The sequence below is a fragment of the Megalobrama amblycephala genome, linkage group LG4 (genome assembly GCF_018812025.1).
Source record: "Megalobrama amblycephala isolate DHTTF-2021 linkage group LG4, ASM1881202v1, whole genome shotgun sequence".
NCBI classification, from domain to species: domain Eukaryota; kingdom Metazoa; phylum Chordata; class Actinopteri; order Cypriniformes; family Xenocyprididae; genus Megalobrama; species Megalobrama amblycephala.
Genome location: NC_063047.1, coordinates 3,908,708 through 3,980,796, shown reverse-complemented (window position 1 = coordinate 3,980,796; position 72,089 = coordinate 3,908,708). Strand labels below are relative to the sequence as shown.

At 37.0% G+C, this 72,089-nt stretch overlaps 3 protein-coding genes across 5 annotated transcripts in view; 2 read left to right on the top strand and 1 right to left on the bottom strand.

Annotated features, from left to right (window-relative positions):
- Positions 1 to 8,612, top strand: part of LOC125266335 (cystatin-B-like) — a 39,547-nt gene extending 30,935 nt beyond the window's left edge. The window contains exon 4 of the mRNA XM_048186886.1: positions 8,362 to 8,612. Coding sequence (XP_048042843.1) covers positions 8,362 to 8,538 — 177 coding nt within the window. The 3' untranslated portion in view covers positions 8,539 to 8,612. The remainder of the gene's footprint in view (positions 1 to 8,361) is intronic.
- A 13,347-nt stretch (positions 8,613 to 21,959) lies between these two features.
- LOC125266033 (60 kDa lysophospholipase-like) lies at positions 21,960 to 47,493 on the bottom strand. The gene is made up of 16 exons (XM_048186520.1): positions 47,395 to 47,493; positions 43,524 to 43,609; positions 40,361 to 40,472; positions 39,952 to 40,077; positions 36,505 to 36,588; positions 32,370 to 32,496; positions 31,045 to 31,157; positions 30,683 to 30,865; positions 30,499 to 30,609; positions 28,185 to 28,301; positions 26,250 to 26,345; positions 25,828 to 25,991; positions 24,387 to 24,473; positions 23,926 to 23,986; positions 23,165 to 23,249; positions 21,960 to 22,908 (listed from the first exon to the last, which is right to left on the bottom strand). The coding sequence occupies exons 1-15, from the start codon at positions 47,491 to 47,493 to the stop codon at positions 23,226 to 23,228; spliced, it is 1,590 nt and encodes a 529-aa protein (XP_048042477.1). The 3' UTR covers positions 21,960 to 22,908; positions 23,165 to 23,225.
- Positions 47,494 to 70,003: 22,510 nt separating this feature from the next.
- On the top strand, positions 70,004 to 71,293 carry LOC125266055 (cystatin-B-like). 3 transcript variants are annotated; one of them, XR_007184411.1, is made up of 4 exons: positions 70,004 to 70,322; positions 70,587 to 70,688; positions 70,760 to 70,859; positions 71,038 to 71,293. XR_007184411.1 is itself a non-coding variant. In XM_048186536.1 (3 exons), exons 1-3 carry the CDS (start codon positions 70,254 to 70,256, stop codon positions 71,170 to 71,172), a joined length of 306 nt encoding a protein of 101 aa, XP_048042493.1. In that variant the 5' UTR covers positions 70,011 to 70,253; the 3' UTR covers positions 71,173 to 71,293. The 3 variants fall into 3 exon arrangements, 1 of the variants encoding a protein (XP_048042493.1); XR_007184410.1 differs by having other exon boundaries at positions 70,011 to 70,322; positions 70,791 to 70,859; XM_048186536.1 differs by lacking the exon at positions 70,760 to 70,859 and having other exon boundaries at positions 70,011 to 70,322.
- Positions 71,294 to 72,089: the final 796 nt, after the last annotated feature.

Below are 72,089 nucleotides of genomic sequence, written 5' to 3'. Positions count from 1 at the left end.
CTGCCGGCATCGAGGGAGGAAGGAGCGTAGGCGCAGGAGTTGGGACGCCGGATCGAGGAGGACTGGAGCGTGCAGAGGCAGAGGGCGGAGCCAAGGGCTTCTCACAGCCGTGTTGAGATGACTCCCAGAGGGCCCGAGTTGTAGCCTCACCACTGAGAGGAGGTGCAGAGGGACTGATGGGAGGCATCAATGAAGGGACGACAGGAATGGCTGGGGACTGGGGCAAAAACTGTGGAGCAGAGGAAGGTCCAAAACAAAAAACAGAGCCCAAGGTGTGCTGGAGAGGTAGTGGATGAGGGAGGTTGGGAGGGAATACAGGGCTGGATGGGACCAGCGGGGAGACGGACAGTTCAGGGCTGGATGGGACCAGCGGGGAGACGGACAGTTCAGGGCTGGATGGGACCAGCGGGGAGACAGGAACATAGACAGATTCAGGAGATAACAGAGGGGAAAACAAGACAACCTCTTCAACATCAAAAAAAATTCTCTCCAGTGCGGTGGCCGAACACTCACTCTCAGTGGTGGGGGGTTGGGCGGGGCTCGCTTCCATCCCGTCGAACTCCACTAAGACAATGGTCCTCAGCAATAGTTGAGGCAGCCGACTCACACACCTGGTCAGGCACGCGTTGCTCAGGCTCCATGGCGATGTTCAGCTCGGTCGCTCTTGTGTGCGCTGGCGTGTACGTCGCGGCGGAGTGGCTCTCGTTGCCTGCGGTGGGCTCGGGCTGTCGATCTTCGCAGTCGGGATGTTGTTGGCTGGGCACTGGGTAGCTGGTGGGGCTGGTGTCATCGATGATGTTAACTGTGAGCGGCGAATCACAGGACACCAGGACCCACTTGACGTATTCCATGAAGCTCCCTCGAGGCCCCTCCCCGGACAGCAGCGCTTTGGTGGGGTTGTTGAGGCCGGCATACAAGAAGTTGCAAAGGCTGCTGTCCGGGTAATGGGTAGATGGTGCTAGGAGCAAAATATCCTTCAAATGTGCCTCGAGGGAGCGGTCCTTCTGCTCAAGGCAGAGCAACAGAAATGCAGGTGAGTACATGGTGACGGGAATACAAAAGAAAATGAAACACGGAAAAACACTGACACAGAAAAAACAAAACACTGACGACAAAATAACGCCGCAACTGTATTGGTCGGGTCTTCTGTTACGGATACTGGTATATCAAACACACGACGAGGAAGAGTAACGTATAATAAGTCTTTACTAGATAATCCACAGGGAGAAACACAGAATCCAGAGTAGAGCATACACCAAACACATCCAAGACACAAACGAGACCCGACAAACAACTGACCACAGACAGGAACTTAAATACACTGACACAAACAAGCTAAACAGGATAACAAGGGGGTGTGGTCCAATGAGTGTCCATGGTGACTGAATGTGGCGGGAAACAGAATAAAGGAACACGTGACAATGCAAACAAACAAACTGAAAGTCCATGTGACTGTGACAACTTCCAGAGGGGAGGAAAGTTACTGACGGTCATGGGATTATTTCTTTTTATGAGGATCTTTATAGTACTGAACCTTGTGATGAGGAAATGGCTGAACTTCTCTTTCAGGATTTATCTCAGCTTTCGGAAGGGGAGAAATCTAATCTTGATAAACTATTGACTTTCGATGAACTATCTGTTGCTGTTAAAGAACTGTCTTCTGGCAAAGCTCCGGGATTGGATGGACTTAAAGCAGAATTTTATAAACAATTTTGGTCAGTTATTGGAATGGATTTGTTTTCTGTTTTCATGGAGAGTTTTAAAAGAGGGACACTTCCACTGAGTCTACGAAGAGCTGTGGTCACACTATTACCTAAAAAGGGTGATCTTGAAGACATTAGATGCTGGCGTCCGGTCTCTTTACTCTGAGTGGATTACAAGATACCTTCGAAGTCCTTAACTAATAGAGATAAACTCTACATTTCTTCAGTGATTCATCCGGATCAGTCATACTGCATTCCAGGAAGGACGATTTTTGATAATCTTTTTTTTTTTTGATTCGAGATTTCTTTTTCCAGAGTACAGCATTTTGATATTGGTTTTGTTTCATTAGACCAGGAGAAAGCCTTTGATCGGGTCGATCACAGTTTCCTTGTTAAGTACCTTGAGGCTTTTGGTTTTGGGCTATCTATTATTGCTTATATTAAACTGTTGTATTCTGATATATACACCATGTTGAAAATTAATGGTACTCTTACAAGACCTTTCAGAGTAAGCAGAGGCATAAGGCAGGGTTGTGATCTATCAGGAATCCTGTATGCTATTGCAATTGAGCCACTTTTGACTGCACTGAGAAACAAGCTGTGTGGCATTTCAACAGTGTGTCCATTCACCTCAGACCTGAAAACTATTAGGCTTAGTGCCTATGCTGATGATGTCACTGTTTTTATCAGATCTGTTCAGGATGTAATGAATTTGAGAGAATCTTTAGAGGTTTATCAAAAAGCCTCCTCATCTCGAATTAACTGGCAAAAGTGTGCATCCTTTTTACTGGGTGAATGGGAGAATGGAGGCCCTCCATCTCATCCTCAGAATTGTTCCTGGAGTTTAGAGGGGTTTCAAGTGCTTGGAATTTTCCTTGGGACTGATCAATATATACAAAAAAAATGGGATGGTATTTTTGAAAAAGTTTCTGGGCGTTTACAAAAATGGAGATGGTTTACTGCCTCGTTTGTCATATAGGGGAAGAGTGCTCATTATTAACAACTTGGCAGCTTCCATGATGTGGCATCGCTTAAATGTGTTAGACCCACCAAAAGAATTGTTGCAACGTCTGCAGAAGACTTTTGTTGAGTTTTTTTGGGATGGGTTTTATTGGCTTCCCTCTGCAATTTTGTATTTGCCAGTCAGTGAAGGGGGCCAAGGGTTGATTAATTTGGCAGCGAAGGTTAAGGCTATGAGGTTAAAGACTGTTCAAAACCTACTTTACCCTGTGGATTTTAGGCCATGGGTTTTTTTTTGGTCTGGCGTTGCTCAGAACTTTTGGTGGGTTAGGCAATTGTTTTTAATGTCTTCTTATGATGAGAAGTTTTTGGCTGATGTAAAATTTTATACTTCTGTGTTAAACTCCTGGACAGGTATTAAATTGTTTAGAAGTGAAAATAATCATTTTGGTCTTGAAGAACCATTGTTTTATAACTCCTTTTTAGGTGAGAATATCTGTACTTCTAATACAATTGTAAAACATTTTTTGAAAAAAGGATTGACAAAAGTGTCAGACTTGATTGATATCTGTCTCGTCTAAAAGATGGAGATCAATGAGAGATATTGGTAATCGGGCGGGTATTAGATCAGTCAGGACGATAGAGAGGCTCATTGGGGGGTTGAAGACATCTTTTCCCTCCACACTCCTCATGTTTGTTAACTGTTTTCTGTCTGGAGGTCCTTCTGGAGTTTTGTTTCCCAAGTTATGTGTGTCTCCCAAGGTTGGTTTGGAAGATGATCATGAAGGAAAGCTGCTGACATTTAATAGACTACAAGAGCTTGATTTTCAGGTGGTCGGAAAAAGAGATTTATATCAGTTATGTGTTAAAGTGGATCATTTGGAGCATATTAAGGGCAGAGGGGATACAAAATGGAGGGAATTTTTAACAGTTCCTAATGCTTGTTCACCTTCTTGGAGGCTTTTTTACAAGGGTCCTCTATCCAAACGATCTGGAGACTTACAGTGGAGGTTATTACATTGTGCACTGCCCACTAATTCTCATGTTGCTAAATTTAACTTGAATGTTTTACCATTGTGTATTTTCTGCTCTTTACCAGAATCTGTATTTCATGTTTTTTCTGAGTGTTCTAGATTGGTTCCATTATTTACGTTGCTAGAATTTTATAATTGGACAAGCCAAATTAGCCATATGAAAGTCTTGTAGACTGGCTGCTGAAGGGCGAAATATAAATGTTTCTCTGCTATTTTCCGCTTTGGTGGAATCTAGAATAAGAGTGGAGCACAGTTTTTTTCAAATGACAAATAATTTAATTGAGTTTGAGTTTAAATGGTGTGTAAATGGTGCTTTACTGTCGCTTTGTGAGGACGGAGAAATAATGTTTAATTGGTGATGTAAGGTGGTTATATTATCTTGCTATTTATTTATTTATTTATTTTATTTTATTTATTCTTTTTTCTCTTGAATGTTTTGCAATGTGTTGTGTGAGGTAGAATGACGTGGTTGTTTTTTTAGAATGTTTTAATAAAGTGCATTAAAAGTCAAAGTCTCTCTCTCTCTCTCTCTCTCTCTCTCTCTCTCTCTTTCGGGTTACCGGTTTCCGTTTACCGTTGGTGTGAGTGAGTGGATGTGGATGGAGAGCTAGAGTTTTGTATAATTTTCTGGTACACTGACTGCTGTGACTTGTGCAATTGAAACCACAGGTGAAAGTGTGTCTATTGAACAGAACGCAACTGATTGATGCGATTGCTATGTGAGTTGTAACTGGAATCAAGTTGAAAGTGATATTGAAGAGATGGAACAGGATGAGTCAGATGGTGAAGGATTTGATGGGCCAAATAGGTTGAAGGATTTGTATTCGTTGGAGGAAATTAATCATTTCCTACATGAAACATTTGGACAGTCTGTTAAGGTTGATGATTATTTTGCTGATACAGAGAAATTTATCAGGTCAGTGGCAGTATTGCAAAAAATGGTCAGTTTTGATTTGCTAGATGAACGGAAGCGGTATCGTTTGAGGAAACATGTCACTGCATTGAAAAAGATATCAAAGTCAAATAAAACTAGGAAATGCAAAAAAGCTATAGCGAAAAATAAGTGATGTCAGCCTTGATCTTGTTGCACTTCTTGTATCTACTTTTTCTCTGTCTGTTCTTCTTTTTCTTTTTTTTCTATGGGGAGTTTAAGGGTGGGCTCTTTAAACATAAATGGTGGGAGGGATAGACAGAAGAGAGAAATGGTTAAGGAGATAGTTAAAATTAATAGACTTGATGTAATCTTTTTACAAGAAGTTCATAGTACGATAAAAGATGTGGTTGACTGGGGTTTATCTTGGGGTGGTCAACTCTTTCTAAATCATGGAAGCAATGTTAGTGGTGGGGCAGCAATATTGTTCTCTAGTAACTTAAAAGTTAATGTTTTAAGTTCCTGTGATTTAGTTAAAGGTCGAAGTCAAATGATTAAAGTTAAAATAGAGGGTTCAATTTATTGTTTTATTAATATCTATGCCCCTAATATTGGGACTGAAAGAATATTTTTCTTCAATAACATAAAGGAAGCTCTTGAAGTGAACAATTTTGACTATCTTATTCTAGGTGGAGATTGAAATTGTACCGTTGATTTTAATATGGATAGGCTTAGTGAGGAGCCACACTTACAGTCTAGTAAAAATTTAAAAAGTTTATTGATTCAGTTTGATTTGATAGATGCATGGAGAATTAAATTTCCTAATGAAAAGCAATATACATGGGTCAAAATTTTAGATGGAAGAGTAAGTGCTGCTAGACTAGATAGGTTCTATTTGTCACAGGGACTTAGATCGAAGTTAACTGATAGTGCAATTAGACCAGTTGGTTTTTCTGATCATCACCTTATTATTGTGAATATTTTTTTGAAACAAGATGTTAGTAGATCTCAATGGCATTTTAACAATAAATTGCTCCAAGATGGAATTTTTTGTGGAAATTTTAAAATTCTTTGGGAAAAGTGGAAATAAAAAAATGTTCTTTTGAGTCTTTAAGTGGTGGGAGGTTGGAAAGGCTCAAATTTATTTCTCTTCTGCTATGTTAAAACAGGCCATAAAGGAGGTTGAGGAGGACATAAGAAAGATTGAATATAGACTTTTATAAACATTTCTGGAGCATTATAGGACATGATGTACATGAGGTCCTGGTGAGCTCTTTTAAAGAAAATCTACTTCCAACTTCCTGTAGAAGAGCTGTTTTAACATTAATTCCTAAAAAAAGGAGATTTAACTCAACTCAAGAATTGGAGACCTGTTGCGCTTTTATGTACTGAATATAAAGTGCTTTCTAGAGCTCTGTCTAATAGGCTGAAGCCTTATATTGGTTTACTTGTGCATATGGATCAGACCTATTGTATTCCAGATCGGACCATAATGGATAATCTGTTTTTAATAAGAGATATTCTAGATGTGTGTAAAGTCTATGATCAGAATGTTGGAATTTTATCCCTGGATCAAGAGAAAGCCTTTGACAGAGTCGATCATAGGTTTTTGTTTTCAGTCTTAAGAGCTTTTGGTTTTGAAGAGAAGTTTATAGCCTGGGTAGGTCTCCTTTATAACAGAGCTTCATGTTTGGTTAAAGTGGGGAAGGGGCTTAGTCGACCAATACCAGTAGAAAGAGGAATAAGGCAAGGTTGTCCTATTTCCGGACAGTTGTATTCACTGGTTATTGAACCCCTTTTATGTTTTTTTAAGAAACCACATGAATGGTTTTAACTGACCAGGCAGTAAATTTGACTCCCCTTTAGTTGTATCACCATATGCTGATGATATTAATGTATTTATTAAAAATGATGACGATGTATGTACAATTGTAAAGGCTTTGAAGTGTTATGAGAAGGCCTCCTCTTCAAAGGTTAATTGGGATAAGAGTGAGGCTTTACAAGTGGGAAAGTGGGAAGAGGAAAAGACGCCTTGTTTACCTGGAGGCTTGAAATGGGGAAATAATGGACTAAAAATTTTGGGTATTTTTTTTTGAAAAACTGGGAAGGAATAATGGAGAAGGTGTGTGCAAAAATGTCCAAATGGAAATGGTTGCTGCCCCAGATGTCATATAGAGGACGTGTTTTAGTAATCAATAATTTGGTTGCTTCCATGCTTTGGCACAAATTTATGGTTTTAAATCCACCAAAGGCTTTGATTCAAAGTCTACAGAAGAAAATGCTTTTTTTTGGTCAGGTTGTCATTGGGTGAGAGCTGCAGTCCTTTATCTTCCTCTTTTTGAGGGGGGCCAGGGACTTGTTGATTTATCTTCACGTTGCGACTTTTAGGTTGAAAACTGTACAAAGATTTTTATATGGCAATGGGTTGAGATAGCATGACACTGCAGAATTGCTTCTACAGAAGGCAGGAAGGCTTGGTTACAGTAAACAACTTTTTCTGTTAAAAACTGAAGAAGTGGATTTTGGAGGTTTGACATCTTTTTATGATTCAGTTGTGCAAGCATGGCAGATTTTGAAGGTATCAAGAGATGAAAATGCCTTACCTGGCATGTGGCTCTTTGAAGAGCCGCTTTTTTATAATGACTTTATTTGTGTGAAGTCATTAAAGTCTGCAAGTTTACATTCAGCACTGAGAGAGGCAGGATGCACAAAGATAGGCCATCTCTTTAAAGCCATGCACTCATCTCTGGTTGAATTGGGGAAATTAGCCAATGTAAGATCTGAAAGATTGATTGAAATGACTATTGAAAAATAGTGGTGGAGGTCTGCGAATCATTGCCAAAGTCACTGAAGGATTTTGCTAGTGATTGTGATGTGATTAGTCATTGGGAGGATGGGTGTGAATATGTTTTCCCATTTCTTGATGTTTCTCTATCAGTAGAAGCCACTCTTGGTGTAGAGAACAGTTTTCTATCTTTCTCAAATGTACAGTTGGGTTCCTTTGAAGAACTTGGTAAGAAACAGATTTATATTCTGTGTGTAAAGGTACTTCATATGACGTCTTTGGAAGAAGCTAAACCATTAAGGTGGTTTGATTTCTTTGGACAAGATCAGTCTGTGAAATATTATTGAGATCTTTGTATAAATTACCAATAGATAAAAGGACAGGAGATCTTCAATGGAGAATAATACATGGGGCTATAGCCACTAATAAACATGTAGCCCATTTAGATCCTAGTCAAGGGGTGGAATGTCCATTTTGTACCCAAAATGAAACTTTGGTGCATTTATTTTGTGGATGTTGTAGGTTAGGAGTGTTATTTAATGTATTATAACAGTGGTGCTTGAGTTGGGGAGAATGTTTTTCTTTTCCTTTGTTTGTTTTTGGACCAAAGTATTCTGTAAAGAAAAAACAAATACACGTTTTGATGAATTATGTTTTTGGAGTGGCTAAACTTTCTATATGGCTTTCAAGGAAAAATATGATTCAGAATAAAGGCTCAAAAGAGGTGTATGATGTATTTTTAGGACTATTAGCGGCGCGTCTTAAAATTGAATTTGCTTATTATAAGTTGATTAATAATCTGCAGGTCTTTATTGAAAAGTGGTCTGTTGCAAATGTTCTTTGTGTTGTTGATGATGATGGAGAGATGGTTTTATCTTTTAATAATTAAAAGACTTTGTAAGATTAATGTAATGATGATGATTTTGGAATGCTAATTGTGAATTAAAGGATATTTTTCAGTCTCTTTCTTTCTCTCTCTCTCTCTCTCTCTCTCTCTCTCTCTCTCAGGTGTACGTTGGAGTGGATAAGTGCGTTCATGCGATGATATATCAAGCTCTCCCCTGTGATGGAGGGGAATTGATTGTGTATGGAGTCCAGCACCCTAAAACCGCCAGTGAACCTCTGATCCCATTTGGTGACAACATCCAGAAAATAGAACGTCTTCCAATAGCAGACACACAATGATCTGCCATACTGTACAGAGGAACTATTGAAAACTGTTTCATTCCTCAATATTAAACTCAATCTTCAAACCCTCAGTGCCTGTGTCAGTGTGTTTGTGAACAACACCAAATTCACTTCACTTTACTAAAATATTTTTATGCTGAAATAATAAATATAAAGACATAAAATCATCATTACAAATCTTTAAAAACAAAAAGTAATATAAAATAATGTAAAATTACATTCTTTTTTCTAATTTTAAGATTTAATTGATTGTCTGCATGATTTTTTTACAAGGAAAAAAATACGTGAATGAAGACTAGTGGAGAACGTTTCCCAGACAGGTGTGGAAAGATTTTGATGTTGCTTTCTTAAAGCTTTAAAAAAAAATGTGCATTTACTTGTGTGACTTCAATGATAATTCTACATGATATATAAAATGAGAAAACAGGAAAATGTGAAGTTTGGTGTTGATCAAGGAAACTTGAGCCTTACTGATGGGGCTGCTTATTTATCTAAAATGCCTGTAATCAGTCAGGTAAAACAGCTAAGAAAATGTATTACAACTGCTAGTGGTGTACACGCTGTCACAGACACGCCAGGCTCCAGCACGGTCCAATCACAGCACGCACCATCTCCGGTGTTACAATATATTCGGTTCCTGAAATATTCTGTTCCACTGGGTGGCGCTTACGCGAATATTCATGATATCCTTCTATTGTGGGCGTGTCCTTGAGAGAACGCGCAAGCGAATGGAACTGAAAATATTAGTACACGCTCCTCAAATCGCATCGGTTTAATGGATTATTTCGAAAAGGTAATAAAATATTCCTTTGGAATATAAATCTTTGGAGCTTTGTTTTGATGACAGTCTTCATGCCAGCAGCTACTTAAAGAATGTTATTTTTGTTTAAAATATTATAATTATGATAAGAAAATTATAGTTTAGTTTAGTTTTATTTAAAGTTTGACAAGGCAGGATATTGCAGCACAAAACCCTGAAATGTGTCAAACATAACACATACTCAAACAACCTTATGTAGCCTAATTTAAAACAATTTCAAAAGCAGTCAAATAAAAAAAGTCTGATAATAATCATATAATTTATTCTGTGAGGTAATACAGCACAAATGCACAGAAAAAATAGACCGCTACTTTACAAGATGACGTTATACTTGTTATTATCACCAATGTCATATGGTTTTGTTTTGCTTTTGTGATGTTTCCACATTATACTCATCATCTTGTAAAGTCACTGTCTGTTTCAGACTGGATGTGAGAGCTGAAGTCTTGAAGAGCTCTGGCAGTGTGTGATCTGGACATACATGAAGGCTCTTCCCGAGTGTCAAGGCCCTGTTTTAATATTCACCCCAGAACCTCACATTTAGCATTGCTTCTTTTCACACATTGTTTTGAATTGTTAAATGTCTTTTCAATTTGAGTTACATTCATAGAGTAATTACTTCTGTACTTGTTATAACATTTAATGTATTTAATATTTATATAGGCTACAACTGGATTTGTTGTTTAAAAAAAAATAAAAAGAAAAGATGAAAAAAAATTCAGGATAATATTTTAAAAATGACTTTGTACAATCCAAATAAGCTTTACAGATATTTAGAAAAGGTTTTAACAATGTTTGTCATGTTTTTCAATTATTGCACATGCACCTATAGGTCAATCAAGGTCACAGTTACAATAACTTAGGACACTAAAGAGACCTTTTTACTGACTCTGAAAAACACCAGAAGAAAGATGCCCAGGGTCTCTGATCACCTGTGCGAACGTGCCTTAGTCCTGCTGCAGGAGGTATGAGGACTGCAGATGAGAACAGAGCAATAAACTGCAATGTTCCTAAAATGTGTAAAGGAGTCAAAACAGCGGCGGGAATCCCTCCATCACACACACACGCATGAAGATGCCTGAGACAGTGCTACAGGGAGAAAGAAGGACAGCTGATTGTCCTTCCAGTGCCAAACCACATGTAACCATAAGTCCCACCAGACATGTTTGAGAATGTGAAATGCCTTGATGGAAGAGTGGAGTAACATCTCACAGCAAGAGCTGCAAATCTGGTGCTGTCCATGAGGATGAGATGCTCCTCTGTAAATCAGCTGGTGCCACATCAGGCTTTCAGATGTTCATCAAACGTCTGTGAAATTTGTTCAGTTTATGTCTCAGTTGTTGAATCTTTTTGTTTGTACAAATATTTACATGTTAAAAAAAATTGCTGGAAAAACAGTTGAAAGTGAAAAAAAAAAAAAAAAAAAAAAGATGCTGCTTTGCAACAAAAATATGTGACAAATAACATCAAGTGTGCATTTACTTTTTGGACTATTATGATAATTTGTTGTGATATCCAGGAAAATATGAGAAAACAGGAAATATTTGTAGTTTGGTGTTGATAAAGGGTAGCCTATGTTAGTCTTACTGTGGTGATAAACACTGAAAATATCAAAATAATCAAGAAATTAAGGATGATAGAATATTCACACCAGGCTATAGCTTTTTATTAGGCCACAGATACATTTGTAGAGGTTTGTTTCAAGTTGTCAACACTATGCAGTAGCCTGTAGTCACAGAATTACAACAAAGGAAGCAAACTAATCAAACTATTCAAATACTTTTTAAAGCCTCACAAATAAAAAAGCTAAACAGAAAACACATCAGCGTAAAACAAGGTTATTGGCTCATGTTTGCTCTGATGTATCATTACGTTAACTGTTTATCTGAATGCCTGTCCTGTACTCAATCAGGCAAAATTTATCATATTACACAAACTGTGCATTGCTTTGAACATGTCAACTGTTGCTTAACACTGAATATTTTATTACCTTTTCGAAATAATCCATTAAACCGATGCGATTTGAGGAGCGTGTACTAATATTTTCAGTTCCATTCGCTTGCGCGTTCTCTCAAGGACACGCCCACAATAGCAGGATATCATGAATATTCGAGTAAGCGCCACCCAGTGGAACAGAATATTTCGGGAACCGAATATATTGTAACACCGGAATACTAATTACCGTCACCTGCACCTCATCAGCACTCTCATCACCAGCACTATTTAAGACACTCACACACACAGTCACATTGTCCGGTCTTGTTTGCATCTAAGGACTTACCTGAATGCTTACCTCAAGGACTCTCCTTGCTACTTACCTGTCTCCCTTGTCTCCGAGTTCTTCCCTTCGTCTCCAGTCTGTGTGTGAAGTGTTGTCTGCAGTCATTGAATCCATTCAGCAAGTATCATTCTCCATTGTCACTCTGCAACCACAAAGGACAGTATCATTCTCTATACCATTCATCAGTCACGAACTTGCATCTGCTTACTCACCTGTTGTCACCAAAATACTCTGCTTGTGTTCAATAAACTACCTGTTAACCTATCTTCTGTCTCCTGGCTGGTCCTATTGTAACACACGCAGGTATAATGACAGAAATGATGGGATATTGATGTGCGCACGCGCAGTAAACCCAGGTGGGACAATCTGAAGGTAGGATGAAATGTCAGGACACTGGTGCTCTGAGCGCTCACATGGAGCCTTTATAAGCTGTACGAACTGAACGAATCAATTGTCTGCGCAGTGTGAATGTCTTAGGCTTCAGTCAAATTGCATAAGGCCGCGCGAATCACCGTAAGCGCATTCATCAGTGCGCTCCTAATGTGTTCACTTTTGCATGGTGTTTGAACATATATGTGTGTTGGCAGTATGCGTACACAACCACCCTATAGTGATAAAAATCCACTCACTCCTTTTTTGTTTTAATCCCCATAAATCATAAGCAGTGTCTCCCAATGACCTGTTTTCAGCCATGGTGCTAATGTTACGTCACATGCGTCACAGGCCCTGCCCACAACCCCTGACTGACAGTACTGCATCACCACCAAGCGGCAACCTCCCCCAGTCTCTCATGAAGCCAATATGGAAGTGACTTGAACTGCGATTCTTAGACTGGCCGCTAGGGACAGGCTGCAGAAGAGAGCAGAATCTCATTGAGTCCCATGTTAAAATGGTCAAGTTTACAGCAGAAAAAAAACATGTTTACAGTCTGGTTCAAATTGTGGTTTTAGTCTATACAGCTAATTTTGCCCTTCATGACAGCTCTGAGGGGGGGGGGTGAATTTTTTTTTTTTATAACTCATCCATTTAAATTATATTAAGCCTTAAAGTTCTGCATAATTAAGGGCATGGTCACTTGAGTGACAGGTAGTTTGCCACTGCTATCCGTGAGCCGTCATGAATTTGGCATCTCAGCCATATTTGTGCTTTTTTCTCGATTATTTTATACAATTATAAAATATGGCTTGCTGCATAATATCAGAGACGGATAGGTGTGAGTCTGTGTAGATGTGCTCGCATGCGGAAGATATACAGAACACACGTTGTTGGATCGTCTTGGCATTAATTGGCTAAAAGTTTTGTTCCTGAGATTTATAACAATGACAATAGCAGGAGGATATAAAACTACGACAGCACTGCTTGGATATTATAACTAAAACTGCTGCACTATTTTGAATAATTATACTTTGGACACGTGATTATTTGTTTGAGAGAACATTTGAGAGATATACAGATATAGGTAACGTATACAGTTTTACATCATAAACGATGCTCAGATTGCATTATTTCTTGAAGAACGATGATGGAGAGCAGATCATTCCGAAGAAATGTGCAAACAATGGATAATATATCAATATTTCATGGATTTAATGCTTTTGTAGACAGAAAGTACTGTTTTTTTGTTTTTCAATGGACACTCATGGATATTTTACCCAGTGCCACGGATTGGATTCATCTCGCTATCGCTATTTCATTATAAAGGTATGAAGTCCCGTTTAATTTGTTATTTTCACACCCCACACAAATTAATTAGTGGTGTTGGAGCATCTGTATCATATATATATATATTTAAAAAAAAAAAAAACACCGTAGATTGACAGTAAACATTTAGAACTTTCTAATGATATAACTTATCTTTATTAATATTTTAGATAGTATCTAAGATAGATAGATAGCTCTTGCTAACATGGTCACGTCGAGCTAGGCGGCGTGGTTTCAGTAACCACGGCACCTCAGTTCAACCACGTCCCGCCTCTTTGCCCATTTTCAGTTATCCAGGAGTGACGTGCGGTGACGCGCTGCTAAGATGGCAGCGGCCTCATTTTTGCTTCAAAACTGCTCTTCAGAAATCTACGGGTGATGTCACGGACACTAAATCCATATTTTTTTACAGTCTATGATCACTACTGTCATTTGATATTTAACAGTGTTTTGATCTACCTGCATTGACACCATTGTATGCGAACTGAACTGAGCTGGATGATGACATCACTGTTTACTCCAGTGCTGATATAGATAAATTAAATTAATAACTATTGTTTCTTAAATCAGAATGAATCAATACTGAATTTACTTAAGATGGATACTGACACCATTTTCTTTAAGAGCTGCTGTGCAGCCAAAATTATATAGTTATCACTGTAAAGCTGCTTTGACACAATCTGCATTGTTAAAAGAGCTATATAAATAAAGGTGACTTGTCTTAGTTTCCGCCCCCAGCAAGTTGTTTGCTGTCCGCCATTTTCTCCGCGCTCGAGCAGATGTAGCATCAACAATGTCTGGTAAGTAATTGAGATGTTTTGTTGTTGGATGTAAGAGTGAACATAACAGTCTTCATTTACCTACATCTGAGCCGCTGAACGCAGTGGATTAGTTTTATTTTCCAAAGGGAATGCGCCATAGATACGTGTGTGTGTGTGTCTGTATTTATTATTAGTAGCAGTTCTTTATCTCAGATTCTCAAAACTGTTAAACATTGCTCGGTGTTTCACTAACAAAATACAATAAAGAAAAACATCATGCTTTTTGTGGGTCCATTTTAAAGGGATAGTTCATTCAAAAATAATTCTGTCGCCCTCGTGTTGTTTCAAAGTTGTATGAGTCATTCTTCTGTGGAACATATTTTGTGTTCAATTATGTTTTTGTACATACAAGGGAATTCAGGCACCAATATTCAGTTCCCAATGTCCTTCAATTTATCTTCTTTTGTTCTTCAGAATATCTTCTTTTGTTGCACCGATGGTGTGAGGACCCTATTGTAATTGCACAGTCAATTCTTCTTCTTCTCTGAAATAAATCACATTTTTGAGGGCCTGAACATGCTTGAAAACTCATGAAATTTTGCACACGCATCAGAAGTGGTGAAAATATATATCTGATATGGGTTTCAGAATTAGGTGTGTCAAAATGTCTCAATAGTGCCACCTACAAAAATTCAATTAAGCGCCTTTTGCGCTACATTTCACATACAGGTATGAAATTCGGTAGACAGATCTAACAGCCCAGTACCTACAAAAAAGTCCCAAGGTCCAAAATCTGTAAACCCTACAGGAAGTGAGATATTTTGAATTTTCTCTGCAAAACTTTTGCAGTTTTTGCCATTTCCACATGTTGTACTTTAATGAACTCCTCATAGAGCTTTAACCAGATCAAAATCATATTTGGTCCGTCTAATCTAAAGGCCTTTGTGATGTTAAATTGCAAATATATTTAGTTTTCACTGAAGGGCGTGTCCGTGGTGGCCTGAAAAAGTCTGATGTTTCGCCATGAAAGAGGAAGCTGTTGTAACTCAGGCGTACAATGTCTGATCTGCTCCAAACTTCACATGTTTGATAAGAGTCCTGGCCTGAAGACATCTATATGCCAATATTCAGTTCGTCATATCGCCACCTGCTGGCGACAGGAAATGGCATGCCTGTAATTCACTCCTATATACACATTTAAATATGCCATGAAGTACCAAACCTGAGGGCTGTTTCATAAAACAAGATTAGAAAACAAGCCAGGCTTATTTTACTTAGTCAGACTTTTTGTCAGCGAATTCTGTTTCATAAAACAAACTTAAATTAGTTCAAACTCAGTTACTCTGGCAACTTATGCTGGGAAACTAGCCTGGGGTGCGTTTCCCAAAGCGAACTATGGTCGCAAGTTCCGTCGTTACCAATAGAGTTCAATGGGACTTACGACCATGGTTCACCAACGATGCTTTCGGGAAACGCACTCCTGATCTGGAGCAGGCTAACTGTCAGGCTAAGCTGAGCTTCTCTAACACTGACCAATAGGAACGCAATGATATTACAACTGACTCTCTCACATACAATTATTTGACTTTATTAACATATATATATAATATAGTGTGTGTGTGTGTGTGTGTGTGTGTGTGTATTATTATGTGTGATTATATATAAATAAAAATATATATTGGTGTAAGTTTAAGACATTTTTATTATTTTAATATTTTATTAAATGGTAAGTATGATGAGAAACAAAACATTTAAAGAGAAATATTTTCTTAAAAATTAAGTGTTATATAGCCCACTGAATCATTCTCAGACTTAATGCTGACTACAATGGAAGCACTTGGGAGAGAACTGTCAGGAGACTTATTTCTTAGCACAGAAGAATACAAGAGGATTACCAAATCATTGTTTTAAGTGTGAAAATATAGCAAAAGTAACACAGAAATTCAAAATCAATAAACCTGTGACAAGGCCCCTGAAACAATCAGGCCTTCATTTGTAAGCTTTCATTAAGTGATGAGTGATTTTTTTTGCTAGACAAAGAGCAGGAGAAATACCAAGTGAGTGTTTCAGAGCCAGCAAAAGCTATGAAAAGAGTGACAGAGTAAGATGCAGCCTGCTGAAGTGACATGCATGGTTGTTGTCCACACTGAAACTACCCACTGTAGTCAAAGCACAATAAAGTCAGCTAGCCTTTTCCAAGGCCCATATTTAATCTATACTCTGGTCTCATATATATATATATATATATATATATATATATATATATATATATATATATATATATATATATATATATATATATATATATATATATATAGGTTTTCCTTTCTTACTGGCTAAATGTTTTGTGCCCAATATTTAATTAGATTGTTTTAAAATATATGAATACATTTCTCTCTGGTTTTGTTTGGCAGTAGTACTCTTTATGGTTATTAGAAGTGCAGAAATTAAAGTCACAAAATTAAAATTAATATGCACAGACTAAATTTTAATTGGTAAGATGAATCTAAACTCAGTAATTGTCCCAAAGTATATTGATTTACCCCATTACAATAGTCCATTTACAGTTACTATCATAAAAATACACTTACTTGTAGGTTTGAAAGTGTACATAAGGCACATTTAATGTCCAGCATCAAATATTTTAACGAAATGTATATTTTAGAATTATTGCGCTTCTATTGCATTCCGTCTGCATTCCAGCAGCGCTCGTTCACTGTGAAGTTTAGCCGCAAAATGGAAATATTTGCATGATTTTTTAACATTTACAGATGGAGAATAAACTTGTGAAAAGTAAGTTATGCACTAAGGAAAACACCATGTCTCAAACGCATACAATAGCACAAAATGTATGCCGTTTCCTATGGTGGATCGATTTGATCCATGATCGACCTCTAGGGCTGCTTAAGAAAAGCGTGCACGCTAAATTATCTTGACTAGGTGAACCTGGATCGAATTAGTGGGACTGCGTGAACTTCAATTACCTTTTATGAAACCGTTTTAGCCCAAACTCATTTGTTAGGTTAATTCAAGTCAGGTTTTGGAGTTTAATCCTCGCTTTTCTTAGCATCTTTTATGAAACAGCCCTCTGCGCTCTCTTTCTTCTTCTCATCTTTCCTCTGCTGTATCATCCTCCCTTCCCTCACCCACACAATTCTCATCTCTGGATGTGAATACAGCAACAGACACTTTATATTCCACCTTAACTTCATCTCTAGATAGTATCTGTTCTCTGTCATCCAGGCCTGCACGTGCCACTCCCTCTAATTCCTGGTTATCTGATGTTCTTCGTGAACATCGTACCAAATTCAGGGCTGCAGAGAGGAAGTGGCACAAATCAAAAAACCAATGTGACCTAAGTAGCTATCAATCTCTGCTCTCATCCTTTTCTGCTGAAATTCATGCTGCTAAATCTTCCTATTTCCACAACAAAATCAACAGCACTTCAAACACATGCACACTTTTCAAAACATTCAACTCTCTCCTCTGTCCCCCTCCACCACCACCCACCTCATCCCTTACTGCCGATAATTTTGCTAATTTTTTCACTGATAAAACATCTACCATCAGCAGTCAGTTCTCCGCTCCACACACACAGGAACTCAGACCAACCACACACACAGCCACACACCTCCTCTCTTCATTCTCTCCCCTTACGGAGACAGGAGTATCTAAACTTCTTCTCTCCAGTCATCCCACCACCTGCCCTCTAGATCCCATCTCCGCACACCTTCTACAAGCCATCGCTCCCACACTTTTACCAGCACTGACACACATTATCAACACATCTCTCCACACTGGCACTTTCCCTAACACATTCAAGCAGGCTCAGGTAACCCCACTGCTTAAAAAAACCACATTAAACACGTCTCTTGTAGACAGCTACAGACCTGTTTCTCTCCTACCATTCATAGCAAAAACACTTGAACGAGTTGTTTTCAACCAGGTGTCATCTTTCCTCTCACAGAGCAACCAATTGGACGTCAATCAATCTGGTTTCTGATTTCTAACAGAACATGCAACACAACTTCTGGTCCAGGCCCTGGTCATTTCTAGGCTTGATTACTGCAATGCTCTTCTGGCTGGACTGCCATCATGCACAATCAAGCCTCTACAAATGATTCAGAACGCTGCAGCACGTCTCGTCTTTAACGAGCCCAAAAGATCCCACGTCACGCCTCTCTTCATCTCTCTGCACTGGCTACCACTTGCTGCTCGCATCAAATTCAAGGCGTTGACGCTTGCTTACAGATCTACCACAGGCTCAGCACCCTCCTACTTCCACTCACTCTTACGAGTCTACACTCCTACCAGAAGCCTAAGCTCATTAAAGGAGCGAAGGCTTGTGGTACCATCACAGAGAGGCTCAAAATCCCTTTTGAGAACATTCTCATTCACTGTTCCTTGCTGGTGGAATGATCTTCCTGCCTTCAATCCGGAATGCAGAATCCCTGGCAATATTCAAAAGACAGCTGAAAACTCATCTCTTTCGTGAGCACTTAACCTCATCTTAAAAAAAAAAAAAAAAAAAAAAAAAAATCTTATACCTATCCTTTCACTTCCTCTAATCCCTCTCTGTTGTAGCTTATGATACTCTGAGCACTGCCTATAACTTGTATTGTGAGCACTTCTTGTGTCTATTTGCCTCATCATGACGACTCGCTTGTTGTATTCCTCACTTGTAAGTCGCTTTGGATAAAAGCGTCTGCCAAATGAATAAATGTAAATGTAGATATAATGGAATAAACTGATATACCATTTTACTTTATGCAATATGTGGGTAAAATAGTCATACATGGATTTTCCCATTCAATATAATGCATCTATACACTGCATCTAATTTTCATATTAATGCGTTCTTGGAGCAACAAGTAATGAAAAAAGAAGTGTAATAATGGGAGTAATAATTGGCAACATTTTCATAATAATATCTAATAATTAATAGGAATATTGATATATAATTTCTTTCCCTATTCACTTGTTTGTATCTCCTAAAATGCCTGATAATCATGATTTAAGTCCTGGTGTCCTCTACAGAGGTCATGTATGAAATCAATGCCCTGTTTCGTAACAGAAAGTCATATTTTGATTTGAAAACCCATTACATTTTCATGAGACGTTGATTCATAACAAACAATTTGAAAATGAATCCAATTTAAATGATAATTACAAAATATTATCATATTTCCATAAGAGTGCTAATGTTCATTTTCAGTCATATTTAAAGACCAAGAAGTTGTTGTTGTCGTGGCGAAACCTCTAATGATTTGGTATCTCTGCAAAGCCCTGAATGTGCTCTTTACGTGCTCTTTACAGGACATCCAGACTTAAAACTGTGACGTATGATGTCAGAGAAAATCACTAAAATATAATGTCCACTAGAGAGGACAGAAGTCTATTCCTGGGTCCCAGGAGGATATGCACGCGAAAAAACTGTGTATCGTATACATTCCACGACATTGCATTGATCGGGCTCCCTGTGATGTGCTGACGTGATGAAGTATATATAAGAACACGAGCTGCTGAATTCTGAATATACTGCAGTCGTTTGATTGATTTAACAGGTAAACCAACAAATTTTACATTACAATAGTCAATCCTGAAAGTAACAAATGCATGAATAAGCCTTTCAGCGTCAGGTGGAGGCCTAATTCTTGCAATGTTTCTGAGATGATGGATACTCTTAATGTGTGAGTCTAGTGTCAGATGAGAGTCAAAAATCACACCAAGGTTACGAGGTTGAGCAGATGGAAATACGACACTATCATGAGATCCATATTCTCACTATATCATACTATATGAGTGTAACATGGCCCCGGTTTCACAGACAAGGCTTAAGCTAGTCCTAGACTAAAATGCATGTTTGAGCTGTTTTAACTGAAAGCAACTTGTACTGACATATATTTTCAAGATGACATATCAAGATGCACACTGTGGTGTATTTAAGGTTAAGAAAAATACAAAAGTATGTTACTGAGTTTATATAAATGCCATGTGGCATAGGTTATCATTCAGGAAGATTGTAATTATGAAAATCGGTTATTTATGTGTTAAACATTAGTGCCCCCTCCTGGCTGAGTGTTTTATGAGCTGGCGAACCTGTTTTGATGCATGGTGCATATTACAAAGATGTGGGGCTGGACGATATATCGCATGCGATTCTCACGCGCATTTCGTCAGTAAAGCCGGTTCCCTGATTACCGGTAAATCTCCATCACCTGCTTTCAAATGGAGCGCCATTTAACTGACAGAGCCGTAGTTCACTGATAAGCCACGCAATATCACGTTCATATCGCAGATGAATCGCCTTCGATAATGAACGCGATATTTGCATGGCTTATCAGTGAACTACGGCTCTGTCAGTTAAATGGCGCTCCATTTGAAAGCAGGTGATGGAGATTTACCGGTAATCACTGACGAAATGCGCGTGAGAATCGCATGCGATATATCGCCCAGCCCTACAAAGATGATTATTAAACTTTAGTTTTGTTTCCTTCAACCATGGCTGCAGTGAGTCCATAAATTAACTTTCTGCTTCTTCGAAATCCCAGGTGGCTGCTCGGCCACAACACACACCAGTAGTGTTTTTTTTTTCAAGTGTATGTTTATAAAAGTTACTTAAATGTCCTAATTAAACTAAGGCATAATCTTGGCTTAGGCTAAGCCCTGTCTGTGAAACCGGGCCATGGAGTGTTTGTTTATGTGTTTTGTTATATCTCTGTTGTTGGGAGTGTCTGTGTCTGTCCTGGAACATCATCTGATTGGCTCCTGCAGGCTGATTGATGCTATGTCCTGATTGGTGCACAGTACTTTAAAAAGCATGTCATCACTTTCTTTGGGGACATTTTGTGTTCTGAGCAGAGAGAGTTGATTGGAGTGCAGAGTTTGTATGTGTTAAGATAGAGTTAGAGTACTGATTGTAGTGCTGCCAATTTAGCGATTTTGTTAGATTTCGTGACTTTCTTGCCCCTTTTGAAACTTTTTTCAAAAGCCTAGAGACAAATCTAGCAACTTCTTGGACGAACCTTATCTAGATGATGTGACTTGCAAGTATGACGGCATCTAGCAACATTTAGCGACCAGTTTTAGCTACTTTCAGCTGAAAGTAATTGGCAACACTGACTGATTGTATTTGAGGAAGTGTGTTTGGTGTATTTGAACTTTTGCCTGATTTCTCACACCGAGTTGTCGGCAGACTCTCCTGGAGCACATTCTGTTTTACAGTGAAAAACCCTGATTGTTCGGGGAGTGCAAATCGGGCCCAAAATCGTGCTTAAAATCTTCAAATGTGTGGCCAGCTTTAGCCAGTCATCTGATGTGGAAATTCTTTAAAACTTTTTTTCCTTTTTATAACATTAATAATATAATGTAGTAACAATTAACAATTTGTTAACATTAGGTGGCTAATGAATTAACATTTTTACATATGACTTCTTAAATCTAATAATTATATGTGAAAATTGTATGTAGGCCTACATCATGGGCCGGATCTTGTCAAAAGATATCTGTTTGTCTGCAAACCTGTCAACAGAAAGTCTTGTTTGGTACCTCAAGACACACTTATTAACAGCCTTCTAGAGTTTGACTGAGAAAGCCAGAGAAGAGACGTAAAGGAGTGATGATAATAAAAGAGCAGGGATTATTGAATAATCTTAGGTGCGTATGTCTCAATGCTCAGACTTCATCTGGCCAGTACAATTCCAACAAGTGTTATTATACCAAGGGAAAACAATGGAAAATTACTGCTTCACAACATCGGTCTGTGACGTTAAAAACCTTGAAATGGAGACATTCTCTTATCTCCTAGAACATCCCTTAAGGTGACGAATGATTATAAATGAATATCACATTAACTCGTATATAAACTGTATGTATGATTTATTTATTTAAAATCTTCAGATCTTTCATTCCCCCCTCTTAATCATATATGAAAACATTTGAGTATATAGATTGATTAAAAGCAAGCAAACCTTCATGATCATTATCAAAACATGCTTTGAAAATCTTCCCTTCTACATGCTCTTTAAAAGAACAGGTCTTCTCTGTCAAACCGCATTCCAGCTTCATTTGAGGGGGTGTGTCTGAAATTGGCATTGGATGATGGCCTTACAGCAGTCAAGTGTCACAAAACAAATCAACACTCTTATGGTAGAGTGTATACATGACTAATGATTATGAATGATTATAAAATTAAATCATTTAAGAACTATATGTTCAGATCTTTCAGTATGATTGTTTTACAACATCACAACACATTCATATCTGATGGCCTGTTTAAGAGGTCAAATGATGCTTTTTAATGTTTTCTCTTTATTGTGTAATGTATCTGTGCATGTATACGATCTACAAAGTTATAAAGCAAATATTCTCCCACAATTTTTTTTTTCTTGGTTTTAACTGAATCTGACTTGCAGTTATGGTGAGAGGCGTTACATTTCTGATACACGCTTGATATCTTTGGCCAATCAGAGCACTCTAAGCTTTTTGGAAGGAAGGGCTTTGTAGAAATTGGCGTTCTTTTGACAGACTTGGAATAGAGGAGTTGGAAAATGTGAGAAATAATGTGTTTTTTGAATATTAAAGCATATTAACCTATTATCTATTACACCCAATAATCAGAATAATAAACTTTTAAAATAGCATCATATGACCCCTTTAAGAGTATAATTGTCTAAGTGAGGAAAATCTACTGTATGTATGCTAAAAATAATAAAGCGGATGTATGATAAGAGCAGGAAGTGACAGCTAGCAGGACGGCCTCCTTGAGATCTTGGAGAAGCAGTAAACTTGATCAACTCGCCATTCTAGAGAACAGACAGAAAGAGAATAAATGCAAGTATGACATGATATTTGCACTTCAACTGCAACAATACTAAATGTGCAAAGGTCAAGTGAAGTCTTTGAGGAGTTGCACAACATGACACTTTACATGAAATGTTGCATTTTTAATGTAATTTACTATTTTTGAATATACTGTGTGTATATATATATATATATATATATATATATATATATATATATATATATAATATAATATATGTGTGTGTTTTTGTTTCCTACCTGAGTTTGATACTGAACCGCCTGTTTGGTACTGAGCTGCCTGTCGTAAGAACTCAACAGTCTACTCACGTCCAGTGGCACTTGCCTAAATGTAGGAGAAGCCCATTAATAAAAGTTTACAGCATGGGTGTCCAATCCTTCTCCTGGAGGGCACTGTCCCGCAAAGTTTAGCTCTGACCCCAATCAAGCACACCTGAACCAGCTAATCAAGGGCTGTGTTCGAAATTGACCCCAACACCCTGAAATAGGGCACTGTTTCAGGGGACAGCCATTTGTAGTGGTGTCCGAAACCACAGTGGATGTTATCGAGTACACTTATTCAATCCCACAATGCACCGCAATAATGAATGTACAACAGATGTACACTCAACCACCAGAGAATACCAGTAATGCATTGTGAGGGTCATGCTGAATGAATTCCTGAGTCTCCCTTCTGGTGCAGTCAGTGTCTGAATTTGCTCACTTATTTTCATTCACTCCTCCAAGTAGACTAGAAAACAAGTAATATAGTGAATAGTGAATGAGGATAAAGCTCTGCTAGTTGGAGCTAAACTCTGCAGGACACCCCTGGTTTACAGGAAGCATCTTTAAAATACATCGCCATTTTTAATGCTTTGTCAATGCAGAACTTATTTTAAGCCAATGCAACACAATGTCTTGAATCTTCATTCAAACAGTTATAAGAATAAAATGTCACTGAAGGCGTTAAATGTTTGGTTATAATTCTGTATATTCCACACAGATCTCCATCATTAACTCACCACTTCAGCCCCCGCTAGCTGCAAAATCTCCAGTCCTTCCAGGTCGCCACTCTCCGCAAGACTGTAAAACACACTCTAAATGAGCATCTGTTCATCGACCTTAACACAGGAAGTTCATAAACTGAAGACAAACAGGTCTGTGCTTATTACACAAAACTGTACATAAAATCTAAATTGACAAAAAACAAAAACAAAAAAAAACCCAGATATGCTCATTTTTGTGACTGCACTTCCGTTGAACTTTAACGTGCAATTTAAAAATCCACCTCAAGCTTAATTATATTACTTAATGGAATAATTGTAATGAGATAAATAAGTACTACAAAAAAGTACTACTACTGTTACTACTAATAATAATAAGACCGACATGTGTGTCATTTATCAAATTAATGTGTCCACAGGTTTATAAAAGCACTAAGAGAAGGACTGATTGAGAAGAAATGTTTGTATGTAAATGAGACCTGCGCAACTTCTTTCTGGCATCAACCATTTCATCCTGGGAAAAATGAGCTCCAGTCTTCCTCAGCAACTTCACAACTTCCTTGTGCCTACAAACATAGAAAAACGACATATACAGCCACATGTGTTTAATTGACTTTGCCAGCTGTATTGGTGCTTATCAACGGTATTGGTGCTTATCAACGGCAGCGGTCACAATTGCAAGGCCATCCCATTTAACAATGCTCATTTCGACCATCGTAAACTTCGAAGTAGAGTTGTCAAAAGTACCGACTTTGGTACCAATCATTTAAAAATCTGACGCTTTGAGCACTGTTGATTCGTAAACACCTCTGATTCAGCACTCTGTTGACGCGCTCATTGGATATGTCTGTGATTGGCTACAATGATCAACGCACGGGAGCGTTCTAAAGCACACGGAAGTGTTTGAATTTAAAAGCGGGAGCGTTTGAAAGCAGGCGTCTATCAGTGGACTGGTCCGCGATTGACACCTGCTTTCAAATGCTCCCGTGTGTGTCTGTGTAAGCTCTCTGTGAAAAGCGTCATTGATGACTATTTACAACGTTTTTGAAGCGTTGATCATTGAAGCTAATCACAGACATATCTGTTGAGTGCGTGAACACAATGGCCAATCAGAGGTGTTTATGAATCCGCTCAACAGTGCTCAAAGCGTCACATTTTTAAAATTTCAGTACCGACTAGGTACCGAATTCAGTTCTTTTGAAAACTATACTTGGAAGGTGTGGCCTTTGAACTTTGCGCTCCTATAAGGATGCAGCCTCTGACTTGGGACACAGCTATTGTTTTGGAATGAGGGTGAGTAAATTCTATGCTAACTATAAATGATTATATGGTGAGTTGCATCAGAGCAGACTTGTGACTAGTCATGTATGATATATCTTCCACCATATCGGTATTGGCTGACATATGTTAATTTTTAATGTTATCGTTATTGCCCAATAAGAAAATTTGGCCAATAAATAATGGATTATTTCCTTCAGCAGAGACACTTCAGATGCACACTGTTCACTATGATGGTTTTGAATTACTTGAAATATGACTGAAGTACAACATGCAGCACACGTTTGTCATCTTGGCTACATAAAATTATAATGAGAACATTATAATTGGATGCTTGGGACATGGCTTTTAATGGCGAGATTTTGTTTTTGTAATCAGGCTCTCAAAAATTCTATAAAAAATTTGGATATAGGTTTATTGGAAAATTGTATCCGTTATCAGCTTTATTAAGAATTATTGGTTATCAGTATCGGCTAAAATTTTCACATCAGTGCATCTCTTTATGGGTTGCAACCACCAGTTTAAAACCAGTGGTCTTGTCTAGTTCACCTTAAAGACTGTCTGTATAAATTACGTGGCAAGTAGTTAACTCAAAACTTTTTGTGGCCCTAAAAAGTATTTGGACACTTAAATCAGTACTACCTGAAGAAAACAGCACTGCGAAGTGGTGTATCACCAAAGCGATCTCTGGCGTAGACTGTGGCCCCTTTACTCAGCAGATACTCCACCACTTTCAGATGCCCCTCACATGCAGCGATGTGGAGAGGAGTGCGGCCATCATAGTCTGCCATGCTCAAGTTAGAGCTCTATATAGAAAGATATGAATCATAACCCGTATCCTGATTTGCTAGACTGCATTTAATAATTCAAACCAGCAGAGCTGACTTGTTCGCATGCTCCATTTTTAATATAATAAAACATTTTAATATAATAAAGACAAAGTTGCAGGCATGCACTACTGCAAACTGTAAAATGTTTGTAATAGGCTGCATTTATTTGATTCCACTTACAGATAGTGTTTGCCCTTCTAAATGCCAATGTCCAAACAGGTTTCAATATCTTACCATTTTACTTATGGCCTCCAGAGCTTCAATGTCTCCGACCTTAGCAGCAGCGCAGGCCAGAGAGGGAGTTAGTGCATGTCCTATGGCATCAAGCTCCTGTGGACATCAGTAATATTATTGTTGATCTGTACATCTGAGCCACTTCTGATTCATTATATGGTTGTAGTTGTACATTTTGTAATCATCATATTTTTCACTAAAATGCAGTGCACCAAACTGGCACAACTGTTAAGTGAAATCACTCCCAAGTAGGGGTGTACACTATATAGGGGCTTTTGCAACGAGTGGGTATAGGAACTAGCAACCAGAGTGATCACTCGAGAATTAAGTTTTCCCCTAGGGCTATTTTCCTGGTTACATTTGCACCTCCAGTAGGAACTCTGAAGTGATGTAAACCGTCCAACAGCAACGTCATTTAAACGTGGCATTCAATGCAGTCGTTGGCGTTATTGAACACCATGTTTAAATGCTGTGTTTTGGTTGTGTGCCATTTTGTGATAACTGAGATGGAATGTAGACATATAAGTTATGTGACTGAAAGAGCAAAAAGGAGCGCTAAAAGACGAAAACTCCTAACTACTTTAACATTAGCTTCCTTTTCTTAAAAATATATCTAAAGTATGACATATACACTCCCATGACAAATGCAGAACAGTTAGTTCATGCGTTCATGACCTCAAGGCTAGATTACTGTAACGCTCTACTGGGTGGTTGCCCTGCACGCTTAATAAACAAACTCCAGCTGGTCCAAAACGCAGCAGCTAGAGTTCTTACTAGAACCAGGAAGTATGACCATATTAGTCCGGTTCTGTCAACACTGCATTGGCTCCCTATTAAACATCATATACATTTTAAAATCTTGCTAATTACTTACAAAGCAATAGATGGTTTAGCTCCTCGGTACTTGAGGGAGCTCTTAACGCATTATAGTCCTTCATGTCTTTTGCAATCTCAAAATTCTGTTAGTTCCTATTGTGCAGGGTTAGACCCTACTCTGAAGTAGAAGCTAATTTAATTCCCCAAAAGGTATTCCTATAACTAAAATCATTCCCAGTTCCTGCAGTGCAAAGACGCCAAAAGACGGTTCTTCTGTCAAAAGTTATAACTATGAAACTTTCCTCCTGTGTGAAAGCTCCTTATGTACACTATGTACGAAATGCAGCAGTTTTGTTACAATTGATTCAATTCTTTTAAACGAAATGTTTGAGTCATTCACTCTATGACCCATTTATAAACATGCTGTATCCGAAATCGAATACATTAGTATTCAGAAAACAAGGCGACCCGAATGACCTACTACTTCCACCGAGATTCTGTAAAGCACATTTGATGGACACTTTACTATCCCATGAGGCCACTGGAGAGGATTTGTGAATAGCAGTGATGCGACGAAACTGACACCTTTTGTTAGGACAGTGAAAATATGGTTAGTACATCCAGATTTCATTCATATTACACACGTACTATACAAAACATTAAAAGTACATTTTAATTTAAATGAGGCGAGTGACTTGCTCAGTTTCTGAATGAATCCGATGTTTTGAACCTACTGACAGATTTAGCTTCAAATTTTAAAATAACATTTAATTTAATTTTTTTTTATTATTTCATTTACATTCAATATTCAAAATTATGTTTTTAAAACACAATAGTATCTTAGTACCATAGTACTAAAGTACCATAGTACCATAGTATTCTAATTTAATTTATTGAATAAATGTAAGAATTTGACATAAAAGATCATGTATACGTCTAATAAGGTTAGGGAAAAAAAGCATGTATAAAAAGTAAAAGTCCATTTAAAATGAAAATCAATTTAAATTTAAAAAATAATTTTTGGTCACTGCTCTGAGCTTACCACTGCACAGAATATGAATAGTATTTCTGAATATTTTCAGAAGTCACCAGAAAGAGAGAAAGTACAGGTTACATTACCTCTTTACAGCTGCTGCTGAGGGACTGGGCGATGACCTGAATAAAGCGACTGTCGCTGAGAGAAAGCTTTGTACTGTCCTCTGTCATCTCACCACGCAGATTTTTTTTCATCATCTTACGAACAAATAACATGTTTAATTAATAAGTGATCTAAAACAAGTAATAATTATCGCATTATTATTATTTACGATAAAACTTCTGCTTATTATTATAATTATTATTATTTGAATTAAACTCAAATTTAAAGCTGCTGTCTGTAAGTTTTGCCTCTTTGTCGCCATCTCTGTTTGAAACCTGCAATTGCAGTTATTTGTGGAATTATCATCTTTAAGCCACGGTCACACTAGACTTTGAACGTGCGAAATTTATTCGGATGTTGTAACGGTCGTGATATGACGTCACGGTCTACAACGTCTTTTTTATAAACATGAATTCAACACATAACTTAAAGCAATACATTCAAAATGTAAAAATATAGAACCTACTCGACTTTACTGCAAAAAATATAATTCTTTTAATTCAGCCAAGAGGCCATGCCGTGACGAATCGATCTTCTACTGGTCGCACGTCTTCACGTGATGCGAATTCGCAGGTCAGAGTTCACCAAACTTGAACTTTGGAACGCAGCGAAATGCGAAATTCTTCGCACGAGCTTGCGTTTCTGGTCTGACGCATTCGCTTCTTGAATGGAAGTCAATGGAACGAAAAGTGGGTTGTGCATCGGCACGGCTCCTCAGCGTGGATGAATCTAATGTCAGTCACTGCATCGGTGTGGATACTGTACTTCTGAATCACAGATCGTAGTCTTGGAAGTATGACCAAAATAAGAATTTTAAATGGAAAATGGCATCTGAACAAGTAATTAACAAATCTGCCACTTTTGTTCTGACCAACTGAGGGAAAAAAAAGCATTAAAATAAATCACGCTGCCAATGGTGATTAAATCTAATGATCACTTAGCTCGGATCACGTCAAACTATGCAAATTATTATTATTGTTATACTTTGTTCTCAAATGATTATTGTTAACAACCAGCATTGCGTGACTGTGTATTTAGTGTGTATTAGTATTACCTGTAGATTTCAAAGTCTTTTGCTTTTGGCTACGGGTGAATCCACAGTTATCACTGATGATTGTCATTTAAACCTTTCTGGGTTACAATCTGCCATCAAAATAATAAGTTTAATTATTGCAGTCTATAAATGATTCATCACCTGCAGCATCCTCACATGATATAGCCTACTAGCTGGGACTTCTTCATGTAAACAGGCGTGACGTAGTGATGCAAATACGAACGGCTGCATGCTTGAATTTCCTGCGAAAACCCACCAGTACTGATTTTATTAGAAAACATTATTACAAGCTTACTGTTGTGAATCGGGCTAAGGAGATAGTTTTGAACACTGGCTGGTTATGTACTTGCTCAAATTGATTTAACCAAAAAGTTAAAAGTTATGGACTGCAGCTTTAAATCAAATTCATGTGGTACAATTAACAAACTACTAACAAAATAATTAAAGAAAAGACTGTATCAAGGTCAATACGTTTCTAAAGATATCTACAACAACAACAACAAATTATTTATTATCCAAAGCAAGGTTAGTTCAGTTTGTAAAATGCCATGTAGTGGTATTTCCCCAATCCCCATTAATTAATTTTGGGGGGAAAAAAACAAATTGGCTTGAAAAATATATTAAAAACATTTTGATTTTAATTATAATACTTTTTTTTAATGCTATTTACTTAATGGTTACACCACATGACATTTCTTAAACGTTTGATATAAAAGTAAAAAAAAAAAAAACATGAAACAAACATAAATAATTAGTATGACTAAGAACTTGGCATCTGCATTTTATATTTGATTTTCAAAAAGTTTGGGGTCAGTAAAATTTTTTCAAAAAAAAAAAAAAAGATGTCTCTTCCGTTCACAAAGGCTGCATTTAAAATTGCTCAAAATACATTAAAACAGTAACATTATGAAATATTATTATATTAAAAAGTAACATTTTTTAAAAATCACGGTTTTCAACTGTGATATATTTTAAAATGAATTTATTCCTGTGATGGCAAAGCTGATTTTCAGCTCCAGTCTTCAGTCATGAACCTTCAGAAATCATTCTAATATGCCGATTTGGTGCTTAAGAAACATTATTATTATTATTATCAATGTTGAAAACAGTAGTGCTGCTTCATATTATGTGGAAAACGTGATACAAGTTTGATTACTGACCCCAAACTTCTGAATATGTTATTGACTTAAATGTAGTTTAAATGTATTTTTAAGAGACATTTTTCCATACCTCCTCCCTCTTTTTTTGTCTTCAACTTTTCTGGGGTATTTTGCCAGCACATAGGAGAGTTTTGAAAGAGCAGCTTCTGGGGTCATATCATATCCAGGGATCACACCGGCTTTATACAGATCCTGCGAGGGAAAATTAAATTACACACTCCTGGAATCCACCCACATAAGGCCTCTTTTAAGCAAACTTCCATACCTCGCCAGTTTCGTATGTGGCTTTGACCATGCCCCGGAGGCACTGGGTGCAGTTGATGATGATTACACCTTCATCTGTCGCTTTTTTGATCACATCCAGCAGGTCCTTGTGGTTTGGAGCGTTACCGCAGCCGTAAGTCTCAAATACGATCCCGGCAATAGGAGCCTGCAAGAAGGCCTTAACCTGATGAGAGAATGAATCTCATTTTACACATCTGAAACTTACAAAAGTTCGGCTGAAAATTAAACTTCTGTCAGTATTTACTAAACATTGTAAAAATAATGAACATGTTCATGGACGAAATGAAGAGATTTGGGAAGAATGTGTGGCAAATAAAGGCACACTTAACCACACGGCCTTACTGTATCAGTAGGGATTCCTGGGAAGAATCGCAGGACACCCACATTACTGTTCAATTCTGTGCTGACAGTGAATTTTTCCACTTTATCAGGTTGCCACACAATGTCCCAGTTAACTAAAGAGTAAGAAATTAAGCATAATCCTCAAAATAACAAGTCTGCATAAAATAAATAACAACACTGTTTGAAATTTAATGTCAACTGCCTTATTAGTGATGCTGCAGTGTCCTGTAATGTAACATAATATACTAATATATCTAAACATGTAACTTTTTTCTTAATCATTTGTGTATAGTAGTTATTATTACATGTGTGGTATATATAAACTGTTAAAGTATCTCAAAGATACTAAAACAGCACTGCCAATATAAATTTTATTAATAAATTATTGTCAACTACCAATGGTGAATTTTTGAAGTTTTAGCCAAATATGGATACCATCTACTCAACATTTTTACTACACATGTTTGTGACTGCTTCTAAAAAGAGAAAAAAGTTAAAGTGTAATCACTTGTTCACTTCAGTGTTGTTCCAAACCATGCAATTAGGCTTTCACATTTCAAAAAAAAAAAAAAAAAAAAAAAAAAAGATACAAAAGCACCATAAAGTACCATAAAAGTAGCCTATATGACTTATGATCTATTCCAAATCTTCTGAAATCATATAACAGATTTATGCAAGAAACATTCATTTAAGTGATAAAGAGAACTCACATGGACCACTTTTACAATACTTCGATGATGTTAATGCAAACGTTTTGGAGCTTAAAGGGATAGTTCACCCAAAAATGAAAATTCTGACATAATTTTGTCATGATCACCTGCTGGAGTGCCCTTGATAGCCACCAATTTTCTTTCTTCTGCTTAACACAAAAGAAGATATTTTGATAAATTTCTTTCTTCTGCTGAATACAGAATACAGAATATATTTTGAAGAATATGGGTAACCAAACAGTTGATGATCACCATTGACTTCCATAGTATTTTCCCTCCATACTAAGGAAGTCAGTGGTGACCATCAACTGTTTGGTTACCCATATTCTTCAAAATATCTTCTTTTGTATTCAGCAGAAGAAAGAAATTTATTCAGGTTCGGAACAACCTGAGGGTGAGAAAATGATGACAGAATTTTTATTTTGGGTGAACTATCCCTTTAAAAACCTCAGTTCCAAATAATGGTAATTGCATAAAAAAAAGAGCAACCAGTACATATTGAATTTCTATGGCAGAAAACTTTTGTGTAAATTTTAATTTTTTAGGAAAACTAATCTATAAATAGACTTATATGGCACTATGACTGTGTATAGATGTTGGAAGAACTGTAATTACTTTTGACGTCGGCTTGAAGATTGGCTAATGGCCGCAGGTTTGGTGATGTAAATGCATTAAAGCTTCCAGCGTCCACTTTGGTGACACGATTGCCCCTGTACAGCTTTTGTTGAAAATACAGGCAAACCTGTGAAGAAAGACACAAAGGGCTTTTTTTCTGGTCCTTTACTGAATTTAAACTATTATTTTTATAACAGTAATTATTATACATTTATTACAATAAAAATATAATATAGTATCTTCAGGGACGTGCACAGACATTCTGGGGGGCAGGGGCTCAAGTGGAAAACAGGGCACTTCTCATAATTATTTGTTTAAAATAATAAACAAAACGTTAAATATATTAACACAACTCTGACTTCCTATTTTAATTCCCTCACAATCACACAATTGTTTCATACTCTACAGATTTCTACAAAATAATCCGTTCACACAGAGACTATTGCCTTCTTTAGTATTCACTAGGTTTATCACAAGAGCAGGCAACAGCAAAGGAAATTATGCCACAATGTGCATGTTTTCTACTACTATTTTCAAGTAGCTATATATTTAGAATAAATGACTGCACCAAGAAGAGGGACATTGCTTCACAGTAATTTGTTTATTTTGCAAAAATCAATAAATCGTTTTAATTCTTTTGGTGTTATTGGAATAATACTTTCATGTAGTGGACAATTTTAAGATTTTGGTCTATTTTTGCTTCCAAGACTTCTTTTACTCTAATGGAAAGAAAACTTCCAAAATGTGCATTTAGATGGTGTTTGTTTTAAGCCTACTACCCTCCGTCTGTTTGCATCTGTAGACTTCTTCTAAATTAACCAAAACAATCTATTTAAATATTGCATATTTAAACACATCAAGAGTTTTTTCCCCCCTGAAATGTTATAAGTATATAATATATATTATAACAAATGCCTGCAGAGGGCGCCAAAAGCCTGGTGATTGTTGTTGTTACACAGCACGATCAAATCCTTTTTTTTTTTCTTTTTTTTTTTTTGCCAACCAGCATAATTAAAAATATAATATTAGTTAAATAATAATAATAATAATAATAATAATAATTGGCCACTTCTTTATGATAGAACTCTACAGCCACTGTAATTTCTTCAACAAGAATATGTGGACATCAAACATGCACGCTCAGATCGAGGGTTTAAACATTTATTGATGTATTCTGTGTAAGTGTAGATTTAAGAATAGCATTATACAATGCTGTATTATGATTTTTAAATGGTTTCATGGATTCTCATCCATGGATGCTCTTCCTCCAGTATTGACAGCCCTACAGATATCTTTACCATGGTTCAAAACGCAATGCATAGCACATGAAAATAATTTTAATTATGATATGACATAAATGTAATTAGTATCAAATCAGTCAGATGAGTTGCTGGTGGTCAAATAATCTCACCCTTAAATAGGCAAAACTTTCACATATTTGTGAACATACATAGGCTTCCTGAAGAGATGCACACAATTCATCTAGGGCTTTTTTCTTTCTCGCTTCTCATCGCCAGACAGGTGTTGTCTTGAAAAGTTGTCACAAGTTGTCAGCCAGCAGCAAACATGGGATGGGGTGGGGCGCGCGTGCGTGTGGGAATGAATGGCGTGTCACGGAGGGAGGGCATCTGAACTCGACAAAGCCGACTTGGACCTTATATATAGTATTTTTTTATTCAGTAAATATATTTGTTTGACAAGGCAGCTGTACACAAACAGGATTATATATTAATTAATTTAAAAAAAAAAAAAAAAAAGCACCCCAATAAAAAGGGCACTTTCTCTCGAGGAAGAAAAGGGCAGGTGCTCAAGCCCCCTTTTATGTCTATGTGTGCACGTGTCTTATCTTTATTGTGCTTCGTTGGTATGGCAGAAACAAAATGTACTGCATAACATATAATCATCTCAAAGGACATTTAAAACCACATTTCAATCCAATATTATTACCAGTATTTTATTAAAAACTATCTTCCATATTTTAAAATAAAATGATTTAAATGCTAAAACTAATTAAAGTGATAGTTCACCCAAAAATGAAAATTCTGTCATCATTTACTCACACACAAGTTGTTCACAAAAAACTCAATTAAATCTGCTGAACACAAAAAAAAAAAAGATATTTTGAAGAACAGTTGTGGGACTAAGGAAGCCAATAAGGTCCATCAACTGTTTTCTTACAAACATTCTTCTAAATATCTTCTTTTGTGTTCAGCAGAACAAAGAAAATCAATTCAGGTTTGGAACAACTTGAGGGCGAGTAAATGATGACAGAATTTTTGTTTTTGGGTGAACTATCCTTTTAATAATGAAATTCTGAATGAAAACTATTTTATAGCCAACATCCTCCAAAACATCACAAGAATTGGATAGTATATTGCACATACTGCCAGGCCCGGATTAAGAACACATTGGGCCCTGGGGCTATAGCAACACCAAAGGCCCCCTTTCATCTGATTGCCATGCCACAGTGTCTTGTACCACAAGAATTTTTTTTTATTTTTATTATTGTTATTATTTTTATATTTTTACAAATCTCATTTTATCAGATCATTTTATATAAGCACAAGCACACTAAATATGATAAAAGCACACTAAACACTATGATACATATTTTAAAATTGTATTGCATATTGCTGACACAATAATACTTTCCTCTGATTAACACAAAATAAACTATTTTGAAGAATGTGGGTAACCAAACAGTTGATGGTCCCCAGTGATTTCCACAATATATTTTTTTCCTACTATGGAAATGAATGGGGACCAGCAACTGTTAGGTTACCCACATTCTTCAAAATATTTTCTTTTGTGTTCAACAGAAGAAAGAAACTCATTCAGGTTTAAAATAACTTGAAAGTGAGTATGTGATGACAGGATTTAAATTTTTGGGTGAACTATCCCTTTAAGGACAAGGGTCCGCATGCTAACTATTAGGATGCTGTCACTTTAAGACCTGCACGCGTCCGATTTTCTCAACTCACTTCAGACATAACCAACTGTGTTTATGTAAACCTTTTGTGTATTTGACAGTATTATAGCGCAATCAGACGCGAAAGATGAAGTCCAGTAGTCAGGTGCTGTTTGACAGGCTTAAGTGTGTGTGCACGCTTCGGGTGTATGGGGTCAGAAAAAGCGCATCTCAGAACAGCACACGAATGACATGTTTAACTGGCAGGGCTTTAAAGCACATGCAAATAAAGAACTTTTGTGATTGCGAATAAGTGCAGTGTCCCGTGAGTTAGTCTACCGCTGTGTTAACATGTGATGTGAATGTGTCGAGGTCGAGTTGTATGGATGGAGGCACCAGAACTGCAACTGATAGAATGTGCTTCAAAGGCAGATAGTGGAGACAAGTCACACGACATTGGTGTTCGTCAAAACACAGTAGTAAAGTTAATTCGGGATATTTACACGGGTGATGATGAAGAGAGAAAAACACTGGCATTCTGAATTCAAACGGCAATAAAATCAATCGACTCGTCCCTGTAAATGTTGAAAACACCTTACGTTTTCATGAGAAACAATTACCATCCGAATAGGGCTTAACTCGTTATAAGAATAATAACTTGCTGCAGCTGCTACCTCACCTTCTTCAACGTGTAAAGCACGCAGGTCGGCGACGGTGTCGGTGGGTGAAGATAATTGTGAGCTGCCGCTGCACGCGGGGTCTTCCACTGGTTCGGAGGTTTTATGTGAACCGAAGTTAGTTTTGGTATTTTTGCTGTAAGATTAGCATCCCTTTTCTCCCTTTCAAGCTTATTTTTCCTTTTTTGCGCACCACTATCACTTTTTTTTATCATTTTGAACACCAGCGAGGCTGAACAAGCAATAAAGGCCAATTTCCCATTTTCTAGTCTACATGTGATAGCATAACGCAAAGAGGCGTTTCCCGATGTCATGGCGCGAATTGTAAAGTGATTTTGATTGGACAGTGATTTATCAGTCAGGCACATTTTCCAGTCATTTTTTCTTGTTATTTTATTAGACACAAATCAACCACCTATGATTTGTCAATCTCATTTCCTCCAGCCAATCACGGGCCCCCTCTACCCGCGGGCCCTGGGGCTTCAGCCCCACCTAGCCCTTATGTTAATCCGGCCCTGCATACTGCATTTGTAATGGATAAAAAACTCACCTCAGGGATCTCACTCTGTCCTGCTACCAACAGCGCCTCCAAGAGGTTATCCCTCCCATCATTCCTCAACTCATAGATGGGCACCTGCAACATATAAGGTGGTTGTGAAGCTAATAGTGAAGTTAACATGATGCATTTTTTGATGACCACTAGTTAAATGTTAATATTGCAGGAAACTTTAGAGTGTATTCTGGAAGTTTTGCAGAGGTTGTGTGAAAAAAAAAAAAAAAAAAAAAAAAAAAAAAAAAACACTTAACAAAATACAACCTGTTAACGAAAACAGGATGTACTATTTTGACTGGCTATAAAATAAATTAAGAAATTAAGAATTACACAAATACTCACACCAGGCTATCTTATTTTATCAGGGCACAGATACATAGAGGTTTATTTCAGGCATTGTTGTCAGCACTCTGCTGTACTGTAGCAAAGACTATAGAATGACTGTAGTCACTGAATGGCAACAAGATATACAGGCTACTAACCAATAGGGCTGGGAGAAAAAAAATGTTTTTTTTTTTTTTTTTTTTTTTTACAATTTTTCACCACTAAGTGGCGACAAATGACTGTTAAAAATGTGTGCCATTGAATAATTTATTCAAGAGAATTTCATACTGTAATGTGCCTTTTGTAAAACTTTTAGGAATCTTGTTTCGAATCATTGGTTTGGAGCATGTTTCAAACTGCCAAAGTCACGTGATTTCAGTAAACGAGGCTTTGGTATGTCATAACTGTTTCGAAACGTTTTGAAATTTCAATGGTTCACCGCTGGGGGCGATCTCTATGAACCCATGAATCATGCGAATTCACTGTGATCGCCCCCTAGCGGTGAATCATTGAACAAGTGTCTGCACAGCAAAATCCCCAGAGTTAAATCAACTCTGCTCAGAGTACATATGGTCCCTCTCTATATAGTGTTAAAGTAACAGCAGAATTAAAGTTAATGAGATAATTAAGCGATTAAGTAAGTGATTAATTAAGTGATGATTGAGCATTAGTGATGAACACCTGCTGTTAACAAGCAGAATCACTGAAGAAAAGAGAAACACAAAAACTACAACTGACTTTAACTCTGCTTCAGTGTTACTTTAACACTATATAGAGAGGGACCATATGTACTCTGAGCAGAGTTGATTTAACGCTGGGGATTTTGCTGTGTGTCTATTACCTGAGTATTAAGTGTCTTAAAGTGTCTATTACCTGATCTCTGATTAGTTTTACACATTTGTAGACATCCTAATGAGGTATTTGTATAATTTAAATGAATAATAGTCTCTGTTTAACTGACCCATCCATAGACTAAACAAAACAAGCCCTGAAGATTGATAATAGAATACATATTATACAGAAACTTAATAGTAGTTAATAGTACTATTAAATACTTAATAGTACTTAATAGTAAACTTAATGGTATTAGTTGATTAGTTAAGTGCATCTGATAGACATTGCCAACATTGCAATGGGTTTATAAAAGCTGTTTATGCATGCTTGGCATGAGTTTTTGTTGCATTTACACTGTTTTGACTAGCAGGGGTCACCAGCGTGTGGTGTTTCGAATGCTTCAAAACAGTGAATCATTTTGCAAACATTTTCCCGACAGTCAAAGCGGCGTTACGTCACGAAAGTGCGGACTCAGAGGAAGAAGGGTTTAGGGTGCCATTTGGGACCGGGCCTTCGGCTGGGTTCCAGTTCGTTTTTTTTATGCCCTTCCCTCACTAACTTCCCTCAGTTTTATTGACTCGGATGTTCGTCACTGCTTACGTTGCACTACTGGTAGAACCTTTGCAATGGGCTGAACTGGAATGTCCTAAGCCCTTGATCACTTGAAAATACACTATGGAGTTGATTTATTATTTATTTTTTTTCCCTTACGAATTTAATGCAACATTCTATATCTATAGGTTTGGTTTGGTTGTGTTGCTTTAAATATATGTATATATATATATATATATATAGCAGTGATATCACAATCGTGTTGCATTGTGGTATATAGAGCTGCCTGAAGTGTGAAGTAGACTACACTCAAAAAAAATAACTTGTTGGTCTAACTTAATTCAATTATGACACCTATTTCCACACAGTTGAACTGATTTTTTGAACTTAAGCTAGGTTAATTGTACTGATGAGTAAAATTCATCCTAACTGAATGAGATCACACCAGTTTCATTTGATGTATTCTGTGAATGTTTCCTGAACATAATTCACTCTTGTTGATCCAACCAGTGCTATTGCAATTCAGACTGGTGCCCTTGTGCAGAGTTGCTCAAGTTGTCTGCGCTTTTAAGGAAATGGAAAGACCTGTTAGTATTTAAGTGTTTAATGTTTAGTTATTTTGAACATTTAAATGAGTTTGTAGCGTATACATTTTTTTTTTGTTTGTTTTTTTTTTTTTTTTTTACCATCGTGGTGAAGATGTGCGCTTGTGCTTAGGTTGTGAGTGGCTGTTGTACACAGACATACATGTTTCATGCCCGTTGAGAGGGGTAAAGCTGATGACCATATGTAGACTGTGTAAAGTATGTGCTGGCCCTCAAACTAATTTATTTATATTTCTATAAAAACTAAATTAAAATAATACTTTTTCAAATGTTAAGTAACATTTATAGCATGCAAGTAATGATCAGGTAAAGAACTTCTCATCACTGGCTTTAGCACAGTTAAAGCTTGTTGAGAACAATATAAATTTATTTTACGTAGTCACCTAGAGACTAACCACAAGGTCTACACTTCAGCATAATGGTAACCTCAAAAAATCGACATAACATAAACTCTTTTAAATGTCAAATATAACTGAACATCAAACTTTAAAAGGTATTTCCCTTTTCTAAAAAACACATTAAACAGCACTTAAGTTCAACATTTACTGTCTTGATCTTTCCCTACGCAAAGCATGCTGGGAACTAGAAATCCACTGCCCAGTTTCAATCAATGCAACATAAATGATTCATGTAGTCCCAACACAAATGGTTTAGGTTAACCTAACATTTTGCAAATTTAATTTCATTTAACATAATACAATTGAGTGCAAATGCCAATTAAGTAAAAAACTAAAGATTTGTGTTGGTTCAGCTTATTTTATTTAAATAAACTGAACAAGCAGCTAGAATCATTTTTTTGAGTGTAGCTCCCTTGGTCAAAATCAAGGGAGCGAGGGTCTGTCCATATAAACTTCCCTTGTTCACTTCATGAAGTGGAATGCACTTGAAAATGGCAGCAGGGATTCCCTCGAGGGGAAGTGCTTAGGGAAGTTTGCGAGTGCATGTCTAAAAGTGGAGTGGTACGCAGCCCTAGTGTGTTGAAACTCACTATTATAGTAAGGGACGGGGACATTTCCCAAACACACTCAAAGCAGTTGACCAATCACAACACACCGGTCCAGTATACGTAGTCTGAAATGCTCAATATGTGCAACACAAAGGTGAGTAAATGATCAATTTAAAATGTCACCTGTGAGCCAGTGAGGATGACAGGCTTTCTCAGATTCTCACACATGAAGGATAAGGCAGAAGAGGTGTAAGCCATGGTGTCTGTGCCGTGCAGGACGACAAAACCATTGTATTGCTCGTAGTATTTCTGTGAACATGGGAAACAAACTTTGAAAATCTCAGTAGTGATTTTGGCATGCCAACTAAAGAATTGTTGAACTGTTCAAGAAATTCAAAGATTATCTACAATAACAAACTTACAAGTAAAACAAACAAAAAACAAATAATTTATCAGATCAGTTCTGTTCACAAATCAGTACATTCAGCCATGTCTGACCGTTGTGCGACCGTTTTATATCAGTTTTTAAAAAAATCAAGCAAAAAGCCCTGCAACTCAAAGCCAAACATAAAGATGGTTAAAAGGGAAACACCTCAATGTCTTTTCCAATTTTAGCCCAGAGATCTGGGGTCATATTAGAGGAGTCGAGGAGGGGAGAGTACTCCAAAATGGTATATACAACCCTCAGTTTCTGTTTGGACAGACTGAGGTGAAAAAAGGGGAGAACATGTTTAAAATACAGCAAAATTTTAAAGTTTATTCTGAAATAAAAGGACCCAAACATTGAAAAAGCTCTAAAAGTAAAGCAAAACTTCTCATTTAAACCAGCAAAGACCATTAGGCACACATGGGTTAGTTTAGCTAAATCAACTATAAATAAATAAATAAATAAATAAATAAGATATATTATTTATTAACAGTGAGATTCTGTTTGATTTCAGGGGCGCCTCCTCCATATAAAAGTAAAACTATTTGAGCATCAACGGATGAGTAAATGTTGTGAAGCAGCAGACTTCAGACTTATCCCTCTGGGGTGATTCATGGTGTAGCCTAGTTATTGTAATGAAGAGGGGATTAAAAAAAAGTTAATAATTAAATAAGTTAAATAAGTAATAAGTTAATAAAGAATAAAGCTAACTTTATTCTTCATACACTTTGATCTTTAAAACTTTGCAGACCTTTTACATTCACAAACACATTACACACTGCATGAAAGGAAATATTCAAAAAAGCATAATTAAAATTGACAAATATAATATGTTACATATTAAATTATTAGTTACATTTCTTTCAAAGCTAAATGTTTTGCACTGGTGCATTTCTAGCATGCTCTTATACGTGCACAAGCAAGTCTGTACAACACATTATATTTAAAAAGTGAAATCATGCACCTTTAATGCATGTGCACAATACAGAACTAAGGCACCAAACATAAAATTGACTTTCTTGCTCCTTTCTATGACAATATTTGACATTTTAACCCATCCACTTGTAAATATAGGCTGGTGTATATATGCAACATTTCAAATACAATTTGTGTATATATGCATTTTTTTATTAGAGAAAGTAACATTTCAAATACAAATTATAAATAATAATTATAAATAATGCCACAGTAGATTACGTTGTTTATGACACGGAAAGAAGAAGCAATATAATATCATCTGCCATTCTCATTGCGTTAAACATAATTGTACAGTCATAACCATTGTGCTAAGACTAACCAGCAAATAAACTGCACAAATCAAGTAAACTTGTTAATACGTAGTTCAGCAAACATGTGCAATTACATATACATCCGATCTCGCATGGGCAAACAAACATTGTTACCAGACCCATGAAAAAGAGGCTCAGCTGAACAAGTGGACTTCCTGTCAAAATACCACATATTTTTACTGTCTGTTATCATTATAAAGCTAACTAATTACCAGGGAAAATATTGCGTTACTTTAAAAATAAAATAAAATAAAATAAAATAAAATATGTCAGATAACTTGGATGCCCCTAATATTAAATATAAGTCTAAAAATAATTTTTGATCCGACTCGTGACTCATGATCCGCTCTTGCTCACGACATGAAATTTCTCTGTACTGTGTTGGTAGCCATTAAAGAAAACGTAGTTTCATATTTATGTTTAAATAGTCCTATGTTATGTTTTAAATTCATCTATTTGATTATGAAATGTGAACAGCATGAGTAAGATAGAATCATAAGATGCGCAATATATCGGGAGACATGGAGTGAGTCAAGACAGACATGATTTTGACCACTTCATTAAGTTTTGTTTTGCAGAAAGCCTCTCTTTATAGTGAATTTCATTTTGTAAAAATTGTATCTTAATTTTAATCAATGTTTCATCAACCAATTGCCTGGATTTAATAAATAAGAACCAAATATAGTAGACAATTTAATCCTGATATGGAGGCGCGGGCGTGGGCGCGATCACTGGCGCGTGAACTGGAGCGCGTCTTATAGGCTAAATGAACCGAAACTCAGCGTATAGGCTGCTTGCCTCAAAGACATGAGAAATATATCTATAGAAAGCTTGAAATGTCTACTTTTAAATGAAATAATTCAAAACGAAAAGAAATAGGCTGAATTATGTAATCCGAATGAAATGTGCAACTCTACGGAGATGATGAGAGTCAGCAATGTCAACATCTTTGTAGCCGACAATGATTCAGAAAACATTAGTTTATTAATGAACAATTAAAATGTCTCCTTGCTGTTTTTGTCACATTCATAATCATAATCATTTTGCCGGTTCTTTATGGCAAGCTTTATGCGTGCGCTTGAGTGCTATATAACCTATATCATACGCTCATTATTATGGTTTATTCTCTCCAGTATTTAAAATAAATTACATTAATATAAATGTGATTAGTCAACTAATGGCTTAAATGAACAACTACTAGTCGACAAGAAGAAAAAAAAAAAAAACATATTTCACATATTTTCGATGTCACAGCATGTCAAAAAAGGGTATTCTGGTTTGAGCTCGCGCTCCGCTCGCATGATCACAGACACACACACAGAGCATCGTACATTATTATCAGTTTAAAATTATATTTGTGTATGACTAACCTGCACTATTTCTTTACGACAAAACGCTTTGCAGGTCTATCATCAGTCACACACAAATCATCATCAGTGAGCATAACCCCAACACACCAGAGAAAAATCTTTGCAGGTCCTATGGCTGAGAGCCTACTCGGATGAAAACCGCTTCAGTGAGCTCAATTACAGTAACACGGCTTTATTTATTTATTTATTTATTTTTGTCAGTAACGGTAACGGCGTTTTAACGGAAGAAAAAGTAATTCGTTTGATTACTCGTTACTGAAAAAAGTAACGCCGTTAGTAACTCCGTTTATTTATAACACCTTTATTCCCATCACCGATTCTCAGATGTGTATTAATGAAAGAAACAGCATCCTATATGAGATTTAATACAATTTCAATCATTTCTTTATTTTATTTTATTTCTTAAAAGATTATTTTTAGATTTAGGCTATATTATAAAACAGTGCATAGTCTTCAAAAATAAAAAAAATAAATAAAAAATGAGGGCAAGTAATAATGACAGAATTTTCATTTTTGGGAGAACTATTCCATGAAAACTGTAATAAAATTAAATTCAATTCAGACCTGTATTTTGTATACAAATAGATTAATCCATCTATTGTCTGGATCTATAAATAGGACAAACTTTAACTTGATCGCATATGTGTGTGCATCTGCGTGGAAACTTACGGCAGCACCAGCGTGAACTTCGGGTAGCACTTGTGCAGATTTGTACCTTGCGCGTACTTCTCATCATGCAGAATAGGGAGTGTGTGCTGGGCCGCATTAATGCACGGGCTTACCTGGGCTTAAGCCCAGGGCCCCGGGCTGAGGGAGGGCTCCGGTGATGCCGGAAAAAATATAACCGCATTTTATAATGTGATGACTGTCCCTTTAACATCGCTTTGATTTGAATACATGTGCGGTCCTGCGCTTTAAGTTCATTACGACGCGCTGCGTCTAGCAGCAAGCAACAGTATCTGGACAACGCGGACGGCCTGCCTGTGTGCGTACACAACGCGTTTTTGCTTTGAAAAACGCGAGACGCGGGCAGTGGAATGAGGGAAACCGCAAGGTCTCGAGACGCTTTTTAAAACTTTTTTTTAACTTAGCTGAACTGATTCATGGCTTTAGAACGCCATGTCATGCATCAAGACGCGAGCGCAACGGTTCTGCACGATCTAGCGCATGTTTACATAGAAAAACAAAGAAAAAGTAACGCAGAAAAGCGCGTTCTGTGTGAACAGCCCCAAAGAAGACAATGTGTTAGAATTTTAAAGACGTGGTGGTGCACTTATCGACCGATGTGCGACCCTTCACTCACTGAACCCTACAGTCATCAGTAGTCCAATAAAAATACAATTCATACAAAAATACAGTTTCTGAAAACGTTCAATGAGGAACTGCACTTAAAATGTTGAAATTAACAATGAACAATACTTTCATTAACCTTACAGATGGAATCTTATTATAAAGTGTTACCATTTCATATAAATCCAAACAGTCATGCTAAATGCATAAATCCAAACAGTCATTTAAAGATGACCATCTTTAAATATCTACATAAAGGCCATAGCACTGACATTAGACACATATTGTATGTATGTATAAATTATTTGCTTCCATTTTAGAACACTGATTATTATTTAAATAAGATTTGTATTGTATTACATTGATGATAAAAGAGAACTGAAATCAAATGCATTTCTGATTTGTTTATATATGTCTGCTGCATGACAATACAGTTTGCTTTCTCATGACACTAGTTTTAATTATGCAACTTTGCTGCATAACGAATCAATGAAAGCAACCAGCTGGGTATAAACTAATGCAAATAGATGGTAACAATCATGACATTAAACATTTGGGTCGAACTTGCGTGTGTTTTTGTCACATTATTTTAAATATCAAAGTGAAGGATAAAAAAGTAATTTTTGCCTTAAAGAATGAATTGATTCTGAACTGCCGAAATGAGCAATTCCAGTCTCACTTCCTGTTACAAACCTACATAACAATGTAAAAATTTGTGTAATAGCAGCCGGTTGCTCGCGAACAACATCTATTTTGACCCGCCTTCAAACACTGAGACTGGAAGACTGAGACTTCAAAAAGCTGAGACTGGAAGAGTTTGGTTTGTGTTGTTGACATGTTGACATGACATCTATACGGTGCGAAAGCAAATCCACTTTGCATGCACTTCCAAAAGACAAGGACTCACGCCTGTTTCACACATAATCCGTCTGCAGTGCGTATGCGTTGCGTATTTTTTTACGCACCCATGTTAACGGATTAGAGCGTTCACACTGCACGCGGTTGCGGTCCGTCATTGCGTTCCAGGAGCGGTGCGTCTGCAGCAGTGCAGCGATCGTTTACGTACCGAGTCTATTTTTGCTGTGCTGCAAGTGCAAAATGAACATGGATTGACCTGAAATTGTAAAAAAAAAAAAAAAAGAAGAAGGAAGGAAATTATGCACATTTAAACTTATTTGTACATTTAGTACATTACATAAAGAATTTTTTTTTTTTTTTAAAGATTTAACGCCATGCCAGCAACAAGCTATATTCATGCCAAAAGGAAACATTTCAATTTCACAGTTCAGTTGTATCATTTCAAAACAATTATTTTATTTAAAAAAAAATGAACAGTGTTTACTTGCATAATGCGATCAAGATATGTTTTTCCCCATCGTTGGAGGGAAACTCGCATCCCAGCAGGCAATGACGTGACAGGCGGACCTAAACCAAACTATTCAAAAACGACCCGCAGAATTTATTGTACAAAGATTTGAATGCGAAGGAAAAGGCATGGGAAGCAGTTTCGTCGGCTGTTGGTGTCGACAGTAAGTTTTCAAATCTTTGTGTCATGTTTACGTGTAGGCTACTAAACTACTCCAGCAACTGTCAATATATAAGCGTAATGAATATAACATTACGCACTGCAAACGTGTGCTGTGTGAAAGCACAATGGCCGCTTCCTGCTTCAGCAACACATACGCACTGGATACGGACCGCACACGCACTGCAGACGGATTATGTGTGAAACAGGCGTCATGCTGGAATTGAAATGGTAAAACTGACGCCTTTGTTACTGTTCGAATCTGCGTCTCATTTCAGAGGCTGCGTCCTCCGGAGCTTGCATTTGAAGGCTGCATACATCATTAAGGATGTCTTATTTAAGAAAAGTAACCATAATAAAAACCTCTTGAGGAGAATTCAAAACAAATGAGCTCTGCTCACACAAAGAAACTCAGTTATCATGTTGCAATAAAAATTCAATGGGGTTTAGCTTGCTATTTACGACATATGATGAAGTTAAGCATCACACGACCGAAAGTGCTTAATTCCTGAATATCACCTTGATTGAAATTGACACTAATTTCTTACAACAGTTCAATAAACAAGTAGTTAATATCAATCACTTACGTTTTAGATGCAATTTGCCTGTTTTTTGTTCTATTGTAGCAGCGAAAATAGTTCCAAACAAAGCAGAAGCAGTGCATCTCGCAGCTGCGCTCAGCCGTTTTGAATGATTCAGCGTTTTGAACGAATCGGTTGAGTGAAGATTCAATGGCCCATTCATAAACAACTGCTTCATTCTTGATTCAGAGTGAATCGTTTGAATAAATGACTCAGTGGCTCACTCATTAAGACGGTCACTTGCCGCCATCTACTGGCGGTTTAATTTCATGTTTAAAAGTATAAATTTCCCACCAGCATTTCTTATTTGTTTATTCAAAAATATTTAAAGAATTTCATAACATTATTGAACGCAGTTGTACTTTTTCAGTGTAAATTATTTAATTAACGTATGTCGAGCCCTCATAAGCCTATGTGCTGGGGCACAGCCCCGGACGGCCCCGGCCCAATTTAACAACAGCATGTAGGTAATAGTGCTGGTGGATGAAGGGCCCCCTCAAGAGGTAAAGCCCAGGGGCCCCTTGTAGTCTTAATGCGGCCCTGAGTGTGTGTAGAAAATCATGAAGAGCTCCTGGTACTGGTATATTTCCTATATAGAAGAAAAGCCAGTAAAAAGTTATGAACAAATATAACAAATATGCACACCACAAACTTATGAATTTTTTTTTTTTTTTTTTTTTTTTTTTTTGCATCCATCGGGTTCTTTTGACCACAATTCAACACAGCAATGAAGCCAAAATATATATTTGATACTGCGTATACTGAGCTAATTTTGCACGTTTTGATCAGTATATTCCCTTTTACAGTGTAGAATAAAGTGTCTATATTTTAGTTATAATATATAATATATATAGTATAGAATTATAATACATGCATTAATATTTACACCAAACATTTTACTGTACCCTCTTAATCAGTTTTTTTTGTTTTTGTTTTTTTTTGTTTTTTTGAATATGAGATCAGCAAACAAATAATCACTTAAACGTCTCATACAATATAACACAACATAATACTGCGTAGTGCACAATATTATCATATGTGAACCCTCACGCAGGCAGGTGTGTGAGCGCTGCTGAAAGTGTTTACCTCCTCCAGAATCCTTCATTCCAATGGTTCCGCCGGTGTATATGACCAGGACTCTCACCTCCAAATCGCTCTCCTCGCAGAGCGGAGGTTTCTGTGCTTGAATCACATCAGGCCGACTTAACCTGCTTCGAGAAAGAGCTTGACCCAGAGAAGACATACTTGTTGAAGATGAAGCCGATGTGTTTTTATTTCGGATTTCGGACTCACTTATATGGTGGTGGCAAACCCCTCCCTCTGAAAATCTCTAAAACCGCCCTCAAAAAATTATTCAAATATGAAAATAAAGTACAAGTCTGCATATGTGTATGTATATTAGGGTGAGCAGACGTTTTCCGTTTTCCGGGGACAGTCCCGGTTTTTGATGGTCTGTAGCTGTCCACATTTTACAGCACGTTAATTAAGCCCGATCAACATAGCCTGTGAGTGCGGAGTACTAGTAAGATAAATCCTGTGGATAATCTGTTGGGTATTTATTGATGGTGACATCATGAAGTAACCCAGTTTAAGTCAGTTTCGCAGACAGTTGCTATGGTCATTTTATGACAGAAAGTGCTGTGTCCTTCCCTTTGGGGTCTCTGTCCCCACGCATGTTCACATAATATATTCAGGCAGCCTACATTCCAAAGAAATTCACCAGAAATATCACTGATTCTTGAGATGAGAAACAAAACATATCCTACACACAAAAGCCCTCTTTATGTTAAAAATAAATAAATAAATAAATAATAATAAAAAACTTAAAAAGTTCCATCTAAAGGAAATCTAGATACTCAGGACATTCATTGCTTTTATTTATTTATTTATTTTAAATTTTGTTAGTATTATTTAAATACAAGCTCTATACTTTTTAGCCTGTCCTTAGCATGAGGTCACAATGTAAAATTGCCAAACAAGGTTTAAAACATGCAACAAATTCAAAAAATATACATTTAAATTGAAAGGCAGAGATCTGTAATATATCAAACAATACAAAAAGTTGGAAGTTTTCCATATATATATATATATATATATATATATATAATATATTTATATTTTATACAAACAATGTTGAAGTCTCTGCGGTCATAACATGCCAGCTCCGTCACCCTGGTGTAAATTCTGTAAAAACTTGTGGGATAAATCTTGGCATCTTTAATATGTTTATTAAGGTAGCTACAACTGAGAAAGAACACAAAATTGCTCCACTGTATAACACGTGGTTAAGGTGGAAAAAAAATAAATTTGATCAACTCCGTCAGGTTTTATGTCTGATGGTTGACAAGTGCTCTCAAAAAGTCTATATAATGTGATTTAATATTTTTATTTTATTTTATTTTATTTTATTTTATTTGTTTTATTTATTTATTTATTTATTTATTTGCATATGGGGAATTCTTCTAATGTTGTTTCATTATTCTATTTACATATACTGAATATTTGGCCCCAGCTGGACCGTTTGTCAACTCCATCAGTATTTGTCAACTCATTTAAAACCGTCAGGTGAAGGATGTTCATTTTGAAAGAAATGTCTTATTCTTTTTTTCAATTCATTGTGTTAAAATAATAAAACTTCAACTGAACTACATGATATCGTGCCTCATTTAGCTAAGAACATTTATTATGATAAGACAATAAGACAAAATAAGATAAGACAAAATTTAGAGAATTAATTTTTTCACTTAGCTTCCTTTACTGAACGCCATTATTACATAATTGAAGACTGTTGTTGGATGGATCAAATTAAAATATCATGCTTTTTAATGCGTCTGACGGAGTTGACACAAATTAAGTTCCGAAGTGAATAAATGTACATTTTTAGAAAAAAAAAAAAAAAATTCAGAAAAACCTGTTCCTTAGCTGAGAATATATCAGTTTAAAAATAATGTATTATTAAATAATAAAAACTAACTTCTAAAACATGTTTTGTCCCTTATCTCAAGAATCAGTGATATTTAATTGCTCACTCTCATGAAATAGAGACAGAGAGAGTATAATCTGAAAACCATGCCCACCGGGCGGGAAAACAATCCAACCCGTCAACATTGACTTTGTATTGCATGAGGCTGCCTCCTTGTCTTTTCTGACGTATTACAAAAAACAGAACAATGCCTAAAAGCTGCTGTGTGACAAGGTGTACAGCTAACAAGCTAAAAAACCCAGAAATAAGTTTTTATAAGCTGTCGACCCCAAAAAACGAATGTTTAAGGACGCGATGATCGCGTAAACGATTGGCTGATGTTTTTAAGGCCCTACCTCGTGCACAGATGATGTATATTAATATTATTCCTTTCAGTGCACCTAATAAATAGTCTTTTATCAGTTAGTAAAGACAGTTTCAAGTAATATTGTATAAAAAATGTATAAAACAAAACATCCTCTATAGCACCTTTAAACGTCTCATACAACATAACACAACATAATACTGCATATAGTACTTTTAATAGTAATAGTAATACTTTTCACTGTAAATTTACAGTAAAAGTACTGGCAGCTGGGTTGCCAGCCACTTACTGATTACAGTGAAGTGATTGTCAATGAAAAATTGGGATTCAAATATTTAAAAAAAATAAATGAAGGTTTGTTCTGATCTTATTCATCAGGTCTCTCACACACTGCAGCATCGATCACTAAACGGAAATAGGCAAGTTGTATTATTTCAAAACGTAAGTGTGTTTCAAGCCTCAGTGCGAGTAGTCCTATTGAGTCCAAATGAGGACCGATCATGTATGCAGCCTTCAAAGGGTGTAGCTCCTGAATTGGGACACAGCCTTTGTTGAAAAATCTCTCGGCTTCCGTATCCCGAACAAAACGCGTTGATGGGCGTACTTTTGCTCTTGCTCTGGGTTATGTGTGTGTGTGCACGCTTATCAGAGAGAAGTGCCTATATACAAGGAATTCCGCTCTCTTTTGACGTCATACAAGGCCATACTTGGGGAAAAAAAACTTTCCGAAACCTGTACCGAAACCGGAAGTAGTTCATTTGGCAGAGAAATACTCCATCATATACGTTCAACTCGTGTTTTGAAACTTTGGCCATGTTTAGCATGAGAATCCAACTCTTCAACAGTGTAAATAAGTCAGAATGCATGAAATAGCATTACACCCCTCCTTTAAAATAATTGATAAAATAACAATTGTTTATTCACTGAATTCTTTTTCATAAACCTGATACACGTGAAAATAGCACAACACTTTCGTAAACAATGGAGCTACATTTCTAGGCCAATTCGAGCTACAAGTCTGTTGAAAAATGGTTAAAAAAACATTTTGCATGTGCACTTCTCAGTAGTCTAGTCAATTCCTCTTCATTTGAGAGAAAACACAGGTGCAATAGTGTATAGTAGACTTGTTTGTTAAAACACCTGACTTCTCTGGGTTTCAAACAATGGTGCATCTATTTTATTATTTTTATGTTCTTTTGTTTGTTTTTTTGTGCTTCGTTATTTGGATTTGATTTATTGTTACTTAATCTAATAAGAAAAATTGATTTAAGTAAAAAAAGTATTTAAAGTGTTTGAATAAACCATCCATTTTCTAAATTCTTAAAAAGTGCATGCTTTACTTGCTTTAGTAATATTTATTAGGAATTTTATAAGTTCCAGCAACATTTCTTGAAGTACAAGTGACATGAATGTGAGCAAGAATATCATACTTTACCTTTAATATCATCACCTGACCTGGTACTTGGCGGAGAAGAGGCAGTAGTCTGATGCAAGCCTGAAAACCTGAACCGTTGTACCACTTGCATTTATGACACAAGACTTTTATTTTTAAAGGTTGTAATGCTTTTGTCGACTCAATTGCTGGAAAGGTGTCATTTAAATTTTAAAAGGTTTTCCCAAAACTTTGAAATGGTCAGAAATTAGCTGACGTACCATTGAAATGTAGATGAAATATTAATGTTGTTCAGAACATTATTTAATATTGACATTTGAGTTCAATCAACATCACATTATGATCAAACAATATTACTAATGATTATTTTTGTTAATTTCAATATGTATTCAACAGCAGTGATGTAGAATCAACACCACAGTGTAATGTTGATTCAACAATATCACCATTGATCATTTTTGTTCATTTCAATATTGATTCAGCATCAATGCTGTAGAATCAGCATCACAGTGTAACGTTGATTTAACAATATTTCCATTGATTATTTTTGTAAATTTCAATGTTGTTTCAACATCAGTGATGTAGAATCAATCGTAGTGAAATGTTGATTCAATAGCATTACCATTGTTTTTTTTTTTTTGTTTGTTTGTTTGTTTTGTTTTTTTGAACTCTCACCATTGTTTCAACATTAAATGCAGGTGCAAACGTGATATTAAACCAACATCACCTCATAATGTTGATTTATTGATATCTTTTTTTTTTTTTTTTTTTTTTTGAAATCTCAACATTGTTTCAACAGTAACTGAGGGTGCAAAAGTGATGTTGAAAAAATATCACTTTGTAATGTTGAATCAATAATATTACCATTTATTTGTGGTTTAAACTCAACATTGCTTCAACATTAACTGAGGGTGCAAGAGTGATACTGAAGCAACATCCCTTTATAACGTCAATTCAATGCAGTTAGCATTGAGAAATCAACACTGACTCAACATTGTTTCAATGACTACATGCTATCTGGGATGTCTGCATGTAATGGCACATCTGATTGCCACGGGCAGCTTTAGCAGTCATTGAGGGCATTCCTTCACATAATCTGTCAAACACTTAAAGGGTTAGTTCACCCAAAAATGAAAATAATGTCATTAATTACTCACCCTCATGTCGTTCCACACCCGTAAGACCTTCGTTCATCTTTGGAATTCAAATTAAGATATTTTTGTTGAAACCCGATGGCTCCATGAGGCCTGCAATGACATTTCCTCTCTCAAGATCCATTAATGTACTAAAAACATATTTCGCCAGATTCGCGATAAATTTTTCCGCCTTTTTAAATCCATGGGTCTCAAAGACGTCACTTCCGCTATGCCCGCCACCATTTTTGTGTCCGACATGGCAACTTACACAGCAGCTCTTCATTGTATTGATGATCATCTTTAGCTTCCAGTGAGCACTCAAACAGCAACACAAAACAGTATTAACTATGATTGTGGCTGTCATATTAATAACATTATAATTGTATACACTATTGTAATAAAATGTTGTGAATTTGGGCTTAGTTGCTGTGTTTCTGCGTGTTGTTACAGGAAGAACGCATCTACAACAGGAGCTACATTCACGTTTCTTAGTTCAAGTTCATGCGTGCATGATTTTGTGCAAATTTAAGTTGTAATATTATGTTTTCTTGTATAGATATATCTGAATTATCCCATATAGGATGTGTTCTGTTTGAGTTAATTATCCTTCTAGCAAAGCGCTATATGTTTATTTTATGTTTAGTTTATGGGTGTTCTCTTCAGCTTCAGCGTGCGCAGCTCAAACAGCAATGATGCTATCTAAATGAGTGGATTTGTGAAAAATATTGATATTTGGAAAAACATCTGTTATTGTTTGTGATCCTTATTTTATTACCTCCAACTGTGTTTTGTCCCTTAAAAACATTTCTACAGTAGTGCCCACGAGAATAATATCTTGTAGGTCGCCATACACCGGAGAAAGTGTTACAAAAAAAATCTATTACCTAACAAAAAAATATAAATAAAATAACAAAATACCTAAATGCAAACAAGTCTGACAACATTACTTACACTGTAAAGAAACAAAATGCATGTTCCATGAGGGAATAAAAATTAAAAATAATGCATTAATGTTTTTGAAAAAATATGAAACATTTTTAATATTACAGTAAGAGTAAACATTTTTAATGACTGTTTGAAATATCATCATTGCTGTTACGCTGAAGAGAATGAATACCCATAAACTGAAGCTAGAAGGTTAATTAACTCAATGGAACACATCCTATATAAGATAATTCAGATATTTATACAAAATAAAAATAATATTACAACTATCTACCACAAAATCGTGCACAGATGAACTTGAACTAAGTAGGCTAACTTAGTCAGAATAGCTGTTGTGGATGAGTTCTTCCCGTAACAACACTCCAAATCACAGCAGCTAAGCCCAAAGAATTCACAACGTTTTATTACAATAGTGTACACAATTATAATGTTATGAATAAGACAGCCCCAATCATAGTTATTGTTTTGCGTTGCTGTTTGAGAGCAAGATGATCATCAGTAGGCCTGGGTTTTTCTGACGACCGTTAAAACAGCTAACAGCACCACATATCCCAGGCATATTGTAACCTTGTTGTGAACTTTCTAGGAGTGTTTTGTTGATCTTCCTCTGGTAGCTGTAGCTTCTGTGACCATAGACTGAAACAGGTCGCGCAGCTGTGGAAATAATTCACACTTGTGCACGGTGTTGCTGATAAACTGGGTGTAATTTAAAGGTACAATATGTAATAATTTTGGTGGCTAGAGGTAGCTAGAAGCCTATTCAAAACAAAGGCGTAATTTGATGACGGCAAGTTTGAGAGCAGAATCTTGGGATATGTCGTCTCCATCTCAATGGACGGTGCAAAAGAATAGGGATTGGAGTCGGGAAGAACTCATGTTCATGGATGCGATTATTAACATCACTGTAGTATGAAGCAGAGCAGGAGCGAGTGTTGTGGGAGCTGAACGAGGACGCTGGAGCGATTGAGCAACACACGCCTCAAGAGCAGCGGGACTTTTATTATGCCACAGTCGCCGGCGCCGCTTCCGCTTTTCCGGTCATGAGTATGAGGTATGCAGCTCTGTTTATCATATTAGATACATTTGAGTGTGTTGAAAAATATGTAATAACGTTACTATGTGCGTTCACTCGGTGGCTGCTGCCTAATGGCAGTCAGGGCAGTCGTGGCCTAATGGATAGAGAGTCGGACTTGTAACCCAAAGGTCATGGGTTCGAGTCGCAGGTCTGGCAGGGATTGTCGGTGAGGGGAGTGAATATCCAGCGCTCTCCCCACCCTCAATACCACGACTGAGGTGAGACCCTTGACCAAGGCACCATAACCCCAACTGCTCCCCAGGCGACGCAGCAGTGGCTTTTATACACATAAAAATATGATATTAAATTTTAAAATCAAACATTGTAAAAGAGATCAATACAATGAGCATTAAGCTGTGTCATCAGCAAGTCGTTTCCCATCGTTCTTTTGATCAGCGCAGTCGGTGGAGAGCAGGCTTGTTTGAGATTTGCAAAACTGCGCAGGACCGATTTTGCTTATCTCAAATGAGCCTAATTTCTTTCTAAATTGCCATTTATGAGAACCCCTTATATCTGAGTAAAAAGAATCTTTTAGCCATTATTTTGTCGTCTATTACATACAGTATGTAGTCATTCATTAGCTATATAATGTAATTGATAGCTCTGTTCCTGGGCTATGGTTAAACATCTATTAGATTTTCACTGACAGCCCAAATTTTGCTTTGTTTTTGCCTAGATGTCTGGGCTGTGTTTTGACGGCTATTAGACGTCTTTTAAATGCAAAATTGCTTGCTGGGTAGCAATGTGAACAGGGTTTTACATGGAAGAGATCACTAATAAATCCATGTGGATTTCTCTCTCTCTCTCTCAGTTGGGCGTTGGAGAAAATGTGTGTGTTCATGCGATGATACAAACTCTCCATGAAAGAAAACTGACTGTGACTGCTGTCCTGTACCCTAAAACACTCCGTGACCCTCTGATCCCCTTTGATAACTAGCTATTTGCAGAAAACAGTCTGTCTTATCTGATAACAGACACACACAATAAGCTGACACACTGTACAGAGGAACTACTGAAAACTGTTTCATTGCTCAATATTAAACTCAATATTCAAACCCTCAGTGCCTGTGTCAGTGTGTTTATGTGAACAACACCAAATTCATGTTACTTTACTAAAATGTTTTATGCTGAAATGATAAATATAAAAAATATTATATAAAAAAAAGGATTAAAAAATCCTTAAATAAACAAAAAGAAAAGAAAATTAAAATAAAATAATGCAAACAATTTTCAAATTTATAGTTTTTAAAGGGAAAAAAGGAGTACATTTCTCAATATAGACTCAATTTTTACACAGTATGATATAAACTGAAATCTTAACCTCACGTCATTCCAAACCTGTACAATTTCTCTTCTTCAGTCAGTGTTCATGAGAGAAGCATTTTGAAAAAGAAAAGAACAAAAGCGACATATATATATATATATATATATATATATATATATATATATATATATATATATATATATATATACACAAAATATTTCATATGAAATTGTAGTTTTAACTTTCCCTACAAAAGAGAAGTGTTTACTCTGGTCTGTGAATGCAAATGTGTGGCCAGGTATAACATAAAAAATGAATGTATTTTTTCTTAAATTGAATATGAAATGTGATGTGTGATGAATTCTGTATTTTTTCTGAATCCAACAGACACTAATGTCTGAACATTTCCTTACACCAGTGTCTCAAACTGTATGAAAATTCCTAGTATGCCTAAGATTTGTTTAGCTGCATGGTTCAGGTGTGTTTAACCCTCAGGGGTCTGAGGATTTTTGGGGCCCTGGAGAAGTTTTGACATGCCCTGACATTTGTGCTTTTTTCAGTTGTTCAAAACATATTAATGGAAAAAGGTCATTCCGTATTCAGCACAAACTAGGCTACAATAATATGTGAGGAACATGTATGTACATGTTTGTGTTTTTGAAGGTATAACGTTTATGCGTGGTTATTGAAAAAACAAAAAACTTAAGTCACTGAAATAAAGGCAAAAAATATATATTAAATCTTTGTTCACAAGACTTCTGGTTATTGGAGGTTGTAGACTAGAGTTTTTGCTTCAAAATGAGGTAAAAATTATGCTGCCTGCTTGTTCATATAAAACAATAGAGAGATTTAAATTTTCTAAAACATCTTTGGTCAAGAAACACAGTATGCGTGGAGGCGTGAATAATCATGAATAATGGGTGATTCTCACCTGAGAAGACAAAAGAATCACATAATAATGACCTGAAATGACTTGCATAATAATGAGCTCTTTCAGTCAGGTAGGCTGTGAAAAAACCTGTGAGACATTGATCATGTCTCAAGCTCATGGTGTATCAAACATACAGAAAAAACAGCAACACTGTGAAATATTATTACAATTTAAAATAATGGTATTCTATTATATACTTTAAAATATCATGTATTTCTGTTATGCAAAGTGTCTGAACAATTATGTTACCTCTATGGCATTTCATATAGGCTTTTAGCTTAAAAGCATGCACATTTGGAGAAATATTGATGGATTCTCATATGTTTGTCAATTTTCTATACAGAGGAGTAATATTCAGGATTTATTGTCATTACTATGAGTGCTGGATACTGTGTTTTCAATTCATACTTGCAGCCGGAGGGCGCTCTGCCCTTTTTGTCCACAAATGCCTGAGCACTAAAGAAGAATAGGCAATCCAGGAGCTAACCGAACTAACAGAGGCCAGAGATCGCTAACTATGGCTATTCAAAACACTTTTCAAGACAATAAATACACGATTGAAACGATGTATGCATGTATTGACTGAATTTGCGTCTGAATAGCGCTGGCTCCGTGGGCGTGGCCGCATTAGCGGATAATGAGCTGAATCACGGACTTCTGACATGGCACAGATTAAAATGGTGTATAACTCTTAATTGTATATGCAACATTGACAGAGTATTTTGAGTCTCTTTCACACTGGTTAGAAAAAAAACGCGGTGACCGCCGACCCCAGAGTGTTAATTAGGGTTGGAGATAAACTTTGCAGGACAGTGGCCCTCCAGGTGCAGGATTGAACACCCCTGATATATGTCATGTCTGTTCTGGAGAATTAAAGACTATTTGTGCTGGAACAGGATTTGTATCCGCACTGTGTCGGCAACAACACACAAGACTCAGTTGAACCAGAGTTTGAAGTTTCACTCTTGATTCAGTGATATGGAAATATCAAAGAATAACAATAAATATTAGATATACAGGCCTTTATCACACTTCTGCGTTCGAAAAGCAGAAGCTTCAAATAGTATGAATGGAAGTGAAAATATTAGTGCACTCCTCAAATAATCCAGTTTGATGTAATATTTCGAAAAGTTAATAAAGTTTCCATGTTAAGCATTAACTGCAACAGTTCACATTTTCAAAACAATTCAAACAGATATTTCATTGTCATGCTATTCTGATGCATATTTTTATGATTTAAAGTGGAACGCACAAGCCTATTGTATGTGTTTGCGCAAACAGCAGTTTGCGCAGTGGCTTGCCCTTGTTGTGTAATTCAGTTCCTGTGAGAAACTGTTCCAGTGGGTGGTGGCCTACGTAAGTATAAAACTAAACATTTTATATTTGACAGCTGTTTTAGGATAGAAATGTTAAACGACCAACAAACATAATCAGGCATCCTACTAAACTTTTGTCTAATTTTGCCATTTTGGTTTAAAAATAGGCCTGTCTGACAAGAAGCATTAACGGAGCCATTTTCATCATTAATAATGAATATGTACATATTGTGAGTATAATAAACTATAGCTTTCCTGGTAACCTTTAGTAAATTTACTTCTCTAAGAAAAAAATGATTCTGAAATATCAGTTGTCTCTGTTTATTTTCTTCACTGATAGAGACGAAAATGAAAAGACTATCAAAGCTCAGCTTTAGGAGGGAAAGAGACAGGGCAAAATAAGGAGACTGAAAGAAAAAGGAGAGAGCAGGTATTTACAAATAATCTACTGCCCAATGACAAACTGCAAATTCTTTGGCCTTCAAATGTCTTGCAATGCACATGTATCAGAGAAATATACATTTTCACACACACACCCACAGTAACAAATTTGAATATAGCTGCAAGCAGCGATGACGGGCCAAAGCCCAGAGGCACCGCCAACCCCGGTGGCTTCAGGGCAACTGTACACAGCGGGCAATGGGCATTTAAAACAGTTTAACATAAAAGGACTATGCCAGATTCACACCACATTTACTGCAGCAGCTGATGCTCCTATGATCACAAACCACAACAGCCACACCCATGAGATTGTTTAAATTGAGATGACTTTCATGTCATAGAATGTCATAAGTCAATTTCAAATGAGTGCAGAATATCACCCTAATCTGCCATGTCTGTGTTTTTTTTTTCTCAGACAACCTCTATAAAAATTCTAGAGCAAATTATATACTATTATTTGTGCAAACTCCACAGTGCTCTGAGAAATCTAATCTAGCCTTAATGCAAATGTCTGTGATTGCTGATGTTGTATAATCCTAACACTTCTCTTCATGTGTTTTTTGACCTCTCTGAGCTGTTGTTGTTGTGCACCAATCTTATGCACCAAAAGCATGCTTTCATTTGATTTCAGTGTATGTGGTATAAGATGAAAAAAAAAAAAAAATTAATTAATAGAGCCAAATCACAGAACCTGCAAAGACAATTTTAATGTCAGTAATAGTAAGGTACATGTCTAGATTTTTCTGCTCACTCATGCAAGTTAATTTTAAACAGCCACTTTTATAATCATGTGAAATTTACTTATAGATTTTATTTTAATAAATTTGAATTATATCAATAAATAATTAATTTAAAAATTATTTTAATTGTAAAAATAATAATTGTAACTCGAACAACATTTAGAAAACTAGTCCTGTACTAATAGTGATATAGTGTCATAGTTCAATTTCAAACAAGTTATCATTTGCAGTGTGTTTTTATATTTTAATTAACCTAATTATCAAACTAATAATGTAATACTATGTTGTCAGTGGCCTACAAATACACTGGCTTGATTAGCTGCTTCAGGTGTGTTTGATCAGGGTTGGCACTAAACTCTGAAGCACAGTGAGTCTGCAAGAAAAGGGTTAAAGCAGAACTAAGTAACTTTTTTACCTTCATAAATAGTTTTCTAAGTCCTTACAATGGTTAATTGACTTGTAGTGGTGTGTTTGAGGTGAGCACTAACCTCCTCTGGCACGTCTACGCCAAAAAACAGCACTTGCAAGTTGAGCTGCGCCGACCCAACACAATCTCGCCTCATGTTCACGTTCACGCGAGAGTGACAAAAATGCTTTACGGTAATTCAAAAACAATATATATATTATGACTTTATAAGACAATTTTGAAAATTACCCACCTCCATCGAGATTTCTTGTACAGTATTTGCAAAACTACTGCGCTGGTGAGCGTTGTAGTCGTTGTAGTGCAGAGCTGCGCTTGGAGTATTTACGACAGTGTGATTCACTGAAGGAACCTGTAGGCGGAGCTTCACAAATCTTACTGAGTTCCGCTTTAAAGAACTGATCAAGGGTGTAAAACTCTCTCTCTCTCTCACACACACACACACACACACACACACACACACACACACACACACACACACACACACACACAGACAGACTGAAGGAGTGAGGGGGAGAGGAGGAGGGAGGGGGTGGAGGGGTTAGGGGGGGTTGGACAGAGAGAGAGAGTCTACGTGTGTGTGTGTGTGTGTGTGTGTGTGTGTGTGTGTGTGTGTGTGTGTGTGTGTGTGTAAAAAATCCACATTCAAACCAAAATATCTGACTTCCTGTTGGTCAGAGCTAATGACTGTAAATTAGAAAGCTGCCAGCGTAATGAGAACAATATGTGTACTGAGTTTGGTGACTGTAGTTTAAACTAACCCCCCACTTTTGTCAAAAGATGGTGCTATAGAGGCCCTCCTCCCGACCTGTTTCTACGGTTTTGCCCATGTCTACTGGTTAACATCTCTGATGTTTGTATCGAGTTTCATGTCATTTGAAGCATGCTAAGCATCTCAAAAGCATTCAAAACGAAAATTAAAGTTTGATGCATTACCATGGAAACAGTGTTTGAGATATCATAATTCTTTTTACAGGTCTATATCTGCTGTGTATTGACATTACACTGATGAAGTTTGAAACAAAACAGGTAAAAAAAAGAGGGTGATCTCAAAGCATTTTGAAAGTGACACACATCATGCTGCCAATTGGTGGTACTATAACTTTGACTCACAATAGTCACATCCATGTGATCAGCATCCTATAATGAACACACAGCCGAAGATTCATAAAAATCAATCAATGTATGCAGATGTTATAACATGTTTCCTGTTTCCCTTTTCTCACCATTAATTCGTTACCTCGCCATGGCCAAACCAATCGAGATATCAAAAATCGGTCCCACTTTATATTAAGTGGCCTTAACTACTATGTACTTACATCAAAAAATAAGTACAATGTACTTATTGGGTTCATATTGAATTGCAAAACACTTCTGCTGCTATTGAGGTGGGATACGGGTAAGGTTAGGGAAAGCTTTGGTGGTATGGGTAGGTTTAAGGGTAGGGGTAAGGTGTAAAGGATGGGTCAACAGTGTAATTATAAATGTAATTACAGAAATTAATTACAGATGTAATTACATGCAGGTGTTTTAAAATATAAGTACAATGTAAAAACATGTATGTACACAATAAGTGCATTGTATCAAATGATTCATTTAAATGTAAGTACATAGTAGTTAAGGCCACTTAATATAAAGTGGGACCCAAAAATCCGCTGGCAATTTAGCATTCTCAATATCTTGACTTCAAGCTGACCGAGTTTGGTGGTGATCTGAGTAATCGTCTAGGAGAAGTATATCAAATTCCAGAGCATGTGTTTTTCAAACAACCCATAATAACTGACTTCCTGTTGAGGTGACGTATAACTTGAAGCATGAAAGTAGTTTGGCCCGATGAGGTCTATATGTGTACCAAGTTTCATACAAATACGTGCAAGCGTGTTTGATATATGGACCAAGTTTTTAGACGCCGTTCAAGGGGGCACTGTCGAGCCCCCCTGCCATGCCCGGTTACCAGCTTCTGCCCCGCCCTGATGGCCGGCGATTCCGATGTGTGTGCAAAGTTTCAAGAGTTTTTGAGCATGTTAAAGGATTACTCCACTTTTAAATAAACTTTTGCTGATAATTTACTCACCCCCATGTCATCTAAGATGTCCATGTCTTTCTTTCATCAGTCGAAAAGAAATGAAGGTTTTTGATGTAAACATTCTAGGATTTTTCTCCATATCATTCATTTCAATGGGCACCAAATGGTTGAAGGTCCAAATGGCTTGGAATGGTTTTCAGTGCAGCTTCAAAGGGCTTTAAACAACACCAGACGATACCAGACGATGAATAAGGGTCTTATCTAGCGAAACGATTGGTCATTTAAAAAAAAAAAAATTAAAAAGTTTAAGTTTTATAAGCACAAATGCTGGCCTTGCTCTTTTCTCCGATGCGCATTCGTGACGTCACGTAATATGCAATTACGTTGAAAAGGCGGAAGTATCGAGTCAGTGTTTACATTACAAATGTGCGGAAGGAGGATCGTATACACATATTCAAATGTCTTTGTGTCAGTTTATTGTTTAACCCTTTGAGCGGTACGTTCCCACATATGGGATGTTTATTTCTGTGCCCCTGGGCGTACGGTTCCACATATGGGATTTAGAATGTTCAGCGACGTCACATAACTGCTAGATTCAAACTGTGCTTTCGCGCTCTGGCTGCGAGACGGACGCGCGCTCTCTTGTCATCACAGCTATGCAGTGTTTTCAGCCACATAATGTTTCTTTTAAGGTTTCAGACATTTAAATACGCATAAGCACCATTAAACAATACATTTGGAGTTTTTAAAATTCACACTGATGTCAGATGTCAGTGGAAGCATCAATAAACAGTGAATTCAAATATAATTTGCAGACATTTATTCATATCAGACACACATAATGGGTCTAAGTAACTATAAAGTTTACTCTCTTATTCTTCCAGTTCACCAGCCACTTACTTGCATATATTTCAGGAGAAACTGATGTATTCACCTGCTGTAAATCAGACTGACAGAACTCTGTGAACTGCAGTGCAAACTAAGATGGCGGCGCCCATCTCACATTATAGATCAAGATAAAGATCATTTATAAAGGTTTTTAAATGACAAAACACACTCACTCACACATATTTGAGAATCGGAATATCATATAGTTGAAGACATGTAAGCAAGTTTGCGAATATTTTAAATAAAAAAGGAAAAACAAAATAATAGTGGGTCGCCTTAAAAAAAACTCACTCTGGCGGTCAGTTAGAATGACCAATCGTTTTGCTAGATAAGACCCTTATTCATCGTCTGGTATCGTCTGGTGTCGTTTAAAGCCCTTTGAAGCTGCACTGAAGCTGCCATTTGGACCTTCAACCGTTTGGTGCCCATTGAAATTAATGATATGGAGAAAAATCCTAGAATGTTTACATCAAAAACCTTAATTTCTTTTCGACTGAAGAAAGAAAGACATGGGCATCTTGGATGACATGGGGGTGAGTAAATTATCAGCAAAAGTTTATTTAAAAGTGAACTAATCCTTTAAGTGCCTCAAAAATGCCTGAATAGTCAAAAAAATAATAATTTTCCTAAGGAAAACAGTAGGGCCTTCAGCCCTTTACAGGGCTTTGGCCCTAAAAATAAGCTGAAACAGTTCATTTTTGACTTTGCTTGTGTAAATAGTGCAAAAGCAAGAAAAAATTTATATTATGACACTTCACTATTTATCACTGATGTATGACTAATAGTGAAGCAGAGGCTATTGGAATGTGCGCACGTGATCTTCTTGTCTGCATTCCCACAGGTTTAGCAGTCGTTGAGTGCATTCCATCTTCACATCATCTGTCAAACACGTAAGAAATCACCAAAGAAACTATATGATTTTGACAAAAAACAAAAACAAAGAAACACCAACATGGAATGAATTCTGTTTCCAAATAAAATTTAGCGTTCAAACGAGTGATTCATTCTTCATTGCAGCAAGGGACACTGGTACATTCATGTATTTTAACCTTTAAATAAATGATGTTTTATTAACAAAGTTCGGGAGGAACATGTTCAAATTACTAACCAATCAGCAAGGGCCTATATAAATGCATAGCTGACTCACCTATGTTCCTCAACAGTTTTCTGCATTTGGCCCCACCCTACATTCCCAGCATGTCTGAAATTGAGCTCTTCCCATCCGATGAAAAAATCTTTTGTCCTCGAGGAATCTTTATGGCAATCCTCTGGCCTAAGGAGCGTTTATCTTCCACCTAGCACCACCGCCGATCCAGCCCAAACAAACTGGTCTCAGCACGAAGAGAAGCCGATGCATACCCTCGCCACCACGGGCAAACATCCACAATCTCTTTCCCCGTCTTACTCTACTCTGGCCCTTTCAATTATTCCAGCCATAAAGAAATGGACAATAAGGCCCATCGAGCGCCAAGCTCACGTCTCGGGCAATGCCGCCCTCCTCCTGCAAAGGAATGGGCCTTCCTCCAGCATCAGGCCACCGCAGCAGGACCTCAGCAAGCCGTGCCACCGATTCAGTCCCGGCCAGCTCTCAAACTCCACCCCCATCGGCTCAAAACCATAAGAGCACAGCTCAAATCCTTCTCATTTTCTGCCCCTTGTTGAATTTCGCATTGGTTTCAGTCCCTTAATCATGAGCACAGTTTATGCTATCTGAATACTCAATCTCGATGCAGACTGGTAGGACAAATTCATATACACGCAATCGCTCTCTCTCTAACTAATGCATTCAAATAAACATAATCTTACAGTTCCACTTCATATGTATCCGATTTAGAACAAACAATTGACCAGGATAAAACTATGGGTCCAGCCACGTCCATGGAATTCTGGGATTTAACTTGGATACAATTAATTCCAAGCCCTCACTTCACAAAGAAAAAAAAAAATCATTAGGATATTTCTGGTCGCATCCACCTTCCTAGACAGTCTAAACTGTTCTAAACGCGATCTGCCATTTTTGCTCGGCCACTTAAACTTCAAATGTGCATAATCCTGCAAGGCCTCCCTTTCATCTCACATCTCCTCTCCCTCGTATCTTTGATTCAAACGCTAGAAGATGAGCATTGGCCCATCAGGCCCCACTCCATGGCTTTTCCTGGTGCTGCTTCCCATATAACAATCAACAAATGCCTTCCCCCTAGCGCAAGGTTGCCGTCTCAGCCATTCATCCTGCTGTCTCTAATGCCGAGTTCAGACTGCACGATTTTCAAAATAGTCGGGTCACTGTTGTTTTCACACTGCATGACTATCTTGGCCAGCATTCAGTCGCTGCTGTGTTCACACTGCACGATGGATCGGCGATAAAAGGTTTCACACTGCATGACTTTACAATAGGAAGAATCGCCGACAACTCTGTCTGGCACACAAACTAATTTTCACAACCAAACACACGTGAGATGTGACAAGGAAACAACACGATATCATGCATGCAAGACCGGAGTTCTCACGTGAGACTGGGATTATTATTAAAAATGGTAGCCCGCAAGAAGCTTGCAATATGAATTGCCTGTGCGCTGATTTGCAGCGAAAACAAGAAAAGAAGAATATGGAGGAGGAAATGGTTGGGGAGACACGAGGAACAAGGAATGTGTGTTCTGCAAAGAGAGTGGTCTATAACTCCTCCCCGAACTCCCCGTTGCTCTGTATATTGCTCTCTCATTGGCTGTTGGTCATTGCCGACGTAGTTTTCAGTCAGAACACTTTTCACACAGCAGGATTTTGAATCGCAGACAGGTCCAGATATTTTAGCATGCCAAATATCTCAGATCCTCTCAGATCCTCAGATTCTCTCAGATCGCGTCTTTGCTCATTCACACTGCGTGATTGTCACTCGCGTGAATGAGCACCGATTTGCCTGTGATTTCGGGCATTTGCAGCCTCCTCTCCCAGCATCAGCTTCAAACACTCGGTCAATGGTCATCAGAGGCTTTTAAGCACTGTTTGTCCATATGTGTTTCACCACATAGTACCTCCCTTTGGGCAGGATGTGGCTCTGCAGCATTCCCTTTCCACTAGAAAGTGCACGATTTCCCAATGTTATCCAACACTGTCAGAAAAAAGGTACAGTGCTGTCACTGGGGCCGTACCCTAAGGTACAAATATGCACCATTTAGGGGTAAGTAAGGTACAAAGATGTACCTTTTCACTTTTGTACCTTAGGGTACTGCCCCAGTGACAGCGCCGTACCTTTTTTTCTGACAGTGAGCAGTCTCACTGAGTGGGTCATGCGGAACAGCAATGATTGAAGCCCTGTCCCATCTTCCGCCCTAACAGCTGCAGGGGAATTAAGGAGGCTTAGGCAAGGCGCTAGAAGGGCCAACAACTATGGCGTTTTACTAAAGTAAAGTAAAGTGACAGCTGACTTGAAGTAAAGCCAATAAAGTTCATGTTTTTGTCTTGAAATATTTTAATACTATAAAACATAGCTAAAACAATATTGCTCTGAGCGTATGCGTGTGACCGTGATTCATGTGCATATGTCAGTTAGTGTGTCCTCACACGTCGAGTTCTGAGAGAGCTATTCAGTCCATTATAAATTCTGATTTTGGCCACCTCTGGAATGGATCAAACCATAGATATTAGCCTACCGGATAAGTAAATACGCTGGAAATCCATGCTCATTCAAGGATGTGCATTTATTTCATGTACGGAGAAGGCATGGGCGGCTGAAGGATTTCATCTGAATGTTTTTTTTTTTAAATCTGAAAACTCCAAAAAGCAATGAAATTGTCATACATCCATTTGGTGCATGTTCATAGAGGAAAATGGCTGCTAGTTCTCTCGATACTGTCTGTTTTACTGAGAAATCGCTTCAGGTGATTCAGTGAGAGAGCAGTCCAAACAAATGCAAGTGGATTCAGACCGTTTTGCAAAGGCGTTTTACCAATTCATAATTTAAAACACAATTTAAGCATCAGAAATTAAACTGAATATACAAAGCGAAGCAAGCGTTTTTCTTAAATATACACAACACAAACAACAAATTGATCGTCACTATAGCAACAGTAGACTCTCCGTCGTTACTACAGCAACAGTAGACTCTCCAATCTGGCGTGAGTGAGTGGAGGCGGGGATAATTTGCATATTCATTGTTCCGTGTATATTAAATGAGGCAAGGGTGTAGAGATACATTCAAGCTATTTTAAGGCATGAAGACATTTTTTTCACTTGAATTTATTTTAAAATATGTCATTTGGTGATCAAAGATGAGTTTTAAGGGATAAAATAATTGACTACAGGGGACTTTAACACTTTTTTGAAGGGGCAAGAGAAAGAGAGTTTTACTGACTGTTTTTGTTCCATTTCAGCAGCGAAAATAGTTAAAAAACAAAGATCAAAGCAGAAATATAGTGCATCTCTCACAGTGACATTCAGCTGTGTTTTATTACTGAATGATTCAGCATTTTGAAAGAATCGGTTGAGTGAAAGATTCAATGGCCCATTGCAAAACACCTGCCTCATTCTTGAATGAATCAGCCATTTGAACAAATCATTTGAATGAAAGACTAGGACAGTCACTTGCCGCCACCTACTGGTGGTTCAGTTTCATGCTTAAATTTTCCCAACATTTCTTATTTGTACATTCAAAAATATTTAAAGAATATCATAACATTATTTAATGCAGTTGTAATTTTTCAGTGTAAATTATTTAATTTGATTCGTAACAGTCCTGCTTTATTTTTCTTATTGAATTTATTGATCAAATGTAAAAAAAGTTGAAATAAAAGATGAAGCATGTAATAAGATTAGGGGGAAAAAATGCCCTTGGGGTAAATATCACAAATATGCAGATATAAATATGCAAAATCTGATGGAACACTATTGAGAATATAGCTTCAGAATAAACTATATTTACACCAAAAAAAAAAAAAATCAAATTTTTTTGAGACAAGCTATTTTTTTTGCTCAGACAAGTGACCAGTTTACTTGTCCAAAGGACAAGCACATGACAAGGCTTAATGTCAAACCCTGTATTTTGTATTGACATGCTCTCCTTTAGGCCTACAGAAAGATTTTATTGTTATCAGATGTAGCTTTGCACACTGCCAGCATCTAGAATGATTTTGATCTGCATTTAAAGGTCCCGTTCTTCGTGATCCCATGTTTCAAACTTTAGTTAGTGTGTAATGTTGTTGTTAGAGTATAAATAAAATCTGTAAAATTTTAAAGCTCAAAGTTCAATGCCAAGCGAGATATTTTATTTAACAGAAGTCGCCTACATCGAACGGCCAGTTTGGACTACATCCCTCTACTTCCTTCTTTAATGACGTCACTAAAACAGTTTTTTGACTAACCTCCGCCCACAGGAATACACAAGAGCTGCGTTTGTAGAGAGTGTTTGTCGCCATGTCGTCGAAACGCTGTTATTTTCATCCCGTAGTCCAATCACCGGGTCTGATTCCGGCTCAAATTGATAGGGTAAAATTAAAGAAATGTTTACTATAACACTGAGCGCGTGCATCTCCACGTTATGGTAAGAGGCGTGACCTTTCCGGGCACGGTGCGCTCAGAGCTGTCGAATCACAACACAGGAACCGCTGGCACAATCAGAACTCGTTACGTATTTCTGAAGGAGGGACTTCATAGAACAAGGAAGTCATCAGCCCGTTTTTATGACAGTGGAAACAGCGGTATACAGATAAGTAAATTATGTGAAAAATACTGTGTTTTTTTACACGCGAAACATGAACACATGTTATATTGCACGCTATAAACACAATCAAAGCTTCAAAAAACCACGAAAAACGGGACCTTTAAGTGTTCATAGCAGAGGGCTCTTTCGACTTATTTTTTACAGTTTGTCAGTTGATAAGATGTTGTAGGCTTTGCATACACATTTGCACTCCTCGAAAGCCTCAAACCACAGAGCCAAAAATATCTCACGAAAAAGGCGATTTTACAAGTTGAGTGCAACATAGTAAAATAACAACAAAGTAATAAACTTACCTTGAGCAGTTTTCTTCTTTAGCAGACACAGACGGTAAGAGTTTTGAAGAGATCCCCGTTGATCGTTTGCTTTCTGCACTCTGGAGACGAAGAGGGCTTGTGTTGAAGATGCCCCGTCCCTATGTGTTGCTTTTTACAGCACACATTTTTTTCGGTTTACTTTTAAATACTGTAAATTTACTGCAAGTGCTTAATTTAAGGACCATTAACTTTACATTTACATGATTTAACTGTTTATTGAAATAACACTGTTGTTTGGAAATTGGCTGTAATTTTACAGGAATATATATATATATATATATATATATATATATATATATATACAATTAATTTAGCAAGCAGCCTTATAAAAAATCCCCTTTATGTGGTCACACCACAAGCTTGCCTGTGGAAGTGTTGACCACAATGGTCTCCAATCGCTTTTGTCCATCCAACCCCAGACTGAGATGGCATAATTGGTGCCACCTCAAGTGCTTGTCCCCAACAGTGTCCTCCTTGGTACACTGATCTTTTAAGGTGCTGCACCAGTAGATTTGTTCCATTCCTCTTCCTTTCTTTGTGAGCAAAGAAAGATGAGCTTGATCGATGTTGAGTTGACTGCTGGTGCAATCACAGAGGAGAATTGTGAAGTGGTTCATAATGGAAATCACCTCCTCTGGAATGCTTTTTGGAGCCTTTGACAAGGCATTGAAGGCCTCTGTTGTCATGCCTTCACTGGCTGTGACACAGTATCTGCAATGAGGGGCAAGAAGACAGCAGTGGAGACCTGGAATGCAGATGACATGACAACAGAGGCCAAATCCCCCCAACTGGGACAGGGGTTGGTTGAACCCAACCATTTGGAGACCATTGTGGTCAACTCTTCCACAGCCAAGCCAGACCATCCTTGAACTCTTAAGCTGTGGCTGCAAGAAAGGCTGCCAGTCGACACTGCAAATGTAAAAAAGCTTCCTTAAAGTGCACAGCTCTGTGTCAACGTGGAGGAGACCGTGAAGAAGTCTGAAGAATAGGTTCAACAACAACAACAAAACAATCAAACAAACGTGTTTCTGAAATAGATTTTTTGAAGTAAATCTTTGTGTCTGGCATTCTTTTTAAGCTACGTTGCTAAGGTCATATTGAATATTCTACTCTTTACAGTCACTGTATTGTCAGGGTTAATGAACAAAAGGATTAGGCTTTTGAAACTCTACACAACACGCATGCAACAGACATGATATTATAAAGTCTAGCTTAGGTACTCAGATACTGTGATTTCCTTCTCACATCACCTTTTCTGTTTTATGTTTGATTCAGAAGATAAGATACAAAATACATAATTTGGTTATGGCAGAAAGTAAAATGGTCACCATGGTGACCACGAGGCATTTTTGTGATGGCTCCATTTCTGAAAATGTTCAGGGCCCCAAACTGTACAAGTGTACCAAATTTCATGCTTTTATGAAAAAGTGAAAATTTCACCTCAAATTTAGCACATATCACCTGGACTACATTAATTTTTTTTTTGTGCTAAAAAAGGTTTAGCGCATCAAAATGTTTACAGATATAGCTGATAGAAAATGCCAATTATCAATCTTATTTATTCATTTATTTTTTGCAAATGTCGACACACAATCTTTTTCCGTTTAAATTTAGCATATAAATTCCATGTAGATACTTCAAATGTCTAGAAAAAACTTTTTTGTGTGTGTGAGAAAAAGGGCTTTAACAAATAAATGTGGTCTCACATGACATAATTAGGCATTATTTTTGTAATTTTGTCTGTTCTTTAAAATCTAATAAAAGTTAATCAGAAAAATAATACAACTGCACACGTTTTTGAATATCGCTTGATGATCAAGTATTGATCTAAATAGTCTTTATTACGAAGACTACAAAAAAAAAACCATGACATAAGAAACATAAAAATTGTTTTATTCCCATTGGAACAGCTTTTCACTGGTACTGAATATTGCACAACACCCCCAAAGTGAAACTCCGCCCCTTTGATGTGATCACATGGAATTACAATGACGACTCATGTCATGTGATTTTGGGAGCATAAATAGTGGATCAGAATCAATCTGTGAGACAGACTGCCTGATAATACAGTTTATTTCATCCAGGATTTGATCGCCAACACACTGCAGCAATGTGTGATATTGGAGGATGGACCACAGAGGAGTCTGTCACTCCAGAGGTGACGAACATCTGCCTTGAGGTAGGAGACAGAAAATCACAAATGTAGTAAACACAGTTTTTGTTAAAACAGTAAAATGATCTTGGTGCTGTAAAATGTGTTGGGAAAATTATTTGTTGTCATTTTTAAAAGAACTGTTTTACTTTTCACTTAATGTCACAATACTTTTTACATAAGTTTTCTGATATCTGAATGATAGACGTGACTCCCTAGAGACTAATAAATTCAATCTTATTAAAATAATAATAATATAGATGAATATAAAATGTGCATTTGTTTATTCAGGTGAAGTCAGACATAGAGGAGAAGGCTGGAGCTAATTTTGAGGTTTACATTCCTTTAAGCTTTGCTTCTCATATTGTGGCAGGGACAAACTATGTGGTGAAGGTAAGAGAGTGTTTTGTTTTTGTTTTTTATGGATTTTGAGCTTGTGAATTCATCACTGAAACTCTTCCAAGGCACAATTTGTATGTTTCTAATATCAACAAGCAAACGATGGCAGTGTGTCCTAAACGGGTGTGATCATGTGTCCAGTCATTTTCCAGTCCTCTCTGAAAGGTAACTGCTGGACATACAAATCTAGTCAGCAACGGTCACTGTAGCAGAACTCACAGAAATTTGCTTGCTGTCATGAAAAAATTAATGCGTTTAGTTCGCTATCAGTGTGAACAGAGTATTATATATGAAGAGATCACTTATAAATCTGTGTGGATTTCTCTCTCTCTCTCTCGCTCAGGTGTACGTTGGAGTGGATAAGTGCATTCATGCAATGATATTTCAAGCTCTCCCCTGCAGTGGAGGGGAATTGACTGTGACTGGAGTCCAGCACCCTAAAACCGCCAGTGAACCTCTGATCCCCTTTGATGACTAACTAACCACATGCAGAAAACAGTCTGTCTTCTCTAATAACAGACACACACAATCTGCCATACTGTATAGAGGAACTATTGAAAACTGTTTCATTCCTCAATATTAAACTCAATATTAAACCCTCAGTGCCTGTGTGTTTATGTGAAGATGTGAACAACACCAAATTCACTTCACTTCCCTAAAATAGTTTTATGCTGAAATAACAAACATAAAAAACATTTTTAAAAATCCTCATTCCAACTCTTTAAAAACAAAAAGTAAAATAAAATAACGTAAAATGACATTCATTTTTCTAAATTTTAAGATTTAATTGACTGTCTGCATGACTTTTTTTTACAAGGAAAAAATATGTGAATGAAGACTAATGGAGACTAGTGATTCCCAAACAGGTGTGGAAAGATTTTGATGCTGCTTTCTTAAAGCTTTAAAAAATGTGCATTTACTTGTGTGACTTTAATGATAATTCTACATGATATATAAAATGAGAAAACAGGAAAATGTGAGGTTTGGTGTTGATCAAGGAAACTTGAGCCTTACTGATGGGGCTGCTTATTTATCTAAAATGCCTGTAATCAATCAGGTAAAACAGCTAAGAAAATGTATTACAACTGCTAGTGGTGTAGTCTACACGCAGGTATAATGACAGAAATTATGGAATATTGATGGTAAACCCAGGTGGGACAATCTGACCGGTAGGATGAAATGTCAGGACACTGGTGCTCTGAGCGCTCACACCGAAACATAGAATCAGACTATGAATTAATTGCATGCATACATTGCGCATTTGAAGCCTTTATAAGCTGTACGAACTGAACGAATCAATTGTCTGCGCAGTGTGAATGTCTTTGACTAAAGCCTAATTGTTTAATTTGCATAAGTGGCACACGAATCACCGTAAGCACGTTCACCAGTGCGCTC

Coding starts and splice junctions, on each gene's coding strand:
- LOC125266033 (XM_048186520.1), bottom strand. CDS start 47,493: ATGTCTTCTCTGGGTCAAGCTCTTTCTCGAAGCAGGTTAAGTCGGCCT. Junction 40,473..43,523: donor AAGTTCACGCTGGTGCTGCC/GTAAGTTTCCAC, acceptor TTTTCACCTCAG/TCTGTCCAAACAGAAACTGA. Junction 23,250..23,925: donor AGCTAGCGGGGGCTGAAGTG/GTGAGTTAATGA, acceptor TCCTACATTTAG/GCAAGTGCCACTGGACGTGA.
- LOC125266055 (XM_048186536.1), top strand. CDS start 70,254: ATGTGTGATATTGGAGGATGGACCACAGAGGAGTCTGTCACTCCAGAG. Junction 70,323..70,586: donor TGACGAACATCTGCCTTGAG/GTAGGAGACAGA, acceptor TTGTTTATTCAG/GTGAAGTCAGACATAGAGGA. Junction 70,689..71,037: donor GGACAAACTATGTGGTGAAG/GTAAGAGAGTGT, acceptor TCTCTCGCTCAG/GTGTACGTTGGAGTGGATAA.